Source organism: Cololabis saira, chromosome 1 (assembly GCF_033807715.1).
Source record: "Cololabis saira isolate AMF1-May2022 chromosome 1, fColSai1.1, whole genome shotgun sequence".
Taxonomy (NCBI): Eukaryota; Metazoa; Chordata; class Actinopteri; order Beloniformes; family Belonidae; genus Cololabis; species Cololabis saira.
Window position 1 is genome coordinate 41,513,485 of NC_084587.1, and position 71,089 is coordinate 41,584,573.

Here is a 71,089-nt window from a genome sequence, read left to right on the forward strand (position 1 = left end):
CCATGATACAGGTGTGTAGCGATTTTCGTGCATGTACGTCAAACCGTATTGTGGGGCTTGAGGCACAAAGTTTTCCGGGGGGCGCTGTTGAGCCATTTTGCCACGCCCATTAATGCAAACCATGAAATATCAAATTTATCGCCAGGCCTGGCTTGCATGCCAAATTTGGTGTCTTTTGGGGAACTATCAAATATGGACCAATCAGATGAAGTGGGGGTGCGCTTGTTGGCGTCTAGCGTCGCCACGGTAACACTTTTGAAAGAGAAAAGTAATGCGTGTAGTCGCAGGATGGAGACGCACATTTTGATGTATGACACACCTGGGTGCACGTTATGGTTCGGGCTGAATTAATTCTCGAAGGAATGGCATATATTGCTCCAAAATTAAAGGATTAATTCAGAATGTTCAAAATGGCCGACTTCCTGTTCAGTTTCGGCCATAGCGCCAAGAGACTTTTCTTTAAGTTGCGACATGATACAGGTGTGTACCGATTTTCGTTCATGTACGTCAAAACGTATTATGGGGCTTGAGGCGCAAAGTTTTTTCTGTCTGAACCAATCAGATGAAGGGTGGGCACGCTTTTTGGCGTCTAGCGTCGCCACAGTAACGCTTATGAAAGAGAAAAGTAATGCGTGGTGTCGCAGGATGGAGACGCACATTTTGATGTATAACACACTTGGGGGCACGTTACGGTTCGGGCTGAATTAACTTTCGAAGGAATGGCATAAATTTCGCCAAAATGACACGATTAATTCAAAATGGCCGACATCCTGTTCGGTTTCGGGCATGACGCCAAGAGACTTTTCTTTAATTTTCCCCATGATACAGGTGTGCACCGATTTTCGTGCATGTACGTCAAACCGTATCGTGGGGCTTGAGGCACAAAGTTTTCAAGGGGGCGCTGTTGAGCCATTTTACCACGCCCATTAATGCAAACCAATAAATATCAAATTTTTCGCCAGGCCTGACTTGGGTGCAAAATTTGGTGACTTTTTGGGCACGTTTAGGGGGGCAAAAAGGCCTTCCTTTTGTCAGGAAAATAATAATAATAAAAATTCCTGCAAATACAATAGGGCCTTCGCACTGCAAGTGCTCGGGCCCTAAAAATTCCTGCAAATACAATAGGGCCTTCGCACTGAAGGTGCTCGGGCCCTAATAAAGAAAAAAAATTCCTACAGATACAATAGGGCCTTCGCACTGAAGGTGCTCGGGCCCTAATAAAATGAAACTTAAATGCATGGATTGTAAAAGAAATCAAACGCAATAGTAAACATGATATCAACGAACATCTATGGTTTAAAACATCGTGGCTGCACAAAGATGGCTTCGGTATTTAAAGACGGCAGGACTCTGTGGTATTTTAAAGATGGACGCGCCCTCACCACATGCAATCGGACCAGATGGCAAAAGCGGGCGTTTCAAACGTGAATAACTGGCAGAAAACGGCGACTACAAAATAACGAACACAATAATGATAACAATGATGATGATGTATGCAGTAATCTCAGTTCTGAACCGCTCTAAGTTATACTGATCATCAGGGCTCATGAGCTCACGCCTCCTCGGGATCCGGATCGGGCAGCTGCGGGCTTTGTCGACTGCGGGTCGCGTTGCTGCCGGGTTTTCCAAGTCAGTCTCTCCGTTCGCGTCCCTTCAACTGAAACGTAACGGGACGCCGGTGGGCGCCGCCTCGTGCCGGGCCGTGCTTCGGGATCAATGGAGCCTTCTCACGCGTTTCTAGGCGCGGCTGGGGGGCCGATCACTCGTGCCGTGTGCCCCTGCTCGTCGGTCGCAGACGCGCGGGCGTCCGGGCCCCCCCAACCGGGGTGGAAGAAGGTGTGATCCTGAGGGGCTCTTGGCACGAGGCCAAGCTGGACGAACCGACCAGCTTGGCTGATGAAGAAGGAAGAGGAAGAAATCGGAGCAACAGAGGGATTTGTTTCCCCTGCGCGCTGCGATGACGTCACCAGCGCGCGGCCAGTGATTGGGTGCGCGCCGCTCTAGGCGCCACCCTCCCACTCGCAAGGCATGCTGGTCTTGTAGTTTTCAACAAGGCGGCCATTTTAGGAGGCATATTAAAGCTGATTCCGGGTGACCCGACTTTAAAGTTGAATTACACATTCACAAAATGTTCAGAGTTCACATGAGCGCATGGGCGTAGCACAACATCATCATCACAAGACTTGCACATGTGTGTGTGTGTGTGTGTGTGGGGGGGGGGGGGTTCTAGGGGCGGGGGGGTTCTAGAGGCGGGGGATCCCGGCACAGTACCCCAAGTGAGCACCGTGGCCATTGGTGCGGCTCTCAAACCTGTTGACTGTGTTGGGGGGGCTGATAAGAAGGGAGCCAGGGAAGGCGTTGACTTTAAAGGGAGGTGTATTTATCATTGTGTGTGTGTGAGCAGTAAGTCTGTGAACTTTGCCCCAGAGCTGCTCCTCAGCCATTGTCCTTGATGTTATCAGACGGCTCGGTACAGTTCTGATACATGTCCACAGATGTCCTGGGAAGGGGAGGGCCAGTGGGGGGGAGAGCACCTTGTTTTCATTCCTCCAGAGAGATTGTGACTGGAGCTGCCTCCCAGGCTGCTCTGTCAAGGTCAGATTGTAGAATCAACAATTGTAATGAGAAAAACAGACAGATTCCAGTCATTTTCCGTCTGCCTTAAGTCTCTGGTTCAACAATGGCGATTCCAATCAGACGAATTTGTGGTCAATTCCCGCCAAGCCGAGCTTCCAACTTCTCCAAGGTCTTTTCCATCTTGCCAATGAGTTCAGCTCTCACAGCGTTAGAGTCTGTGTGTTGTCGCAGAGCTTATCCCCTCAGCCACGTCGGGCAGCTCTGAGAGGGCCAGAACAGCTGTCGACGACTTACGCATTTGTCGATATACCAGGAATCCACCAGCTCCAAAAAGCAGAAATCCTGTTATCATTAATCCAATTATGAAGGCATCTTGCACGTCCTCGACCGACAGAATCGACAGGCACATGATCCTCCAATGCTTCCATGAGTCCATCATGTATCCGGCAGAAAAAGTCCTGTCGGGGCATGAGGGTTCCCTTGTCCCCTGACTTCTCGTCGCAAAAATTTGGTCAATTATGCTCAGAGACCATTTAACCAATTCCATGATTATAGAGAGTTTCGGAGGATGTGAAAAAGAGACGCTCTAAAAAGACAAGACAGGACAAAAAGCAGCAGCAGGGCAGATAGGGAGGGAGAGGGAGCAGAAAAGCGTCCGCCTTCACCGAGAGCCGGAAGAAGAAAACATTTACTGTGTTTCTGTCAGCAGGACTACAAAACTTCAACTCTGTTTACTAAATGTTATTCTGGAAAACTCAAACTTACTGTGCTCAAAGAACAGGAACGTTTAGAGGAAAATGATTCACATGAAATAGTTCATTATTCTGGAGTCGTGACATTAATAATCTAAACTCTTCTTCATTTCATTATTGCAGCTTTGATGTTTCACACTTTGACTTTTGTTTCCAGAGAACCAACATGTCTGCTGGCAGCAACCTGAGATCTGCAAATCAGTTCCTGTGCTCCATCTGTCTGGATGTGTTCACTGATCCAGTCACCACACCATGTGGACACAACTTCTGTAAAACCTGCATCGCTCATCACTGGGATGGTAATGTTCTCTACAAGTGTCCCATATGTCAGGAGACCTTCAACACCAGACCTCAGCTGAAAGTCAACACCTTCATCAGAGAGATGGTTTCTGAGTTCAGACGTGAAGCTCAACAGAAATCCAGCAGCAGCAGCTCAGAGCAACAAGCTGCAGAACCAGGAGAAGTTCCCTGTGACGTCTGCACTGGAACCAGACTGAAGGCCCTGAAGTCCTGCCTGGTGTGTCTGCTGTCCTACTGTGAGACTCACCTGGAGCCTCATCTGACAATGTCAGGCCTGAAAAGACATCAGCTGGTGGAGCCTGTGGAGAACCTGGAGGACAGGATTTGTACGAAGCACGATAAACCTCTGGAGCTGTTCTGTAAGACCGACCAGACATGTGTCTGCATGCTCTGCCCTGTTTTAGACCACAAGACTCATGAGTTTGTTCCTCTGAGAGAAGAATATGAAGGAAAGAAGGCAGATCTGGAGAAGACAGAGGCTGAAATTCAGCAGATGATCCAGAAGAGACGACTGAAGATTCAGGAGATCAAAGAGTCTCTGAAGATCAGTAACGATGCTGCAGACAGAGAGAAAGCAGAAGGTGTTCAGGTCTTCACTGATCTGAAGGAGTCTGTTGAGAGACGTCTGAAGGAGTTCATGAAGGAGATGGAAGACAAACAGAAAACTGCAGAGAAACAGGCTGAAGACTTGATCAAAGATCTGGAACAGGAAATCAGTGAGCTGAAGAAGAGGAGCTCTGAGGTGGAGCAGCTCTCACGCTCTGAAGATCACCTCCACCTCCTCCAAAGATTCTCATCCCTGGAAGATGCTCCACCCACCAAGAACTGGACAGAGGTCAGAGTCCATCCACCTTCATATGAGGAAACTGTGGTGAGAGCTGTGGACCAGCTGGAGAAGAACCTCAGAGAAAAGATGAAGAAGCTGTTTGAAGTTGAGCTGAGGAGGATCCAGCAGTTTGAAGCTGATGTGACTCTTGATCCTGATACAGCACATCGTAAACTCATCCTGTCTGATGATGGAAAAATGGCCTGTCATGGTGATGTGAAGAATAAGCGTCCAGATAATCCAGAGAGATTCTCTAAATGTGTTTGTGTTTTAGGAAAACAGAGTTTCTCTTCAGGCAGATTTTATTTTGAGGTTCAAGTTAAAGGAAAGACTGACTGGGATGTAGGAGTGGCCAGAGAGTCGATCAACCGGAAGGGACAAATCCCACTGACACCTCAGAATGGTTACTGGACTGTTTGTCTCAGAAAAGGAAACGAGTACAAAGCTCTTGCTGATCCTCCAGTCCTTCTCCATGTCAGTTCTCCTCCAGAGAAGTTGGGGGTGTTTGTGGATTATGAGGAGGGTCTGGTCTCCTTTCATGATGTAGATGCTGCAGCACTTATCTACTCCTTTACTGGCTGCTCCTTCAGGGAGAAACTCCACCCGTTCTTCAGTCCTGGTCCTAATGACAAAGGAAGATACTCAGCTCTTCTGATCATCTGTCCTGTCAAGTGAACCTGTCGGATGTTTGATATAATGAATCTTGATCAACTCTGAATGTTTAAAGATTCACTGTGATTGATGGAAATACATGTTCAAGTTCACTATTAACTTGTTTAATCAGAATTTGATGAATGTGGTCATTTTTGTCTGATTATTAGGGCCCGAGCACCTTCAGTGCGAAGGCCCTATTGTATCTGTAGGAATTTTTCTTTCTTTCTTTCTTTTTTTTTTCTTCTTCTTCTGACAAAAGGAGGGCCTTTTTGCCCCCCTAAACGTGCCCAAAAAGTCACCAAATTTTGCATGCAAGTCAGGCCTTGCGAAAAATTTGATATTTAATGGTTTGCATTAATGGGCGTGGCAAAATGGCTCAACAGCGCCCCCCGGAAAACTTTGTGCCTCAAGCCCCACAAAACGGTTTGACGTACATGCACGAAAATCGGTACACACCTGTATCATGGCACAACTTAAAGAAAAGTCTATTGGCGCCATGCCCGAAACCGAACAGGATGTCGGCCATTTTGAATTAGTCGTGTCATTTTGACGAAATTTATGCCATCCCTTCGGCAGTTAATACGGCCCGAACCGTAACGTGCACCCAGGTGTGTTATACATCAAAATGTGCGTCTCCATCCTCCGACACCACGCATTACGTTTCTCTTTCAAAAGCGTTACCGTGGCGACGCTAGACGCCAAAAAGCGCGTCCACCCTTCATCTGATTGGTTCAGACAGAAAAAACTTTGCGCCTCAAGCCCCATAATACGGTTTGACGTACATGAACGAAAATCGGTACACACCTGTATCATGTCGCAACTTAAAGAAAAGTCTCTTGGCGCCATGGCTGAAACCGAACAGGAAGTCGGCCATTTTGAACATTCTGAATTAATCGCGTAATTTTGGAGCAATATATGCCATTCCTTCGAGAATTAATACGGCCCGAACCGTATCGTGAACCCAGATGTGTTATACATCAAAATGTGCGTCTCCATCCTGCGACTACGCGCATTACTTTTCTCTTTCAAAAGTGTTACCGTGGCGACGCTAGACGCCAAAAAGCGTGCCCCCCCTTCATCTGATTGGTCCATATTTGATAGTTCTCCAAAAGTCACCAAATTTTGCATGCAAAGCAGGCCTGGCGATAAATTTGATATTTCATGGTTTGTATTAATGGGCGTGGCAAAATGGCTCAACAGCGCCCCCCGGAAAACTTTGTGCCTCAAGCCCCACAATACGGTTTGACATACATGCACAAAAATCGGTACACACCTGTATCATGTCGCAACTTAAAGAAAAGTATCATGGCGCCATGGCCGAAACCGAACAGGAAGTCAGCCATTTTGAATTAATTGTGTAATTTTGGCGCAATTTATGCCATTCCTTTGGCAATTAATACGGCCCGAACCGTAACGTGCACCCAGGTGTGTTATACCTCAAAATGTGCATCTCCATCTTGCGACTACGCGCATTACTTTTCTCTTTCAAAAGTGTTACCTTGGCGACGCTAGATGCCAAAAAGCGCGCCTCCCCTTCATCTGATTGGTCCATATTTGATAGTTCTCCAAAAGTCACCAAATTTTGCATGCAAGCCAGGCCTGGCGATAAATTTGATATTTCATGGTTTGCATTAATGGGCGTGGCCTAACGGCTCAACAGCGCCCCCTAGAATACTTTTCTCTGCGATAACTTTTGAAAGGTTTGACATAAAGAGTCGTGGGTGGTGTCATGGGACTCGGTATTGAGTCCTTGATCATAATTGGGGAAAATTAGCCCGGCCCCTTCTTCTGATTGGTTGTCCCTATTTCCTGCTATAACATTTGAATGTTTTGACATAGAGAGTCGTGGGTGGTGTCATGGGACTCTGTAATGAGTCCTTGAGCTTTTTTGGACTTAATTAGCCCCTCCCCTTCTTCTGATTGGTTGTTCCGATTTTCTGCTATAACTTTTGATTGGTTTGACATAGAGAGTCGTGGGTGGTGTCATCAGATTCTGTATGGAGTCCTTGACCTTCATTGGCCTGAATTAGCCCCGCCCCTTCTTCTGATTGGTTGTCCCTTTTTTCTGCTATAACTTTTGAATGGTTTGACATAGGAAGTCGTGGGTGGTTTCATTTCTGATGGTGGCCGTGAGTGCGAGGGCCCGTTCATCGCTGCTTGCAGCTTTAATTTACATTGTTATATTCTGCATGTTGAAATGTTAACTTTTATTTACTCATTTGACTACTTTTAGCCTGGTACAGCTGGTGACTCATATTTGGTCTCTGAGACTTTTCTGCTCTGCTGTCGCACACAGCTGCAGTGACCTGTTATGAGAAGATTTCGTGTTTAGTCTCCATCATTCTTGTAGTGTTCAGAGTACTCTGTATCCCAAAACTCCATCCCTTCTGCATTGAGGCTCCTGATGTATGTTTTGACCCGTTTGGATGCAAATTATGTATTAAATCTACTGAACATGGACCATCTGTCACGTCTTTATTCCTGTGTTGATAGTTTTTCACAACACATTCATTAAAAGGAGACCTATTATGGTATTTAATGTATATTTTAAACAGGCCTTGAATGTCTTAAAAACAATCAAAAGCTTGTTTTTTCTACATGAATCAGAAATTCAGCCTGTGGGCCATGTCTCTATTTTTACCGCTTCTAACCTCCTTCTCTATGAGGGATTCTGAGGGGAGGGGAGGCTATGATAATGAGGCTCTGCGCTGATTGGCTGCCTGAATGACGTGTAGCAGGGGAGGAGACAAAGCCTCGCTCTGGGGAGAAGAGCAGCGGCTCCGTACACTATTAAAGCATGTCCCATGCGAGCGAGCGTCAGCGACAAAATCAATTCCATTGCTTTATTTTCTATTGGACTGTCCTAATTGGCCGCGAGTTTAACGGTTTCAGTGTGGACAGAGAGCGTCCGATGTCACGCAGCTCGACTTGATAGTCGGACGCTCGCATGCAGTAAGACACGGTGTAAACGGATCTTAAATCCTGAATTACGGTTCTGCGTTAAATCGACGCGTACCCTAAGCCGTAGGCTCTGCGTCGGTGAAACGCGGAACCATAAATCAGGATTTAGTTCCCTGAAGAGGGATCCGGGTCACCTCGTCTTCCAAGCTTTAATTGAATTCTAAACAGGTACACCACAGTTATTTACTCCGATTCATCATCATTTAATTTCTTATGTTACAAGACAAATGAATCATGTTAACTGTAAAGAAATCACAACACTGAAGGTTCACAAATGGCAACTTTATTGTTAAAAAAAATAAAATAACATAAATTGTATATAAATAACATTTATGCACTATTGCTGGCTCAAGGAAGGACCGTGCGTCTTCTGAAGGTGTCTGAACAGCTTCAGGTGCTTTGCTTGGAAGATTTGAAACCATAAACAGAATAAAATGTATTACGGTACTAATAGAGCCGTAACACGGAGTAACACCGGAGCTAAGCTAAATACTTAGCCCATGCAAAGATCATACTTGTAAACAAATATCAATAACATAAAAAATTAACGTCACTTACCGCTGGCTCGTGTGCAGTTGCCGGGTCCGTGGTGTTGTTACTGATCCTTTTATGAGGGTAAGTGTCGATGCAAAACCTAATGTTTACTGTCCCTCGTTGTTCAAACAGCCACGGCTTCTAAACAATGGCGGAAGCTCCGGCCGGCAGAGTTAGTTGTGGGCGTGGTTTCAGCAGCGGAGGAGACCGAGGCGTGGTTTGCATTTTGGTGACGTAACGAAAATGCACAAATCTGAACGGCTCGTAGAAGTCACATGACACTGGAAGGATCCTCCGGGCGGCTTTACAGACGCTGCAGAATTTGGTTGCTTTCCTCCTTCTCTGTTTTGGCAGGGTGAGGGGAGACCACTTTATATATGTTAAAGCAAGAAAAAACGTGTTTTTCATAATAGGTCCCCTTTAAAGGAACATTACACGATGAGATTTTCCAATCAATTGTGACATAATTTCAATTCAATTGTATTTATATAGCATTTATTACAACACAAAGGCCTACGCTGCAGGGGGGCACCATCATGATCCACTGAGCGGTGCCCATCACCCCTCCTTCTCTTTCCTTTCTCAGTTATTAATTAGAAGTATCTCATAACCATCATTGTTCTCCATTGTTCTTGTAGTTTGTTGTGCTGGTCTGCTCCCTCCTTTTCACTTCTATGCATGTTTGCAGGCCAGAGTTTCAGGAGCTGCATGCTGACCTGCAGTCCCCCCTCTGATCATCCCGCTGCTGCTTCCACCTGTCTCTATGGATGTCTGGTGGATACCTGCTGACATCCTGACATGCAGCCCCCCCCCCTCCCCCTTATATATATTCCCCTATATATATATTCATCTGTAAAAAGCAGAGATGAAATCCTGTGCATAAAAATTACGTACATGTCACAGGAAATGACATCACAGAAAGTGTCGTCAGATTGGAAGGGGTGTCTTTAGGTGGGTGTCATTTTACGGGATATGATGTGTCACTGGGGAGGGAGGGGCTTATGAGCAGGTCAATTCTGCAGTCCAGTGTTTGCCACGTGTGCACGCGTTAACGGGTGTGTTTTTGTATAAAAAGACCATTGATAAGTTGACACGGCACAATCAAGCAAAACTATAAGGAACATCAGCAGTTTACATTCAGGTGGAGGTCTGGTGGGAGGACATGTGGGCTGGGGAGACAACATCCATCATCTGGCCGCAGCCTCCAGTACAGTGAAGCTCTGAAAACAGTGGGCAAAAGGGTCGGGCCTTGCGTGTGACTCATTACAGCACCTGTGCGTGTGTGTATGTGATCGCGCACATACAGCAGTGATGTGTTTTTGCGTATCCATCCAGGTTGAGGAAGGCGCTCTCCCGCTGCTCTCAGCACGTTTAAAGTTTTAAGAGATTGTGAGATAAATTTGCTGATTTGTCTACACGTGGTCTCCTGTCTGTAGTGGTTTTATTGTTGTGTTGGACCCCCGCAGCTTTCAGGGATTCGTCCTCTCTGAACTTTTTTAAGAGATTGCTGTAGCCAGGTATTAGCCCTTGTATGATCCCTTAGTCAACATGGTATCCGGTCCCAGATTGTGACCAACCGTTCATGACTGTTTCTGCAGATACATAAGTTGGCAGAAATGAATGAAGAATCCTGAGACGCGCAAACGTCTTTAAAGCATCAATCAGTCAGTCGTGACATCTGCAGCACAGACCACGTTTGTGAGTTTACTCATCTTACTTCAAACAGTAACTTATTAAATTGTAAATATTCCATCAACGTTTTATTATTATTGTTTTTTATGTAATCAGTCGAATGAAGACATGCTGCTGTGTCTCAGACCTGAGAAGGACTAGGTCGTGAACATAGTGAATCCTGAACCTTAAGAAAATATAATTCTTCTGTTCTTTATTTTCCCGAGATCTCTGAAGAAGACCCCGGCACACCTGAAGTATCCATCAGGTATGTATAATAGATAGTTCTTAGTATTTATTGATCCACCTGAATAAGCAAACCAGCACCATCCAGGGAGGTCTGGGCCTCATTGCTTACACTGCTGCCTCCGTGACCTGATCTTGGATAAGCGGAAGTTAATGGATGGATGCATGAATTAATTAGCAGCGTAGGTTGGTATGACCTAAGTCAGGGCGGGCTTGTTCCAACTAGTTTTCAAGTCCCTTTGTCCCCAATATCCCGTCTGACTTGTCTGGTTCCTTCTACAGATTAGAATGCTGTTTGCAGCACCACCGCTGTGATTCAGGGGGACGGCTGTTGATAATACATCACAACATATATATAACAATATGAATAACGACGTTTCTTACACTTTGACACAACAGGACCGCTCTATTGAGAAAAAAAAACAACAAAAAAATCAACTGTAAGACAATGCTAAAAAAGTTTGTTTTACTTCTGATAAAGCTTGTACGCTCTCGGGAGGAACGACATCTGGTGCCTTTTTGTGTGACTCACAGGTTGTGTAAGTGTCCTCCCATTGCGTAGTGTGTAGCGACTTGTATTTGTAGACAGGCTCTGGATCATTGGGCTGGTCCCTTCTTTCAATAGCCGACTCAGAATTTGTTTCTAACAATGGTCCTGACTTTGGTCCTGCAGTGACAGAATTGCTGTGGTCCTTCAGTGACAGGACTGTCACGGTTTGGTTATTTAGTTCCCATCTTATTTTTGAAACCCGTGTCTTTGTGTTTCAGTTCTGTCTAGACTTTCCTGTTCCCCATCTGCCCTGATCGTCTGCACCTGTGTCTCGTTAACCGTTGTGTATATCTTGTCTTGTCTTTCCCTTGCTCCTGGCTGGTCCATACTGTTTCCACCCAACTTGTGTCCTGTCAGGTTTTTGTCTGCTCTAGTGATTAGCTCTATTGGTAGACCCTGCTCAGCAGCACGTTTGGTTTATTTTTCTCAATGAAACACATTTTTTGGAAATCCTGCCTCCTGCTCTCCTGAATCTGGATCCTATCAACCAATTTGTGACAGAACGGACCAGCCAGCATGGACCCAGCTGGAGAGTCTTATGCTTTGTGGGAGTTCTACCAGGAAGGCGAAGAAGACAAAGCCGTGTTGGCAGAAGCAGGATTCACCCTTCCTGGCTCTAGATGGGCTCAAGAGCCTTCAGATCAGTTCAGGCACTGACTATCGCCTCACCATGTTCCTGTTCCCGAGGTGGTCCCTGACACATCCCAGCCTGTCTCCTTTCCTCTGCCTGCCCCTCAGTCAGCACCAAGGTCCCTGCCATGAACCCTGCTCGCACTTCAGCCAGCACCAAGGTGCACCAAGCCCGGGGCTCAGGCCCGAGCCGACGCCCCAAGGGCGGCCCCCTGAACTGTATGCCCGGTCCCGAGGGCGGCCCCCTGAGCTGTGCCCAGGCCCCCTGAACTCTGACTGTGTGTTTGTGAATAAATCACATTTTTGGGAACTTCTGCCTCCTGCTCTCCTGCATTTTGGTCCTATCAACCAAATCGCGACAGGGACTCACCCAGTGGCGTAGCCACGGGTGTGCCAGGGTGTGCCAGTGCCACCCACAGAGACAGCTGGCACACCCAAAAGTTTGATGCTTTTTATTTAGTTTTTTGGTATAGTCTTACTAACATGTTGTATTTTAAATCTAGGCTATTAGTATGTAATCATGATGTTCAAAATAATTCAAAATAAAAAATCTTATGTTTGCATGTAAAACCCCTGTCAGGCGATGTGTCGCGGCAGCTGGACTGTTAAACCTAAATTATGGTTCCGCGTGAAAACGACGGCGTAGCCTACGGCGTAAGGTACGCGGCGACGCACAACGTACGGTGTGCGTCGCCGCGTACCCTACGCCGTAGGCTCTGCGTCGGTGTAGCGCGGAACCATAAATCAGCCTTTAGACAACTCATCAAACGGAAGGTGGATGGCGGACATGAGTTCCCGTCCATTATTGAAGTCTTAGACTCCTGCGACAGAGATGTTTTATCCAAGATTATCTGTTTGCATCGTATTCTGATAGCATTGCCTGTAACAAGTTGCTCCGTGGAGCCTTTTTTTAGTCGTCAACAGGACCAGAGCCGTCAGAGCGACGACGCTCACAGAGAGACTGAGGAGCCTCTCGTTGCTCATGTTTGAAAAAGATTTGAAGTGTGCATTTTCTGTATTTAACAGCGTTTGTGTGTAATGTATATGATTAATAACAGCAGCACGTCATTAGCCCCCCCCCTCCCCTCCCCGACACACACACTATGAGCTGCAGCTCCAATGCGCGCGCCCTCGAGCATGCGCTGGAGCGCGAGTGTTTTGGATCGACGGTAACTTTATGGAGAGGTAGAAAAAAAGAAGAGAGGAAGAGAGAGAAAGAATCAGGACAGGCAGGGGAAGCCAACAGGTTGGTCTAATATTAGGTGGAAGTGTAGGAAGAGCCACTTGATACTAAGTGATTAATATCTAAATATGATTTATATGGAAAGATTGCATAAGCAAGATTTGCAATTTATTCAAAGCTATTAAAAATGCTTGTTGCACAAAAACCTAGATGCCCAGTATGGCAGTGTCTTTCAAAAACACTGAAGCATCATGAAACCGGTGGTTATCACATAAATGCATATCTTATGTTATGTGGAAAGAATTGGTATCTCGCTTACGCCTAGGTATAACTATTGTTAGTGAATTGCAGAGAGCCATGGCCCCTGAAAAGGCACCCTGGAAAAGTGTGTTGAAGAGTGATTGACTGCTCCTTGCAGAAAGAAACTTGCCACTGAGGCGACTATTTGGCTTAAGGTTGGCCTGATGGTTTTATAATAAAACCATCAGGCCAACCTTAAGCCAAATAGTTGTGTTCTGCCTCTGGTTAAATAGCTTTGTTGATCATGCGTAATGTGGATACGTTATGGCTCTGAGTGCATGAGTGTTTGAGTATATTTCACTATGTTTGCTTCATTGGGCAGCTATGTGTGTGTGTGGTTATGTTTTTGTTATGTTTTTTTTAGGACATGCATTAAGTTTAGTTATTATATTACTTATTATATTATATATATTATTATACTTATTATATACTGAGAGCACACACAACATGTGGATATGTTTTGCACTCTTAATAATGTTGGATATATACATGCTTTTGAATGTTTGTGGAGGTGTAACATCTAGTTTTGTTGAAAAAAAATTTGGCACACACAGTCTTTGCTGGTGCACACCCAAAGTCTCTTTTCTGGCTACGCCACTGGACTCACCGTAGTCCTGACTTTGGTCCTGCAGTGACAAGACTGACCGTGGTCCTGACCATCCTGGATGGATGGATGTCTTGTCCTTCTCATTGTTGTGTGATTACTTCTAGTAGTACAACAAAAGACCCCCTCGAGATCAAGAATAAAAATATTCTTGATCTCCTCATCTGCATCTTGTGTCAAACAGCTAAATGTGACAGATATAAGGAGGGTGTCCTCCAGCTGGTTTCCAGACCTGTTTGAGACGCCTATTTTCAACACCATACAGTTAGAGGGAAAAGACACTTCCGGAGTACTTCAGAATCGTGTCGGTGACATGACAGAGGGTTCTTTCAGTTCTTCCTCAACAGTCTTTGGTTATGGTTCAAATGTAGATTTTTATGAACCTCATGGACCCTCTAAAAGCAGGTGACGGTTCTCCCGATGTTGCTGCTATCACAATCAAAGCAAAATGGTCAAATAATTTAATTCAACACGACGTGTTCTACTGTGAATAAAATAAACTTTGATCATTTAGTTTTGTTTTTATTTACATTGCATTTCATTTTATTTTTTAAACCGTGAAGGACGATGAGGAAAGCTTTTATTGTGAAGGCGCACAGCGGAAACATTGCCTCAGTCAGCTCGGCTCCCTCCTGGCCTCAGCATCAGCATCAGCATCAGCATCTCTCCTGCCGGGACCATGGACGACGTGCCGCCCCTCATCCAGCTCAACATCGCGCTGCGCGTTCACCCCAACGAGGGCCCGGTCTTCTTCAAGGTGGACGGGAGCCGCTTCGGCCAGACCCGCACCATCAAGCTGCTCACCGGCTCCAAGTACAAGATCGAGGTGGTGGCGAAGCCCGGCAACGTCGAGGCCACGTAAGAGGACGAGACCCGCGCACATTTACACAGAATAATTGATGCTTTTTCCTAACAGACAGCCCGCAAGCGCCTGCACGGTGTAAGACGGCTCTTGATCTGCAGGCCGCAGCATCGACACCCCTGAATAAATGATGCGGGATCAGCTGCGAGTATGGCAAGCCGTCTGGGTCCAGATATGGCACTCTGAACCCGTTTCTAACAAGGCCGCTTTTCAAGATTATTGCTCTAAAATGACATAATTAATATAAAGTTAAAATGTGTAATTATTATTCATTATATATATTATATATTTATTCTTCATTACTGTTTTTTTACCGTGCAATACTTTTTCCCGGCCTATCTGTGCAATATTCCACCACGTGTAGTTATATGTTATCTGTAGATAGGACCTCAGGTCTTGATTTCACTATTCAAAATGCACCTTAACCTTTTTATATTATTTATATTTCTTATCTGTTTGCACTGTCTTGCACTGGAGAGGTGATGCTGCTTTTAATCTCACTGTACCCATGTATAATGACAATAAAATCTAAATTAGCTAATTTCAGCAACTACTAGGAGCATTTGAAAGAATCTCGTATCCAAGAAAAGGAAACACAAATGTGTTAAAGGAAAAAATTTGAAAAAAAAAGTGTAAAATAAATATACACAAAGCAGCAAAAATGATTAAATCTTCCACTTTTAGAGCCCAGAACATCACATGAATCCATGAGATGTTTTGTTGTGAAACAGTTTTAAAGGTGTTTCTTACATCTGCCGGTGTCTCAGCTGCAGCGTCCTGCAGACTGGAGGTTGTCTTCCCTTTGTAGTTTTGATCTGGAACACTTCTCAGCTCTATCTGCTGCATAAATTGTTAGGAAATGTTTGGAGTGGATCCAGATACAGGAGAGCAGGAGGCAGGAGTTTCCCAAAATAGCGATTTATTTAATCAAACAAACAAAAGGCGCTGCTGAGCAGGGTTTCAAAAACAAGAGATTAAACATGAATCAAAAACTACCAAAACCCTGACACGAAAAACACGGAGGGAGGAAACAGTACAGACCAGCAGGGAGAAAAGGAAAGACAAGACCAGATATACACATGGGTAAATGAGACACAGGTGCAGACGATCAGGGCAGATGGGAAACAGGAAAGTTAAGACAGAACTCAAACACAAAGACACTAGGCTTCAAAATAGAAAGAGGAACTATCAAAACCATAACATAAATGTTCCTGCTCTTCCTCTCAGCAACATGAACATCGGGGGAATCATCTTCCCCCTGGAGCAGCAGTCCAGGGACGACGAGTCGGTGGTTTACCACGGCCAGTACGACACTGAGGGCGTCCCGCACACCAAGAGCGGGGACCGGCAACCCATCCAAATGAGCATCGAGGTGAGACGAGAGGAATTCATGAGCAGAAAAACCACCAACAAAACATATTCAGACTGCCGGACACTGGAGGATCCTGATGGTGGCAGTGATGTCATTCCCAGCGTGACCTGATGGTGGCAGTGTCTAAGGAACCTGTTTTAATCTGTCTGTTGGTGGCGCGGGCCACATCCAGCCCACCTCTTCTTTTTCCTGGACCGTGAGAACTTGCAAAGATAGTTGTGTACTTACGAGAATATTCTTTACTGTTTTAGATAAGTCATGGACCATAATGACACGTCCCACAAAGCATCTTGATTGGTTGCCTGTGTCATAATGACGTCTAACCACAGGATGGAGGTGTTTCAAATTAAGTAGTTTCTTACAACAGTTAAAGGAGCTTGAGGCCGGATTGTGGCAAGATTTATGAAAAAAATCTGTATACATTTTAAGTTTTCTAGTAATAATGTCAGATGAAGCGTTCCAAACCCAAAAGAATGAGCCCTCTAGTGTATCTCTCCGTTGCCTTGAACAGGCTGTGTGCTGCAAAATGCGCTGCAATTCGGTCCCGAATTTCCCGCGCTGGGCTGCGGATGTGACGTCACATGACGCTGCATGCACGTTCTCCCCGTTCTCCCGTGCCGGCTTCACTGTTGGCTGCAGTACCCCCAACGGCCGTCGTGGTGAAGGGTGGCGCTAGAGAGTCTCATTTCTTAAAAGGAGCCTCATGCTCCTTTAAGTCATGGGATTCAAACTGAAACGTCTAAGAAAAGAAAGACTTTTAAAGAAGGAAGGGAGCTTAAAGGAAGAAGAGACGCAAAAACAAGTTTTAGCCTAACAGAGACATTTTCTTTTTTGGCCTGAAAACAGAGCCAATAGTGGAAAACTATAAAAAAGCTTAAACTTTGAAATAATTGGAATATGCTGTAAAACTAGTGCTTTGACACAAACCGTGTTAGGGTTGGGGTTCGGAGTTAGGGTTAAGTTAATTATTTATTCACGTTAAACTGAATACGTTCAAAATTAAAAAATGTAAACCTGACACAATAAAAGTAACTCTTCTGCTTTTTAATTCTGAGAAAAAGCTAAACTTTAAAGTGAGTTTAGAGGATTTGTAACACCAAGACAAAAGATAAATGTTACGGTGAAAATAAATCGTTACTTCCAAACATGAATATTGTAAATACAAACCTGCAGAATTATATACATAAATATAAAAATACCACTAAAAGATGAAAATAGATTTTTAAAAAGCTCTCAGTTTTCCCTGTATTTCTTGGTTTAGTTGAGAACAGGATGACGAGGCAGACGGTGGTGATGATGATAACGATGACGGGGCAGTGTTATGGTGGTTTCTGTGCAGCGTTGCCGACGGTGTCTCCGTCTCTCTGCAGTTCAACAAGGCGGGGACGTTTGAGACGGTCTGGCAGGTCAAGTACTACAACTACTACAAGAGGGAGCACTGCCAGTTCGGCAACAAGTTCAGCAGCATCGAGTACGAGTGCAAACCCAACGAGACGCGGACGCTGATGTGGATCAACAAGGAGAGCTTCATCTGAGTCTGCGGGCAGAGCAGGAGGCGTCCGGAGGTTCCTGGAGGTTCCCGGAGGTTCCCGGAGGTTCCTGGAGGTTCCCGGAGGTTCCTGGAGGTTCCCGGAGGTTCCTGGAGGTTCCCGGAGGTTCCTGGAGGTTCCTGGCGTCTGCCGTGGTACGCAGAGAGAAACCAGCCGTTAGCATACTGGTCTTCCCTCGTCTGCTTTAAAACTGCACAAACATTTGTTCTCCAACATGTTGACTGGTTTAAGACATTTACCACCAGGGGGAGCCGGGGAGGAGATCGAAGGCTCAGCAGAACCGTTTTCTTCTTTGTTTCACTTCCTGTCAGGGCGTCTTCCTCTCTTTCTAAATATTTGGTAGCTTTAGAGCAGAGTTAAACCCTAACCACTACCCATCTCATGACCTGATCTTGTTCATCATCGTCAGCAGAGTCAGATGAGAAGAAGATTTAAAGTCTGTATTTAACGTCTTCCTGATGAGGGTCCGGCGGCACCAGAGCAGGAGACACAGGACATGTTCAAGCATTTTACACTTACAAGAAGCAGCTTTTAATGAGTCTGTACCACCATAGGAACATGAATCTTGATCCAGTAGATGTTGACATGTTCTACAGTGGATTTCTGGAGCGTTTAGGTTCGAACTGCATGAATCAAATTGATATAAATGTGGAGAATTTAGTCATATTTCCGCGGCTCCATCTTCATTTACTCCGGCCTACTAATATGTAAACTTAATATTCATACTTAAAGGGGACCTATTATTGCATCTAATACCTATTTTAAACAGGCCTTGAATGTCTTTAAAACAAGCTTTTGATTGTTTTTGCTAAATAAATTAGAAATTCAGCCTCTAAACCATGTCTTTATCTTCCCAGTCTCTAACATCATTATCTATGTGGGATTCTGAGTGGGCGGGGCTATGATAATGAGGCTCTGTGCTGATTGGCTGCCTGAATGACGCGATACACCGCTATGAAAAAATGGCGGAAGCTCCGGCCGGCGGATTTACACCGTGTCCTAACTGCATGCGATGCGAGCGAGCGTCAGCGACAAAATCAATTCCATCCATCCATTTGCTTTATTTTCTATTGGACTATCCTAACTGATGTAGCGCGCCGTTTTGAGCTGAACATTTGTCGGACGCCCGGCTTCTATTTCCTTCCTGCCGCTCGCGTTGAAAGCCGGTTGAAAGCGCTGTAGGAAACGGTCATGGATGAGGAACGGCTGATACAGTTAGTTGAAATGAGAAGTTATCTCTATGATTCCTCCTCATTTATCTACAAAAACCTCAATAAAGTGGCAGCTGCTGGAGGGAGATGGACAGAGAGCGTCCGATGTCACGCAGTGCGATGTGATAGTCGGACGCTCGCATGCAGTTACACGGTTTTATAGTTGTGGCCGTGGTTTGCATTTTGGTTACGTAAAGAAAATGCACAGAATCTGAACGGCTCATAGAAGTCACATCACACTGGACGGCTCATCCGGGCGGCTGTACAGACACTGCAGAATTTGGTTACTTTCCTCCTCTGAGTTGGCAGGCTGAGGGGAGACCTGTGTGCTGGCCTGCGGTTTAAGGCTTAAGGCTTTTCTCCCACTAGGGGGGTTTTTACCTGCCATTGTTTATGTAATAATTGCTCGGGGGTTTATGTTTATGTTCATGTTCTGGGTCTCTGGAAGGCGTCTAGAGACAACATCTGTTGTATTAGACGCTATATAAATAAAATTGAATTGAATTGAATAGACCACTTTATATATGTTAAAGCAAGAAAAAACGTGTTTTTCATAATAGGTCCCCTTTAATAAACTAATGCAGTCGTTTTAAATCAGATGTGTCCCTTTGGAGCAGGATGCTTTAAACCATCTCATCTGACTCTGGAAGACAAATGTTCTGTTGACGTAGAGTCTGAACTAGATCAGGAGGACGGTGAAGACCAGGATGAAGGACGGCTGAAGTGTCTCTTATTTATTTCCCGTGTGGACGTCTGGGGGGGGGCTGTGGGTGGATGTTTCCTGCCGTGGGTGTTCAGAGTTTTCTCTGGTTTGTGTCTTGTGTTATTAAAGGACGAAGCTCTGGTCGCTGTTTTTGATGGAGCAGCTTGCGGCCTCAGATGTTTCCAGCAGCAGAACATTTGAGTTCAGCAGCAGAAATCTGCTTCAGTCACGTTACGTTAAGGTCATTTGTGGGGAGTCAAAGGTGGAGGGTGAAGCTGACCTTCAGCTGCAGTTTCCCTGAACCTAAAGCTTGGCAGGGACTATTTTCAGCCACATTCAGATGATTGGCTCTGTGTTTACCCATCACACAGTGCTTTTATTGCCAGTGCTTCACTTTGTGCTACGTTTCCGTCGCGGCTGCTGCTCTTTGTTTGGATTCCTTCTGCCACATTTGATCTTTTGTTTAGTTCTTTTGTCGACATGTTTATTGCCTGGATCCGTTTTGTTACGTACTGAGCTGAAGAGTGTGGAGTGTGTTTGTGAATAAACCAGAATACTCCCCCTGTTTTCATCTGTCTGCTTCTTTATTGTGATAAACGTTGTTTTTAATGACACAATGAAACTGCAGAGCTCAAACTAGTAAAACTGGATTAAAAACTTGAGACTGAGTACATTAAAGCAGCACAATGTAACTTCCAGCTTTTGTTGAGTTTGGCGGCTCCTTTGGACAAAAGTGGTAGTGCTTTACCAGAAAGAACACTAGATTTCCCATGAGCACCAGCGCGTACTGCCGGAAAGATCCTGTCCCCGTCGCTGCATTTGTTTTCCCAGAGGAAATTCTCGAGCATGCACAGACTGCAATATCCGATCCCCCGTATACATGCTGTTAACATTCCGACTGCGAACGGGTTATCTAGGTGCTGCAATCTGATTACTAAATGTCCGACATAGGTCCGAAGTAGATCGGGTTCAGGTGTTTACATGCAGTTTTAAAGTCGGAACGATGTCTTATACGATCAGAAACCCGATTGAACTGCTGCATGTAAACGTACTATAGGTGTTGACAGAAATGCATACCTGAAGGTGATGAACTTCTTTACAACCATCTCTTGTCCAAGACGACGGCTACAAGGGCTTGTAGCGAGTGAACGCCGGGCCAATGTTTATTGTTGTCCGGGCATTTAGCTTGTTACTCTCCCGCTTTCTTTTTTTCGCCTTCTCCGTTAAAACTTTTATTTTCTTCGGTTTTTTCGCTGCTTCGGCCATGATACCAACTTCTGCTGAGCTCTGCGCTCCAAGCCCCGCCCAGCTTTCGTCTCGACTACGAATCGGGAAGGAGGGGGAAGTTCAATTCAATTCAATTCAATTTTATTTATATAGCGTCTAATACAACAGAGTTGTCTCTAGACGCTTTACAGAGACCCATACCCAGAACATGACCCCCGAGCAGTTATTACATAAACAATGGCAGGTAAAAACTCCCCTAGTGGGAGAAAAACCTTAAGCCAAACAGTGGCAAGGAAAAACTCCCCTTTAGGAGGGAAGAAACCTTGAGCAGGACCAGGCTCATCAGGGGGGACCCTCCTGCCGAGGGCCAGACTGGTGAGTCAGGGACGGCAACAGCACAGCAGGCAGGTGGAAGCAGCAACGGGATGACCGGGGGTGGGGACCGCAGGCCAGCACACAGCTCCCGAAGCTCCGGCCCAATCAGCAAGTCCCAGGTTGGGGTGCAGGGTCAGGAAAAGACTTGTGCTCCGTAATGCAAGCTACAAGCCACCCACGGCCACCTGCAGGACAAAAGAGAGAAAAGGGAGGAGAAGGGGGGGCCAGCAACGGGATGACCAGGGGTGGGGACCGCAGGCCAGCACGCAGCTCCCGAAGCTCCGGCCCAATCATCAAGTCCCAGGTTGGGGTGCAGGGTCGGGGAAAGGTTGAGAAGGGGCAGGGCCAGGGAGAGGAGTCTTGAGGGACGAACATTCTCCCCCGCCCAAAAGGGGCCGTTACCCTGCCCCCCTCACTCCCACACTGCAGGTTCCGGTGTCCGGCAAAGGATGCTGCAACATGGACAAAAGAGAGAAAAGGGAGGAGAAGGGGGGGCCAGCACAAGAAACCACAGGAGCGACTCTGACACACTAAAGTTTACACTACCTAGAGATTTACCAACACCAGCTAGAGGTTTACTAAACACTAACTATAGGCTTTACTAAACAGAAATGTTTTAAGTTTAGTTTTAAAGGTGGAGGTGGTGTCAGCCCCCTTAACCCAGATTGGAAGTTGGTTCCATAGTAGTGGCGCCTGATAGCAGAACGCCCGCCCTCCAAATCTACATTTAGATACTCTAGGAACTACGAGTAAACCTGCACTCTGAGAACGGAGAGCTCTGACAGGAACATAAGGCACTATCAGGTCTTGCAAATAATGCGGAGCTAAGCCGTTTTGGGCTTTATACGCAAGTAATAAAATTTTAAATTGGATTCTGAATTTTACGGGTAACCAATGGAGCGACGCTAACACTGGAGAGACGTGGTCTCTCCTGCTAATTCCTGTCAGTACTCGTGCTGCTGCATTTTGGATCAGCTGGAGCCTATTCAGCAAATTACTTGGACATCCTGCTAACAACACATTACAGTAATCTAGTCTAGAAGATACAAACGCATGAACTAGTTTTTCTGCATCACTCTGTGAGAGGATTTTCCTAATCTTTGCAATATTACGGAGATGGAAAAAGGCTATTTTACAAACCTGATTGACATATGGTTTAAACGACAAATCCTGATCGAAAATAACACCAAGATTTCTCACAGTTGCACTGGAAGCCATCGCAACACCATCTAATCCCTTCCTAAGATGCTCTGGACCAAGAATGATAACCTCTGTTTTATCTGAATTTAGAAGCAGGAAATTTCTGGACATCCAGTCCTTGATGTCCCTAAGACATGCCTGAAGTTTAACTAACGGTTCTGTTTCATCCGGCTTCATAGACAAATAGAGCTGCGTATCATCAGCATAACAATGAAATTGTATGCCGTGATTCTGGATTATACTTCCCAACGGCTGCATGTATAAACTGAACAAGATTGGCCCTAGCACTGAACCCTGCGGAACACCATAACAGACCCTTGACTGTTCTGAAGAAACCTCATGTACATGAACAAACTGGAACCTGTCAGATAGGTATGATTTAAACCAACATAGAGCTGTCCCTTTAATCCCAACAACATGCTCTAACCTGTGCAGTAAAATGCCATGATCTATAGTGTCAAAAGCAGCATTGAGGTCCAGTAGAACCAGTATGGAAACTAATCCCTTATCTGAGGCCATAAGGAGGTCATTCGTGACTCGAACAAGTGCTGTCTCTGTACTATGATGCATTCTGAACCCTGACTGAAAGACTTCAAACAGATCATTTCTATACAAATAGTCACATAACTGGCTTGAAACTGCCTTTTCCAGAATTTTAGACACAAATGGAAGGTTGGAAATTGGTCTATAATTAGCTAAGGTGTCTGGGTCAAGAGAAGGTTTTTTAAGTAAAGGTTTAATTACTGCGACTTTGAAAACCTGTGGTACATATCCTAAACTTAGGGATAAGTTAATTTGGTCCAGTATTGTCGTACCAATAAGAGAAAAAATATGTTTGAATAGTCGAGTCGGGATGGGGTCTAACATACATGTGGTTGACTTAGCTCTATTAACGAGTGAAGTCAGCTCAGGGAGGTCTATAGGATCAAAACAGTCTAGAGACAAGTCAGAGCCTAGGGAAGTCGCTAAAGCTGAAGAAACACCTACAACCGGCTGGTTGATTTCTTCTCTAATTCTCGCGATTTTACTGTTGAAGAAGCCCATAAAGTCCTCACTACTGAGAGCTGCAGGAATGCACGGCTCAACAGAGTTGTGACTCTTTGTCAGCCTGGCTACAGTGCTGAACAGAAAACGTGGGTTACTTTTGTTATCCTCTATCAACGTTGAATAATAAGCTGTTCTGGCTTTGCGAATGGCTTTTTTATATACTATTAGAATATCTTTCCATTCACGATGAGAGTCTACAGACCTACAAGAGTACCACTTCCTTTCCATTTTACGCACGTTTTGTTTCAACATGCGGATATCTGAATTATACCAGGGAGTTAAGCTCCTGTGGCTAGAAACCCTCCTTTTCAAAGGAGCAACTTCATCTAAAGCTGAATGCAACAAATCAGCAGTGTTACTAGCAAGGAAATCAACATCTGCAGAGGTAGAACCCAGGTCACTGGCCTCGACTACATCACTATTTCGCACTGTCGTAAGATAAGCAATGGCCTCCCTAAATTTAACAATAACTTCATCAGACAAACATCTGCTAAAATAATACCTCCTATTTTGCACTTCAACATCAACAAAATTAAATTCAAACGTTATTAAGTAATGGTCGGATAAAAGGGAGTTTACAGGTGACACCAACAGACCATCAGTTTCAACACCGTAGGTGAGAACGAGATCGAGAGTATGATTAAAAGTGACGGGGAAGTGACGTATGCCGTAAAGCAGTCAAAGCCGTAGTAGTTTTTTAGTGTGGCAGGGTTCCTACCATGCTCCTCAAAGTTACATAGTGCCAGTGAAGGCAATAAAGACCATGACAGAGGTTCATTAAACCTGTTGGAAGTTGATGTACCATCACAATGACTCTGGAACAGTGTTCGAATTGGGGGGGAGCTAAGGGCAGCTGAGCTCCCCTAAGAAGGACATTGGCTCCCCTGAAAGACTGCTTTGTGAAATTTAGGGGGAGCTCTAAAATATTGGCTGGTTATGGTGGACAGGTTATAGAGTTCGATTTTCTGTATGACCAAATCCGCTCCGACCCGGTGTGTCAGTGATCAGCGCAGACAGACTGCAGCTTCGCCTGAATTATGGTTCCGCGTTAAATCGACGGCGTAGCCGACGGCGTAGGGTCGCAGTACGGTGTGCGTCGCCGCGTACCCTACGCCGTAGGTTCTGCGTTGGTGTGACGCGGAACCATAAATCAGCCTAGGCGGATTAATGGTTCACCGGGAGGGCTCTGGCGGTTGATGTTGATCAGCGGACCAAACTTGTTAAAGGAGCATCAAACCCACTCTTATCTACGCGGAAATAACGCTAAGATATAAAGAAGGCGTCCCAAACTGTGATCTATGGTGAAATAGGAAACTGAAGATGTGTAGGCTGTTCCCACTGTTCCCTCCAGTTCTGCAGCGCAGCTTTAAGCCCCGCCCACTGCAGCTTTAGCCCCGCCCACTGCAGGCGTCAACAGTGCATGCCGCTTTCAGTGTGAACGCACCAAGCAGCGAGATGCTGGCGTCAGGAGATTTTTGACGCTTTCAGTGTGAACGTAGGGTAAGACCATTATACAGGATTCTTGAAGGGGTGTTTTGAGCAGAAAAAACGTTGCCTGTGTGTCCCCTTGCTGCTTTTCTTTATTCTGATTAATAAATGAGTTCAATCATGCAATACGGCTAGTAGAATGTTTTTCACATGGTCTTTAACCCAGCAAGCACCGTTCTAAAAGAGGAGCAAATGATACATTTGTTTATTTATATTGAGACCCGTTATGTTGCCAAATTGCGTCAATTAATTTGCTTCAAAGTGAAAATTTCCCGTCTCCAAACCCTCAAAAATGTTGGCTCCCCCAGGACCCATGGTCCAATTCGAACCCTGCTCTGGAAATATGATATTAAGGTGGAAAAGTTACATAGTGCTGCTTTAAACACCTGATGGTCATTAATCATACCACTGCAGACCACATGGGGGCAGCATATCTGCAGGGGGCTGTGTGGGTGGGGGTCGTGGGGGTTGGAGTCGGCCCCTACACCCCCACGGCTCATTAAACTCATAAATCTCCTGGGATTTTTTTGGACTTAATCCATCATGTGACAGAGGAAATTCTGTCCGAGAGCGGCGCCTCAGAGCCCCCTCCCACCTGATCCAGGGTGATTAGTGGTGAATGAGTTGTCACATGAGCCAGTGTGCAGCTCAGAGGGAGGAAGCGTGAGGTCCGGCAGCGCCTGCTTCCTGTTCCTGCTGCAGCCGGGGGTCAGCATGGCCACGACGGACCCCAGAGACGGTGAGTCCGTTACATCCCCAGGTCTGCTCTGCAGAGCTGATGCTCAACGGACCCCCAGGACTGGGCGAGCTCCTGCCCACTGTCATGGCTCTGCATGTGTGCTTCATTTCAGCTGATGCTGACGGGATTAAGAGGCTGGGGAAGAGGTTTAAGAAACTTGACCTGGATAAGTCCGGTTCCCTCAGCGTGGAGGAGTTCATGTCCCTGCCGGAGCTGCAGCAGAACCCCCTCGTGCAGCGAGTCATCGACATCTTTGACACCGACGGCAACGGGGAAGTGGACCTCATCGGTAAAAGCTTCACGGTCCAGACACCGGTGCAAAACACATCCTGCAAATGTTCACTTTTACTAGCAGGTTCAGCTGAGAACACACAATAATTAATTGTATAAGTAATAAACGCGACCTGGATCCAAACTGATTAATGACTAATCCCTAATCTCCAGAAACAAACCTGCACATGGACTCCCACCTGATTATTATGTTGTTTATGCATCAAAACTCATCAATTAACCTTCCGTTTACTGTTGTTCTTTAGACACATCTTTAAACACTAAAAACCCAATGTTTTTAGTGTTTTTTTTTATGAACTTGCTTTTAGAAATTTTAGCATTTCTGACCTGGAAAACACTCCAATTCAGTTCAATTTGTATTAAACTTTATTTATATAGCATCTATTACAACACAAGTCGTCTCCAGGTGGTCTCCAGAGACCAGATCATGACCTCTGATCAATTATTACATAAACAACGGCAGGTAAAAACTCCCCTTTAGGAGGAAAAAAACTTGAATCAGGACCTGGATCATAAGGGGGAACCTCCTGCTGAAGACCAGCTGGGTAGAGCAGGAGAAGAGAGATAGGAAAGAGAGGATGAACAACAGAGAAAGGAGAGACACAGATATATTGTCAAAGGTACAAAAGAGCAGATATATTAGTATTAATGATCCATTAACTGGAAAATTTCTATGTACATATGACTGATACCTGGTTAGTTGGTGTAACGTGTGTACCTGTGTACATGACTGCAGGTAAAAGCTTGGGACATGTTTCGGATCAGAAACATAATAAATAGATGTTTTATGAAAAGGAGGAACTACCTTGTGGTTGTTCTGTCTGGAAAGAAACCAGTTCATGTAAGGTTGACAGTTATTATTGCAATTTTTTTCTATTTCATGGCCAAACTTTGCGTGATTTGGTTTTATAAATGTACTAACTTTGAAGCGCTGCTGGGATTTCTGTGGTCCTTGGAGCGCTGTAAGTTTTCAACATTCAAGACTCAGTTTACTTACCTGACATCAGGGCCGGTTCTAGAAAATGATGACCAGGGCTGCATCTCAGATCAGAGGGGGTGCACATGCCTGGCACGTTATTCAACACTAAATTATGCATTTTCCCATAATTTCAAGCGGCATAATAATATCAAAACAACAATATTTGAAGTGTATTTCAAGTTTAGTCTGGGCTACCTCACCCATCAGACAATCTAGCAACAGAAAATAAAACATAGCAACAAAAATAAATGTAACCATAAATATACAAGACTGTGATGGACTGGTGACCTGTCCAGGGTGTAACCCCTGCCTCTCACCTGAAATGAGCTGGGATAGGCTCCAGCAGACCCCCGTGACCCTGCAAGGGATAAAGCGGGTATAGATCATGGATGGATGGATGGATGGATATACAAGACTGTCTCAGAAAATAAAGGACTTTATTGTGATAAAGTCCTTTATTTTCTGTAATGCAAAAATGTCATACATTCTGGGTTCATTACAAATCCACTGAAATATTGCAGCCTTTTATTATTTTAATATTGCTGATCATGGTTTACAGCTTAAGAAAACTCAAATATCCTATCTCAAAAAATTAGAATATTCTGGGAATCTTAATCTTAAACTGTACGCCATAATCAGCAATATTAAAATAATAAAAGGCTTGCAATATTTCAGTTGATTTGTAATGAATCCAGAATGTATGACATTTTTTTTATTGCATTACAGAAAATAAAGGACTTTATCACAATATTCTAATTTTCTGAGACAGTCCTGTAAACTTGCTTGCGTCGTTGTGCTTGAACCACCTCCGAATATCCATCGTTACTTTGTGTTAACGGAGCAGCAGAGAGAGCAGCGTCTTGCTGGTGCAGGAAACTGCACGGAGTGACGGACACTGGCTGATTTATGGTTCCGCAGAGCTTACGGCGTAATATGCGCGGTGACGCGAACGTACGGTGCGCGTCGCCGCGTATCCTACGCCGTAGGCTACGCCGTGGTTTTAACGCGGTACCATAAATCAGGCTGACGCGGGCGCATTTGTCAGTTTTCTTTTCGTCTAGCATGCAAACACATAAACTGAGGGTGCAATGCATGCTTTTGCACCCTCGTAGACCCGGGCCTGCCTGACATGAACATTACATTACATTACAAGAAACTTAGTCCCTCCGACGTTTAAACAAATAGTAACAATAAGGCTTTGAAAAAAATTAACCAACATTAGTGATTTAGATATGGAAGTATTGGAGTAATCAGCGTTAAGATTAGGTTGGATGTTTTTCAGGTTTTATTTGTTGTAACCAGCGTTTGTCCTCAACAGAGTTCATTGAAGGAGTTTCTCAGTTCAGCATGAAGGGCAACAAGCAGCAGCGTCTGCACTGTGAGTTTCTACACATCCAACACAGTTATTACTGCCGTCAGTGCGTCCCCTGTCCACCAGGAGGCAGCGGTGCGTCTGTCAGAACAGGTTTATCCCACAGACCTGGGATCTTCACGCCCTCGAGGTCCGTGTCCTGCAGGTTTCAGATGTTCCCCGGGCGTGGCTGCACTGCGTTTAACTTATTAAAAACAGATGGTGGTTTTTCCATCTTGTCCGCTGCAGTCTTTAATGAAACCAGCTCCCTGTGAGAGGAATAGGGGTAGGGAGAGGGAGAGAGAGTGACAGCAGCACTTCAGAAGCCTGATGGCTTGTGGGTAGAAATGTCTCTGAGTCTGACTCTCCTGGTGTGTTGAGCTGATTTTACGACCTCGTTGTCTTTGATGGTGGTTCAGCCACCGCACCAGACGGTAATGCTCTCCATGGTGCCTCTGTAGAGGGTGATGAGCGTCCTGGTGTCCACGCCAAACCTTCTCAGAAAAGGAGGGGCTGAGAACACAGCCCTGGGGTTCCCCAGGGTTCAGAGTCCCTGTGGAGGAAGAGACGTTGCTGATCTGGACAGACTGTGGTCTGTTTGATTGTAAGTCCAGGATCCAGCTGCACAGTGATGGACAGATGTGAAGGCCTCTGAACTTGGGAGGTTTCTCTGGTCCAGGTGAATCTGCATCAATCTGAAGACCTGTTTGACCTGCAGGTTAACTTGTAGGTGTCGCTCGCAGAGACGATGTGACGTGAGCTTTGACCCACCTCCACCATGGTGGAGCCACGGTCACTTCATGTTAATAACAATCCAGACTACAACCTGGATTAGACGGCTGACATGAAACCGTCCCGTCAGCTTTTTTTACACCTTAAAGAGGACAGGATTCAGTATCGTCTTTTGTTTCAGTGAATAAATCTGGTTTGATTGTAAACCAGCATATTTCATTTAGTCGTACTAACGGTACATGATGCCGGAGCGTACTTCCTGTTCCTAGACAGTTGAACTGTGGGTGAGCTGATCCCATCCTGGTTGTGACACTGAAGTCAGTTCCAATTTAGAGCTCAGTTGCTGGTTAAACTGGAAAAGTCCTGGTTCAGGTGGTACCGGGCTGCAGCCAAGTTAGTTCATTATTTCCAGACAACTAAACACACGCGGGACACAGGGAAAACACAGCAGCTTCTAGCTTTGCTGTCGTGATGAGCACTCGCTCTTCCTCTGTGCTCATTTAATACAAGTGTTGACTTGTTCGTCGTCTCTGAGAAGCGTCTGAACAGCGTTGTTCTGGTTTCTGAGCAGTCGCCTTCAGGATCTACGACATGGACAAGGACGGCTTCATATCCAACGGGGAGCTGTTCCAGGTGCTGAAGATGATGGTGGGCACCAACCTGAAGGACGCGCAGCTGCAGCAGGTCGTCGACAAAACCATCATCAACGCAGACAGAGACGGCGACGGCAGGATTTCCTTTGAGGAGTTCTGCTCGGTGAGAATCAGTCTGTCCTCCCGCTGGGACATCATCACAGAACCGAGATGATGCACACGACCTCCAGACGGGTTTCTGTAGGGCAACCACGCGTAATCGATGTGTCAGTACTAGTACTATCACACATGTCTTTACTAGTACTATCACATATGTCTGTACTAGTACTATCACACATGTCTGTACTAGTACTATCACACATGTCTGTACTAGTACTATCACACATGTCTTTACCAGTACTATCACATATGTCAGTACTAGTACTATCACACATGTCAGTACTAGTACTATCACACATGTCTGTACTAGTACTATCACACGTCAGTACTAGTACTATCACACATGTCTGTACTAGTACTATCACACGTCAGTACTAGTACTATCACACATGTCTGTACTAGTACTATCACATGTCTGTACTAGTACTATCACACATGTCTGTACTAGTACTATCACACATGTCTGTACTAGTACTATCACACATGTCTTTACCAGTACTATCACATATGTCAGTACTAGTACTATCACACATGTCAGTACTAGTACTATCACACATGTCTGTACTAGTACTATCACATGTCTGTACTAGTACTATCACACATGTCTGTACTAGTACTATCACACGTCAGTACTAGTACTATCACACATGTCTGTACTAGTACTATCACACGTCAGTACTAGTACTATCACACATGTCTGTACTAGTACTATCACATGTCTGTACTAGTACTATCACATGTCAGTACTAGTACTATCACATGTCAGTACTAGTACTATCACACATGTCTGTACTAGTACTATCACACGTCTGTACTAGTACTATCACACATGTCTGTACTAGTACTATCACATGTCTGTACTAGTACTATCACACATGTCTGTACTAGTACTATCACACATGTCAGTACTAGTACTATCACACGTCTGTACTAGTACTATCACACATGTCTGTACTAGTACTATCACACATGTCAGTACTAGTACTATCACACGTCTGTACTAGTACTATCACACATGTCAGTACTAGTACTATCACACATGTCTGTACTAGTACTATCACACGTCTGTACTAGTACTATCACACATGTCTGTACTAGTACTATCACACACGTCTGTACTAGTACTATCACACATGTCAGTACTAGTACTATCACACATGTCTGTACTAGTACTATCACACATGTCAGTACTAGTACTATCACACGTCTGTACTAGTACTATCACACATGTCTGTACTAGTACTATCACATGTCTGTACTAGTACTATCACATGTCAGTACTAGTACTATCACACATGTCAGTACTAGTACTATCACACGTCTGTACTAGTACTATCACACGTCTGTACTAGTACTATCACACATGTCTGTACTAGTACTATCACACATGTCTGTACTAGTACTATCACATGTCTGTACTAGTACTATCACACATGTCTGTACTAGTACTATCACACGTCTGTACTAGTACTATCACACGTCTGTACTAGTACTATCACACGTCTGTACTAGTACTATCACACATGTCAGTACTAGTACTATCACACGTCTGTACTAGTACTATCACACGTCTGTACTAGTACTATCACACGTCTGTACTAGTACTATCACACATGTCAGTACTAGTACTATCACACGTCTGTACTAGTACTATCACACGTCTGTACTAGTACTATCACACATGTCAGTACTAGTACTATCACACGTCTGTACTAGTACTATCACATGTCTGTACTAGTACTATCACACATGTCAGTACTAGTACTATCACACGTCTGTACTAGTACTATCACACGTCTGTACTAGTACTATCACACATGTCAGTACTAGTACTATCACACGTCTGTACTAGTACTATCACATGTCTGTACTAGTACTATCACACGTCTGTACTAGTACTATCACACACGTCTGTACTAGTACTATCACACATGTCAGTACTAGTACTATCACACATGTCTGTACTAGTACTATCACATGTCAGTACTAGTACTATCACACATGTCTGTACTAGTACTATCACACATGTCTGTACTAGTACTATCACACATGTCAGTACTAGTACTATCACACGTCTGTACTAGTACTATCACACGTCTGTACTAGTACTATCACACACGTCTGTACTAGTACTATCACACATGTCAGTACTAGTACTATCACACGTCTGTACTAGTACTATCACATGTCTGTACTAGTACTATCACACGTCTGTACTAGTACTATCACATGTCTGTACTAGTACTATCACATGTCAGTACTAGTACTATCACACGTCTGTACTAGTACTATCACACGTCTGTACTAGTACTATCACACATGTCTGTACTAGTACTATCACACGTCTGTACTAGTACTATCACACGTCTGTACTAGTACTATCACATGTCAGTACTAGTACTATCACACATGTCTGTACTAGTACTATCACACGTCTGTACTAGTACTATCACATGTCTGTACTAGTACTATCAGAATCAGAATCAGAAACTCATATATGTAAGTACTAGTACTATCAGTCATATGTCAGTACTAGTACTATCACATCAGTACTAGTACTATCAGTCATATGTCAGTACTAGTACTATCACATCAGTACTAGTACTATCAGTCATATGTCAGTACTAGTATTATCAGTCATATGTCAGTACTAGTACTATCACATCAGTACTAGTACTATCAGTCATATGTCTGTACTAGTATTATCTGTCATATGTCAGTACTAGTATTATCAGTCATATGTTAGTACTAGTACCATCACATATGTCAGCAATAGTACTATCAGTCATATGTCAGTACTAGTATTATCAGTCATATATCTGTACTAGTATTATCAGTCATATATCTGTACTAGTATTATCAGTCATATGTCAGCACTAGTACTATCACATATATAATCATAACCAGTACTTGTACTCCATAGTTATGATGAATAAGGCCTCTCTTCCTGTGGTCTCCACCAGGTCGTCGGGGGGATGGGCGTTCATAAGAAGATGAGGGTGAACGTCTGACGGCTGGTCATGTGACCGTAGGGACAAGCCCCGCCTCCACCCCGACCAGCCCTCTGATTGGACGGGACCTCTCAGTGTTAACGTTTTAGACGACTGTACAGTTTTCTACAGAATCTGGATCAACCTGAATTCTTGAGGACAGAAACGGGAGGTGAAGTGCCAACGCGACTTCAGGGACAGGAAGTCCTGACTCCACCTCAGAGGACGAGTCTCAACGATCATTAGTATCGCAGAAGCATCATTTAAAGAAAAACAAACGCTGTCATCCAACTCTAAATTTGTCCAGTTAGATGGGGCGTTAGCCTCGGAGTCGCTGGTTTAGATGACACAATCTTCTCATTTAGTTACATGAGCGTCACAGCGGTTGTTGCATTCAGTTTTCTATTTATTGCAAATAAAAGCATGTTGCTGGAATAAAAATAAGAATGTTTTTATGTGTTGTGGGCTGTTTACTGTTGGAGTTCATCTAAACCAGAGCAGAAACAAACTGTTTGAACCATGTTTTAATTAAGATGTAGCACGTTTGTCTGATATTTGTTTACACTCACATTCAGGTAAATATAAGCAGATTTAAACAACAACTAAGCAGACATCACCAGGACAGCGGTGCATCCCTCCAATTAAATTAAATTAAATTAAATCCAATTCAATTTCATTTATGTAGTGTCTATTAGAACATACGTTTTTTTCTAGGTGCTTTCCAGAGACCCATAAGAATGATCCCCGAGCAATTATTACATAAACATAACAAACAATGGCAGGTAAAAACCTCCCCTAGTGGGAGAACAACCTTAAGCCATTAGCCGTCATCAGTCTGACAGCTACTCTTCCTGGAGTTCTATTAAAAACATACAAACACAATACAATACGTGCATTTTCATTCAAGATATCATTTACACATCCACTGTGGACTTTACATTTCTCGCATTAACAGCTCCACCACCATCATAATACAAAACATTTCAATATTCAAACTTTCATCAAAGTATTTTCAAAGCTCCTTTTGAAGAAGCTGCAGTGACATTAGCAGGTTTGTGCCAGTGTTGCAGCTCTAGACTGCGCAGATCTGCGCTCCACTTCTGTTCTTGGTTCAGGTCCATGACCAAGGGCTGCTTGCCTGGTTGGATGATTGTGCTTATCTCTCCCATAATGCAACAGGCTGTGCAATATAGCAGGTTCTCCAGTTGTAATGATGTTTCTGAAGAAACCCAACAGATTACATTTAAGTCTGTCCTCTACTCCGAGCCAGAGAGATGGCATGTAGGGCACATTTCAGGGGTTCGGGAGAAGAAAAACTTCCATTGAAGATGATAAATAGCCTTTTATCCATTTTTGTGGCGTGGCATCAAATCCGTATACAGATATTTTTTTCGAGAAATAATTGATTATCCATTAAATCAAAGGCAGCACTGATGTCCAAAAATACTACACCCACCATCAGTCTCTCATCAGTGCGGGATAACCAATCCTCTGCCATTTCTGTAAGTCCTGTACATGTGGAGTGAGATTCCTCGTATACATGTTGTGAATTAAAAATCAGTTAATTATCATTTAAATACTTTTAAATCTGTCTAAAAACAACCTATTCCCGCAATTTACTACGCATACGAAGAATGCTAATTGGCCTACTATTAACTGCAGAGAGACTGACATTTGTTTTTTTTTTAAGATTTTTTTGGGCTCTAGTGGCCCTTTATTGAGATGCAGACTGGAAAGGGGTAGAGAGAGAGAACGGGGAAGACACGCAGCAAAGGTGCACCGGCTGGATTCGAACCCGCGACCGCTGCAGGAGGACTGTAGCCTCAGTATATGAGCTGCTGCTTAACCCACTGTGCCACCGAGCGGCCTGAGAGACTGACATTTGTACTTTTTGATAGAGGAAGTATTCTGGCAGCACTGCCAAAAACAGTTCTGCTAGAAATACGCCTAATATTCCTGACTCTAGACAAATTAGTCTTATTATGAACAAAAATATCTTATCCAATGGAGTAAGAAAGATTTTCGTGACTAGAACTCTTAAAACTAGCAATATGGTCTGAAAACATTCTTCTTTTTTCTTGAAACAAGGTTTTTTTTTAACTTTCTAAGAAATTAGTTTTTGCAGTGAGATTTCCGCAACTTCTGTCAAGCTAAGATTAAACATATAACAAACTTGTAAAAGCTTGTACATTTGCAGCCATTTTAAGTAATATTCAGGCTCGTCAGTGTTGCTTACTGTGTTTCCACTCTTAATGTGAGTAGCCATGATGCAGCCTCGCCAGGAGCAGCAGCAGCAGCAGCTGCAGCCCCGTCCTGTGTTGTTGTACTCATTTTCATGAAAGGTGAAGATTTAACAGGTTTAATAAGACTCTACATTCATTCTGATCAAAACATCCTCATTTTAAGTGCTGGTACTGAAACCAAGACTACAAGTCAAGACAGTAAGGCAGGGACGTCCAACTCCTCGGAGTCCTGCATGGTTCAGACCATGCTTCTTCCCTCCTTTACTAAGTCATTAACAGACGTGTGCAGACCTGGATGAGCAACTGGGTTGATGCGAGGAGAAATCTGGAACATGCAGGACAGCAGCCCTCCCTCCAGGACCAGAACTCAGGGACCGGCGCAGGCAGATAAGTAGCTAGACTGGCTCAATCAGCAGTCACTTCAATTCAGCTTGATTTATATGACGAAATACGACAAATGTCACCTCAAAGCACTTCCACAACACTTAAAAGACCACGCCCCTAATTAATATAACTTTATTGCTTCATGAAATTTTACCTGACGAGGTACATAAACATTTACTTATTATTAGTTATTATACATCTGAACATAACCATGCAGACCAAAACAGGTTTAGTTCCAGACTGGAAATGTTTATTTCTGTGTAACATGGAGGTCAGTGGACCCTGGCGGTTGGAGGAAACGCACCACCAGTGGTTGGTGGTTGGATCCAGATGTTACCCCGGCAACCACATGCAGCGATGAAGCTCATAACCAGAGTAAAGTGACCTTCGTAGGCGGTTGTTGACTCCTGCGTCGGCTTCCTGGTGAAGAATCTCTTCATCTCGATGGACAAATGCGGTTTTTGTATCCAACTCCATAATTACACTGTTTTGTCTCTTCTCAGATGCTTCGTTGGAGAAACTCATTATCTGCATCGGACCTCTCTCCAGACCTGAACCCAGATGACCCCGCACATCACCCACTAACTCAGCAGAAATAACCCTTTTTGCTCCAGTTCAGCTTAAATGAGCTCCATCTCTGCGTCTTGTTTTAAAGTGCTTCACGTCCAAAGATAGACCTGCACCTTAAACTCCTCTCATGGTGGTTCCTGGCTGGATTCATGTTCATTATCTGAAACTGATCAGACCTCATGAAGACGCATCACGACGGCTCTCACCATCAAATCTGACTTTTATGCAGCGTTGGTGAATACAAAGGTTTTATTTATTAGGGAGGCCATTTATGTGGGAATGTTTCTGAACGATGCTCGTGGTCTGCAGAAGGTTCCAGAACAGCTCAGAACCTGCAGACCCGCGCACACCGTCACTGCTGCAGGTGGTGAAGACGCCCCTGCTCTCCACATCACCAGACTGGTTTTATTATATTATATTATTATTTATTATTAATTAAGCTCGCTGACCTCGGCTCACGAGGACAACAGAAAGAATGCAACGTCAGAAACCAGAGGGGGCGGGGCTTGTGGAGGGGCGTGGCTAGAAGGGTGGAGGAGTTAAAAAGGTGTCTTTTCCTTCGTGTTGGGAACGTGAACATCAGTTTGTGTGTTCAGATCTGGAGTCTCCCACCTCTGCTGATCCATCCAACATGATGAGTTCATGTTCTTCACAAGATGTTCCTTCAACCGTTGGGATGCGAGTCCGGACAGGAAGCTCCACCTGCAGGCCACACAGGTGTTCTCAGGCGATGTTCTGCCGGGTCCGACCCGGTTCTGCTCGCTCACGTGTGCCCGCGCAGGTTCTGGTCGGCCTGCAGCCGCTGCCGTCTCCTCTCCATCGCCTGCTGCTTCTTCAGCTGGATCTCCGCCGCCGAACATTTCCCCGCAGCTGCAGGACAGGAAATGACTTCATCAGGTAAAACGGTGATGTCACACATTACGGAGAAGATGATTACGCCTCTCTTTAAACCCCGGAACACCAGACGAATTCCAACTATCTCTGTGAACAGCCTGCACTCAAATACTACGAGATCATACGGCGATACTACAAGATAATACGATTATACCACAAGTATTTTCACCAGGCCTCTCAAGTCAACACATACTTACAAATACTGCCTTTCGGCTTCCTGTTTTGAGCTCCAGCTGTGTCATGTGACCTGTTGACAGACCCAACTCCCTCTCGTTAGGAATATGCTCACTATATCGGGGTTTCAAACAGCTGCTAGAAGTAACCGGGGAACCTCGGTAAACCTCCACCAGGTGAACAAGTTCAAGTTTATCAAGTCAAATAGAAAGAAGTCGACCCGCAGAAGAAAACTGGAGTTACTGTTTCAGACATGAGAGAAATTCTCCAGAGAAATTCAGAAACCACAGATCTGCCCCGGGAGCTGGAAGGGGCTTCAAGGCTGCGTTGGTTCTGCGTTGAGGTTCCCGCTCAGTCTCAGTTCTGGTTCCAACACCAGCTTCACTCATTTGAACAGTCAGTCGACGGTGACACCAGAGGGCCGGGTGATGGATAGATTGAATATAACGTAATTAGTAGGGATGCCACGATACCGATACTGGTATCGGGGCCGATACTGCCCTCATATACTCGTACTTGCAAAAATTCTCCGATACCAGGCACCGATACTTCATTGTTGTTGTAGTTACTGGTTAGTGACTCTAGGGGGAGATGTTGAGCCGCCCCGCACCTCCCCTGGTCAGTCTGCAGCCTGGCTGAGCAGCCGCCAAGCTGCCGCTGCTCAGCCAGCTGTTCCGTGTTTCAGTTTGTTCTATCTTCCTTAATTATACAAACTGGACGGTTGAGTATTACCCTTACTCACAGGGAACTTTATTAAACACTCCACGTAACTCACAGTACAACATAAACAATCCCACTGTTACATTCCGGTTAGCCGCGTTAGCCGCGCCGACAGCCCGCAGTCTGTCTTGCTTCTGTCGTCGTCCCTTATTTTGAAATATGTCCACCCTGCTGACGTCCCGCTTACATTAATTGTCACTATTTTGCCTGAAACGGCACTGCCAGTCTCACTCACGGGCACCACTCTCCTCCCACCACCACGCTAAGCTTAGCACAGGCGGCTAACCGGAATGTAGCAATGGGATTGTTTATGTTCTTCTTCTGTTTTATTGGCGGATCGCAACCAACTTAAAGGTGCATACCGCCACCTACTGTACAACAGTGTGTAACATCATTTCATTTAGTCTGTTTTTTAAATTATATTTGATTGTTTATGTTGTTTCACACGGACGGCTTCAGGTGAAGCACCGCACATGCGCAGTTGATGTACCTGCCATGAGACTAAAGCGCGGAGGAAATACCGGCCGGCTGAGTTTTGTTTAAAATTGAATTTCTGTTGCAAATAAATCCTGTCTTCCAATTCATGCATTTTTCATTGCATTTTTAGCCTAGTTATTTTTGTGGTAGAAGTATCGGATCGGTACTCGGTATCGGCGAGTACACAAATTAAAATACTCATACTTGGTGTGAAAAAAATGGTATCTGGGCATCCTTAGTAATTAGCATTGCAGCTCAGCATGAGCCACACCACGCTTCAACAGTATTTATGGGGGCGGAGCCAGCTCCAACCAATATATGGTGTTCCTGATGACATCACAGGGGGGTTGTAATGTGTACGCCTATGATGCGATGAAAGACCTTCACTTCACTGGATAAGATGGTCGTGCCTCCATCAGAGGACGAGGACGGTGGGAGCCAATCAGATGTGTTGACTGACCAGACGCTGCATGAAAACGTTTTAACCACCATTTCTAAACTCGGCGGTCAAACCTAAAGACCGGAGGGAGGGGACGATAATGAGAAGGTTGGTCGTAACCCGCCAGAATATCCAACGAGCATTTACAGCGCTGGAGAAAAAGTGTTCTACAGAGACACTGAAGTTGTGATTGATCGTGTTGCTGACTCATGAACATTACGTTTATGTGATCATGTGACTTGGATATCGTCGCCTCTCATGGATCTGTCTTAATCAATAACTGATGCAGTATCTAATCTATCTAGGACTCATATCAGACCGGTTTGTCCCCAGAGCTTCGTGTTTGTGCATTTACCGTCGTTGGTTTCCATGGGGATCGGGTAGCTGGGCTTCTTGAAGCTGAAGTTTTTGGTGACAGTGCGTTGCTGTGGCGACGATGCGACCGCAGGCTGGCTGTCGTTTATCTGAGTCCTTAACGCGCCTCCTGAACCGGGTTTTTGGGTGAATCTGAACCGTTGCTGCGTCGACTTCACTTCAGCGGCTCCGTGTCCCGGACCTGGAGGCGGCGGGGCCAACGTTCTGTGGGCTGGCTGCAGAGCTGCTCTCCGATTGGTTGAAGGGGGAGCCTGTTCGGTGGAGATGCCATCCCAGTCCTGGATCTGGTTCTCCAGGTCGTCGCACATTTCACACAGCAGGTCGTCGTCCGCCGGGTCGTCCCAGACCGGATCCAAGGAGAAGAGGGAGTCCAGGTCGTCCTGCAGGAAGTCAGCGGAGTCACAGTGAGAGGAAACCAGGCCCGGGTTCCTTGGGAAGCTGTGCCCTGGTTTCGTAGCAGTCTGGGAGATTCTCACAGAAGTCCTGTGATCCGACTGAGATCTCAGTGGTTCTGGTTTAGCAGTTTGAGGTCCGGACCCGGCTGCACCGATGCGCTGCTGACCGTCCGGATGTCTGGAAACCTCCTGTCTCTGCTTCCTGGAGTCCGTGTGGATGCTCCTGTCGCAGAAGGTTGAGTTCAGTCTGAAAGTGGCTCTCGGGTTGACGTTTTCCTTCTGGACTCCAGATCCAGCCGCCGGAGCAACCGAAGAGACCGGAGCACGAGCGCTGACTGGGGAGATCCAAGCACGTGCGCTGACCGAAGAGACTGGAGCACGAGTGCTGACCGGAGCCCACGTTTCCCTCCGGCTCAGACTGGCTGCCTTCTGGGTGGAGCAGAGCTTTGGGACGATGTATCTCTGAGGATTCTGCGTCATCTCCATCACCAATGAGTCGTTCAACAGATCGTCGTTTTCCCAGTCGTTTTCCCAGTCGTCCTCGAACGCGTCGTCGTGACCTGAAGCAGGTCCACGCGAGGACGTGGGCGGTTTCCCACAGGCCTTGGTGGAGCGTCCCGATGCAGCCGGGATCACCTGACTCAGGTTTCCACTCATGTGCTGAGTCGGGCCGTCAAACAGGAAGTCCAGGTCGTCCTCCACCTGCTGATCCGGATCCAACGGAGCAGCCGTCCCGGCCGCCGTGCTCGCAGCCGGCGGACAGCTTCCAGCGAGAGGAGAAGAAAAGTCGCTCTGAAAGTTGTTCTCCAGGTCCAGGACATCTTCCTGAAGGAGCTCTGGGCTCTGCTGGAGATCCACCTGCAGCTCGTCCTCGCCCTGTTGGAACAGGTTCAAGTCGAACCGTTTGGCGAGTCGCAGCAGGTCGTCCACTCCGCTCGGCCTGAGACACAACCAAGACATCAGCTCAGATTTAATGATTCTTTGATCACAAAAGTTAACGGTGGAAACATTTTCAGTCCAAACTAAAATTCTTTAGATACAGAAACACCTCGACAGAGCTCAAGTTTAGTTTTGTCAGCTTCATTTCAATAGTATTATTCATCCATTTTTACATTTCAGATGTAAAACGCACTGTAAACATGAGTTGAGTTCTGCAACGCTGCCATTCAGGACGTCTGCGGTCCCTGAACTCTGCTTCTGGGTTACAGGGAGGACTACCGGCCTCATACTTTAAACCGTGTCGACCCGCCAGACCAGTTTTCCTGACTTGTCAGCCAATCAGAGGCGTTCCAACTCAGATCTCAAGTGTGCATCCACCTTTTGTAAATATTGAATCCTTTCTCTGTGAATATCTTCTGCAAATCTTGGATATCACAATTTTAAAAGTTGGAGGTCAGCCAGGCTTTAATATCAGAGGTGTACGGGCAGCATCATTAGCATAGCGGTGCCCTAAAGAACAGAGTCCAGAGGAAGAAAATAATAGTGAAAAAAGCAGGGACCCTAGGATTTAGCCCTGAAGAACCCCATATAACAGGGGAGCAGAGGATTTGGAAGGTCTTACATCTTCCAAATCACACGTTCCCCAAAACCAAAATCCACATCAACCAAAACAGCAAAAGAAAAGAGAACCAGAGGGACAACTAAAACGAGTGAGGAATGTGAAATAGAAGACAAAAAATACATTTTACCAAGTTGGTGCGATCAGTTCTGCTGTTGCTTTTCTACTGTTTGATTTCAAACTTTAAAGTAAATCACAATGATTCAAGATTATTATTCGACCATATTCCTTCCAGTTTTCAATAATGCCATGGACAGATCTTCTAGTAGTTTCTCCAATATCCTAAGATTTTTTCTTTGCCTGATGCCAATTCGACCACTTCTGACGCAGAGGAGCATCATTTCCACGACAACAGGATGATTCTGAAGGCAGACGTGGTACCAGGTCTCTGGTACCACCTGTAAATACTTCTGAAACAAGACGCGTTCACGACCAACACGGACGTGGAGGACTTGCCGGTACAGGATATCCCAGGTTTTAGTGTTAACTGTTAACAGACCAGTGTTTGGTTGTGGTTTTCTGTGTCCAGCCGCACGCTCGTCTTTCTACGATGTTTAACTAGAACCCATTTGTTTTACTGTCAACTGTCTCTGAAGAGGTGAAAGTTCCTGGTACTTCTAGGAGCAACGTGGCTCCTGTGGTCTGAACAGAACCCACCTCGGGGACTTCTTCTTGGCTCTGGGAGCTTGGACGTCTGGAGTGCAGGGGATGGTGGCGCTGTCCCCGATCCACTGCTGTAAGGTCGGCTCAGCGACCAGCGGCCTGCCGTGCTGCAGAGACGTCAGCGTAAATCCACCGGCGTGGTCTGAGGGAGAAGTCATGTGAGCTGTGAGCGTGTTACCGACCTTTGGAGCGATCCTGCTGACGATCTCCGAGATGTTGACGACTCCAGTAGTGTGTTTCTTCCCTCTTTTACCTGAAAACATCAACACACTCAGAGCTGAAAGACCTGGTCCGACCTTCACAGAGACCAGCGACTCTAAGCTTAATGTTTTACACCCATGACCTAACATCGGCACCCCTCTTTGACTGATGTGCAGCTGGAGTTTACCGAGTCTGCGCGGCGACGGTGAGGTGGCGTCCCAGATGATGTCCTGCTGGAGGTCGCTGTCGTTGTGTGGAGACTCCTCACTGAAAACAGCTGCTGATTTGGGTCTGGGAACTCTGGTGGGAGTCTTAAACTCTGGACAGGAAAGACAAAACAACGATCCATAAACAGATTATCAAACTTTACATACTTCCTGAGATGCTGCACTAGGGCTGGGCGATTTTGGACAAAAATAAAATCCCGATTTTTTTCTCTGAAAACCCGATTTTCGATTTTGATTTTTTTGGTAAAACTACAAAAGACAATGGAATAAATTGTTTCCAATATTTTATCTTTATTTTTAAAGAAAAATAGCAAACAAATTTCCCTATTGGGAATGAAGTGCAATTGAAAGATACTGTAAATCCTCCTTGAGTTTAGTAAAGTGACAACATTTACAATTTTCTTGACCAAACAAAGATGACGGGCTCTGTCTGTAATGCAGCCAGCTGCAAAAAAGGAAAATCGATTTTCCGATTTTCCTTTTTTTAACATCGATTGTGATTAATAAATCCGATTTCGATTTAAAATCGATTAATCGCACAGCCCTATGCTGCACTTAGAATCACCAACATAACAGAAACGTTTCTGTCTTTATTCAGATTATACAGATGTAACAGACTTCCACCACCAGGGGGCCCCAAACTACCAAAACATTCAGCACTTGTGGAGAAACAAAACAGCTCACATTAGGAACTAAATAAATAAGTATTTACTGAAATTATCACCCAGATGTGCCCATGTTGTCATATGAAAGTTTTCTTAAAAAAACAAAAATGTAAGATTATTAAACTGGAATATGAGTTTATTTATTGATTTATTAATTTTTTATTCAATCAGACTTCTGTGAATTCAATTTACTTCAATTTGACGAAGAACTATTCATCAGTAACTGGTAGGCTGTGGAGATGACAGTTTAAGAGTTGAGTTTAGAGTTTATTTACAAATAATTAAAAAAACACAAATACAGATAATAATCAATCAATTGGTTTGTAAAATGGGACTCCTTTTTACAAACCAATTTTAAAAGACTCCTTAACTTTTAAAGGGGAAAGAAAAGGAAACTGAAATGTACAAGTTTCAATGTAACCTGCAAAGGTCCAAAAATTTGGAATGAGATTGATAGTGCTATAAAAGAGTCTGGATCTCTCTCAATTTTTAAAAAGAGACTAAAACTAAAAATGTTATTAAATTATGTCTATTATTAAATTGTTTATGTACCAATACCTGATGTATTGTGTTTATAATAATATCTCTGTATCTAGGAAATCTGAGGAGGTCTCAAGGTTTTATTGTGTTTTTTTTTAGGTTATAAGGTTATTATATGTATTATATGTGTAATTTATAGTTGTTTTGCTGTGTGACTGGGCCCCTTTTCATAAGCTACAGTAGCTTCTGGGGAGTCCCATTTTACAAACCAATTGATTGATTATTATCTGTATTTGTGTTTTTTAATTATTTGTAAATAAACTCTAAACAGTGGACTTCAGGAACCCCCAGCTCAGGAAGTTTAACCTCCACAGCAGCTGCTGATCACCTTCTACCAAAGATCCTCTATACACGTTATAGAACGTCTCTGCTTCTACTCTGCCTTCATCCAGTCTGTTCTCTGCACTTCCATCACTGTCTGGTTCGGATCAGCCACCAAACTAGACAGGCACAGACTGCAGCGGACAATCAGGTCTGCAGAGAGGATAACTGGGACTAACCTCCCATCTATCCAGGACCTGTACCGGTCCAGGACCAGGAAACGGGCAGGTAGCATCTCTGCAGACCCCTCACACTCAGAACACAGTCTGTTTGAACTCCTCCCCTCTGGACGGAGCTACAGAGCTCTGTAGCTAAAACCTCCAGACTCAGAGACAGTTTCTTCCCCCAAGCTGTTGTTCTGATGAATCTCATCACTCATAGAGTCTCAGAGTATCAATCACTGTGCAACAATAATAATAATAATAATAATAATAATAATAACCACAATCATATGCTGTAACAATGCACCTTTCAATAACCATGTCTACCTCATACTGCTGCACCTTTCACCTATTTTTAAAAGTGTATATATGTTAATAGGAGCCATTTGTCTATTTACTAGTCAAATTCCCTGTCTGGCATGTTCAAAATCGGCCAATAAACCTGATTCTGATTCTGCGTTGTGGACCAGGAGGAGTTACAGAACCAAGGGAGTTATGGGAAGTTGAAGTCTTCCCATCATATGACCCAAAAACAGCTAAAAACGGCCAAGGATTATTTTTTATTTTACGCCGAATTTAGTGGAGACTATATATTTGGGCTCATAACAGGTGGATTATCCGTTAAATTGGTTAGAAACCCTAAAATGTAGGGAATCTCAATGTGGTTTGGCGTACAGCTGCAGAACAGCTGTCAGCAACCAAACAGAACCTGGTCCTGAAGTTTAGATGTTAATATTTATACAGTAAAATAGTTTGAAATTTACTGTTCCTGTAGTGATTCTAGTTGTGAAGAGAGGTATATGAGGCATGGGGTGAAATTATGGGAGAATTCATTTTTACAGTCTCTGCAACACAGAAGCTGAAGTAAAAAAAAGAAGTGTTTCATCCTTTTCTTTTACAGTAAGAGTGTGTAAATATTACGGTGGAAGTGTGGGTGTAATCAAGGTAATGAAGGAAATATATGAAAAAAAACATCGTTTCGAGCATCGAGCGAACATCGAGCGTTTGGACCGCAGAGTTCCCGCTGTTCCTGACCTGGAGGGAGGTTCTGTGGAGATGGAGCCGGGACCGGGACCGGGGCCGGAGCCGGGGAGGCGGCAGCCTGGACCGGGACCTGGCTCAGTCTGAATCTCCGGCTCAGGCGGTTCTGTCGCGGCGGTTCGACACTCCGAGGACCCGGGACCGGAGCCGGGACCGGGTCGCTCTGTCCCCGACGTCCTCTCATGGCAGCCGGTACCGGTGCAAGAACAGTCGATGTTCTGAACGAACCGTTCTCTTATGTTTACAGTTTATTTGTCAGCCATCCCAATGTTAAACGTCCCGCCATCTTTCCTTTTTCCCATAAGTCCTTTCGGTGATGCGTTCAAGAGCGAAAAGGCTGTGCGGAAAAGACTGTATTCAGGAAATGTTTGGTTTTTAACTTTGTTTTTTACTTCTGATCGATCCATCAGTTTTCAGCTTTCAGTAATTCAAGTTAAAACATAGTTCATGTTTAATGTTAAAACTTGATTTGGTTTATTAAATGTTAGGGGCTTAAAAGACTCAGTGAAAAGAAAAGCTTTGCTGTTATTTTTTAAGGGGCAAAAGTTTAACTGTTTTATTTTCACAAGAAACTCAAATCTAAAGCTTGCTTTTTCTACATAAAAAAGAATTTCAGCCTGTGGGCCTTGTCTCTAGTTTTACCGCTTCTAACCTCTTTTCTGTGCTTCATTATAGGGGAGGGGAGGCTATGATAATGAGGCTCTGCGCTGATTGGCTGCCTGAATGACATGTAGCAGGGGAGGAGACAAAGCCTCTCCGGCCAGAAGAGCCGGCTGCGTACACAAAGCGTGTCCCATGCGAGAAGATTCGGCGACAAAATAAATTCCATTGCTTTATTTTTTTTTGTATTGGATTGTCCTAACTGGCAATGTTTAACGGTTTAACGGTTTCAGTCTGGACAGAGAGCGTCCGATGTCACGCAGCTTGACGCGATAGTCGGACGCTCGCATGCAGTTACACGGTGTAAACGGATCTTAAAGCCTGATTTACGGTTCTGCGTTAAATCGACGCGTACCCTACGCCGTAGGCTCTGCGTTGGTGAAACTCGGAACCATGAATAAGCTTTTAGTTACCTCGTCTTCACACTAATTCACACAGGAAGATTTAATTGAATTCTAAACAGGTACACTGTAGGAGTGCGGTTGATGTAGGCAGAGAAACGACGGAGATTAATTCCTCTTTGGAGAGCACTCCATTTAATTCAATTAACACAGTGAATAACCAAAAACCACAATCAGAAAACTGTCGCGCAGGTAAAGACGTCAGCCCCTCTGAGGTGTGTCTGTACTCTTAAAGTAGCACGTATAATTAAAGGAAAGAATATCCCTAGTAAAAGGAAACAACAAGGCATTGTAACATGGGCGAGGTCGCCGTGAATTATAACTCTGAGAATTAACAATTGTCCTGTGTGTGTATATCCACCACAACACCATAGTTCTTTACTCCAATTCCTCAAGACAAATGAATCATGTTAACTGTAAAGAAATCACAACACTGAATGTTCACAAATGGCAACTTTATTGTTAAAAAAATAAAAGAACATAAGTTGTATATAAATAACATGTATGCACTATTGCTGGCTCAAGGAAGGACCGTGCGTCTTCTGAAGGTGTCGTTGAACAGCTTCAGGTGCATTGCTTGGAAGATCTGAAACCATAAACAGAAAAAAATGTATTACTAATAGAGCTCCGGTATTACCTAATGATTGAGTGGCTCCGTTAGGGAACACTGGAGCCGCCGGGGCTACGGTGAGCAGCTCTGGTAGCTCCGTGAGCAGCTCCGGTGCTCCGGAGCTAAGCTAAATACTTAGCCCATGCAAAGATCATACTTGTAGACAAATATAAATAACATAAAAAAAATAACGTCACTTACCGCTGACTCGTGTGCAGTTGCCGGGTCCGTACTGTTGCTACTGATCCTTTTATGAGGGTAAGTGTCGATGCAAAAACTGTCCCTCGCTGTCACCGCTGCTGAACAATGGCGGAGCTCCAGCCGGCGGAGTAAGTTGTGGGCGTGGTTTCAGCAGTGGAGGCCGACCTATGGATTCTGTTCCTGTCGTTACGTAAGGACAGGAGCAGATTCTGAACGGCTCGTAGAAGTCACATGACACTGGAAGATTCAGCCGGGCGGGGTGTACAGACCCTGCAGAATTTGGTTGCTTTTCATCTTCTCTGTGTTGGCAGGGTGAGGGGAAACCACTTTATATATTTTAAAACAAGAAAAAAACATGTTTTTCATAATAGGTCCCCTTTAACATCTTTCCTGGAGATGTCCTAAGGCTGGGACACACCAACCCGGTTATCGGCCCTCGGACACTGTCTCTATTCGGGCAGTCGGTCGAGGTCGTGACTCGAGTCGGGTTGGTGTGTCCTTACACAGAAGGTTGACAGCAGTAGTAAAAATTGAAGATGTTCTTTTTCTATTGATTAATGTATATGGGTACAACGCAACCTGATCTCACAAAAATCTGTGAAATGCCCACGACCTCTCACCACTATTTTCCGTGGTATATACACGGAAAATGGTATAATTCCGTGTGAGCACCACGGATATTGTACCATGCAAAGTCAATGGGATCCGTTGTCGTGATATATACACGGATTATGACATTATTATTATTTACATATTATTCTTTGTTATAGTGGTTAAATTATGAGTTTTTGTCGCGCAAGGTACTGTTTGTTACTGTCAGTTTGTAAAAGCATGTTTTTAACGCTGTTTTAGCAGTGTTTTATTGAGGTTTTAATGGGAGCACCACGGATATAGTACTATGCGAAGTCAATGGGATCCGTCACCCGATTTGACTGCTGTCATACCATTGAATGAAGGACAAAACGATAACAATCATCCCATAGATATGGGCCGGTAGGGCCCTATTCTACCTACTAGTAGGCGCAGGAGGCTGTTATCGCCCCTTTCTATGGCTAACCCCATGTTATTAATGCTCAGTAGGCACAGAAGTTTTGTTATGAAGCTCACACCTCACCTCCCTTTTTTAAGTATTTAGCTAGAATTTTAAAACCTGAACAATAGAATTCAACGTAAAATGCCGGATCTTGTCCATTAAAAACAATACTTTTTGGAACATAGTGTAACGACCACAGATAAGATAAGGCCTTGCCCGCCTGGGCAACACATCAGCATTTGGCCGACTTGTTAGGGCAGTTGACTGTGGTCTGGGAGACTGTGGTTCGAGACACGCTCTGGGCACGACTTGTTCGCCACAGTATTTTCCTCATTGTGTTATGGTTTTATTTTAATATCTTTAACATTTCTAAACACAAAAACACGAAAGTGTCCTTGATAATTCAATAATACAATAGGTTCATGTTAAGGACATCCGTTTTAATTAGTTCTCCTTCGATTATGACATGTTATTAATGCTCAGTAGGCACAGGAGGTTTGTTATGTATTGTTATAGGTTTGCCTATGAGGCCTATTTCGTGTCTATTTTTGCACAGTTCACTAACGCTTTGAGCTAGGAGGCTGAAATTCTAGACTCTGTATCAGGAGGTGACTCTCATCCACTGTGCCGAGTTCCAGACACGTTTACATGCAGCAATTCAATCGGGTTGCAGATCGGATTAGACATCGTTCAGACTTTTAAACTGCATGTAAACACCTCAACCCGATCTAGTTGGGACCTATGTGGGACTGACTAACCTGATTCATTAATCGTGTTGGAGCACCTAGATAACCCAGTCGCAATCGGGTTGTTAACGCCATGTATACGGGGACATAGATATTGCAGTCTGCGCATGCTCAAGAATTTCCCCCGGGTGGGGTTTTCCCTCGGGGGAGGAGATTCACACGGAAGTGAAAGGAGACGGCGCGTGCTCAGTAGTAGCACCCTGGGGTGTCGTCTGACTGCTTCAGGGGTGTCGTCAAAAAATTACCTTATTCTGACATTTCATATATAAATACCGTATTTTCGCGACCATTCGGCACGCCGTGTGGAAAGGCATACCCTCAGTTTTGTGTAATTTCTGTATTTAAAACACACACACGGGACGGCACACCGACCGAAAAGGAGCCGTCTACACACACACACGCGCGCTGCAAAACACACACACAAGCACACAAGTGTGCGTATTTAAAAATAGAGCGGGAGCAAAACTTTGTTTGATTGTAGGCTACTTTATTTCAGTTTTTACATTAATCAAACCCTTCAAAGTCCTCATCCTCTGTTTCTGCATTAAAGAGCTCCGCTAAATCAGCTGTGCCAGTCCGAAATTCCTCGCTGTCAGAGTCACTTTCCGTGCCGTGCGGCGCCTCGGAAATGCACGCTTTTGCAAAAGCTCGCAAAATAATCCCAGCAGACACGTTAGCCCACGCATCAACAATCCATCTGCAAACTGTGGCATAACTTGCCCGGCGCTGCTTTCCACTCTTGGTGAAACTGTTCCCCCTCAGTCATCCATCGCTCCCACACCGCTTGCGGCCTTAAGGCTGATTTATGGTTCCGCGTTAACCAACGCAGAGATTACGCCGTAGGTTACTCTGCGTCGATTTAACGCAGAGCCATAAATCCGGCTTCACTTTGACGGCCGGTTCACACCAGCCGTTCAAAGTGAAGCTGGCTGGAAAAGTCTCTTTAGGCAGTCTTTCTTTTAAAATAGTTTCTATCCATCAGCGTGGCAACCAAGCACAACAGTGAACGATGACTTCTACTCTGGTGCATTTATCGTGTTCAAGTTATTGATACAAAATAAACGGGACTTATGCATTTACAGTCAGAGCGATGCAGTGCGGTTTTTAATTATATTTTACTCTGGGGTGTTGTGAGATTTTATTCACTTTTGAAAGGTGTCATGACTGAAAAAAGGTTGAGAAAAGGCTGTTTTAGACAGATTATTAATAGGAAAGCAGTGAGAATCCACTTTTCCTTTCCTTGTTGTTAAGCGGAGGTCAACCGGAAGTGGCTCTTTGTTGAAATGGTTACCTTGGGTACAGCGCCACCTAGCGTCACGGAGTCAGCCATGCTCTGGTTACAGTGGCTTATTCAATCTGATTCAGTCTGATCTCTGAACAGCATGTATACTCAGACAAGTGATCCGATCTTCTGCATGTCATTATCTGATCCGATCTGCAACCCGATTGAACTGCAAGTTATTTAAATGCTGAGCTACAGTAAAAGAGGAAGGGTTTGTACCCATCAAATAAATATATATCATATTTCACCTATTAACAGCCCAGGCGTTCAATTACCAAGCATTTTTTCGAGAAGAATATTTCAACCATTTAAAACTGTTGAACCAGTTTCCTTGAAAAGTTGAGTGAGTGGGAACTGAGAGAGTTTTAACTATTCAGTCATCCACCTTAAAATAATTTGTTTGAATCTTAAAAGGTAACTTAACAATATGTAACAAACCAAATTCAAGTGTATTAAGGTGAAAGAACTCCACATTACACATTACAGACTGAAAAATAAAACTTAACTGAAACCTACAAGAACAAAACTTATTAACGTATTATCAAAGAATAATTGGACCAGAGCGTAATTTTTTTATTATTTTTTTTTATTTTGCCTTTATTTAACCAGGCCGGTCCTGTTGAGACACAATGACCTCTTTTTCAAGGGAAGCCTGGCCAAGACAGCAGCATAAAAGAAATTACAATTACAGACACACAAGTCACACAACAAAAAATTACAATAATTACAAGGCTGAAATTTAGCTTAAATTGAAGTGCAATTCATGGTGGATGACCCTTGACACCACACAAGTAGGTGCATTCCTATTTGTGGTCTGCAAGATCCTTCTCTGTCTCCTGACATTGATATAAAAAATTATAATAAAAATACTAATGAAGTCCTCTCTCTGCCCCTCCCTTTCTTTTTACTGTCAACCACATATGAAATAGTATATATAATAGTCTATATAATAATCTATATAATATACAATAATCTATATCTAATAAATTATATAAATTGATCCAAATTACATCAATCTAATTGAATATTTGGTTGCAATGAGAAATTAAGTCACACCATGTGATCATACACTCCTACCTGAACCTGGGTATTTTTTTGGGGGGTTCAGTGCTGTAGCACCCCTAAAAAGAAGCTAGAAATGCCAACGATATGATCAATCAAACTAAATTATCACTTTAATGAGATGAAAGAACTTTGGAGAGAACTTGAACATTTGTTTCCATCAATCAGAGTGAATCTTTAATAATTTCACATGAACATTCAGAGTTGATGAAGATTCATTGTATCAAAGATCAGACAGTTTGATTGACAGGACAGATGATCAGAGGAGCAGAGTTTTTACCTCCATCATTGACACAAGGACAGAAATACGGGTGGAGTTTCTCCCTGAAGGAGCAGCCAGTAAAGGAGTAGATAAGTGCTGCAGCATCTACATCATGAAAGGAGACCAGACCCTCCTCATGATCCACAAACACCCCCAACTTCTCAGGAGGAGAACTGAGATGGAGACGGACTGGAGGACCTGCAAGAGCTTTGTACTCGTTTACATTTCTCAGACAAACAGTCCAGTAACCATTCTGAGGTCTCAGATTGATTGCTGCCTTCCTGTTGATCGACTCTCTGGCCACTCCAACATCCCATTCAGTCTTTCCTTTAACCTGAACCTCAAAGTAAAATCTGCCTGAAGAGAAACTATGTTTTCCTAAAACACAAACACATGTAGAGAATCTCTCTGGATTATCTGGAAGATTCTTCTTCACATCAACATGATAGACTTGTTTTTCATCATCAGACAAGATGAGTTTAGGATGTGCTGTATCAGGATCAAGAGTCACATCAGCTTCAAACTGCTGGATCCTCCTCAGCTCAGCTTCAGCGAGCAGCTTCTTCATCTTTTCTCTGAGGTTCTTCTCCAGCTGCTCCACAGCTCTCACCACAGTCCCCTCATATGAAGGTGGATGGACTCTGACCTCTGTCCAGTTCTTGGTGGGTAGAGCATCTTTCAGGGATGAGAATCTTTGGAGGATGTGGAGGTGATCTTCAGAGCGTGAGAGCTGCTCCACCTCAGAGCTCCTCTTCTTCAGCTCACAGATTTCCTGTTCCAGATCTTTGATGAAGTCTTCAGCCTGTTTCTCTGCAGTTTTCTGTTTGTCTTCCATCTCCTTCATGAACTCCTTCAGACGTCTCTCAACAGACTCCTTCAGATCAGTGAAGACCTGAACACCTTCTGCTTTCTCTCTGTCTGCAGCATCGTTACTGATCTTCAGAGACTCTTTGATCTCCTGAATCTTCAGTCGTCTCTTCTGGATCATCTGCTGAATCTCAGCCTCTGTCTTCTCCAGATCTGCCTTCTTTCCTTCATATTCTTCTCTCAGAGGAACAAACTCATGATTCTTGTGGTCTAAAACAGAGCAGAGCATGCAGACACATGTCTGGTCGGTCTTACAGAACAGCTCCAGAGGTTTATTGTGCTTCGTACAAATCCTGTCCTCCAGGTTCTCCACAGGCTCCACCAGCTGATGTCTTTTCAGACGTGCAGCTGTCAGATGAGGCTCCAGGTGAGTCTCACAGTAGGAGGTCTGACAAACCAGGCAGGACTTCAGGGCCTTCAGTTTGGATCCAGTGCAGACGTCACAGGGAACAGACATGTTGGTTCTCTGGAAACAAAAGTGAAAGTGTGAAACATCAAAGCTGCAATAATGAAAGAAAGAGGAAGAGAGAAGGAAACAGACGGAACAAATAATGTCATGAATCCTCAAAGACGACACCCGTCTGACAGTAAAAGGAGGAACGTTTCATCAACACAAGTTTAGATTATTAATGTCACGACTCCAGAACAATTAACTATTTCATGTGAATCGTTTTCCTCTAAACGTTCCTGTTCTTTGACCAGAGTCAGTTTGAGTTTTCCAGAATAACATTTAGTAAACTGAGTGTAAGTTCTGTCGTCCCGCTGACAGAAACACAGTAAATGTTTTCTTCTGGACTCACCAGTGTCTCCAGACTCTCTGCTGAGTTGTTGAGAACAAACTCTGAAGTCTGAATTTACTCAGAAACCCAGAATCAGACAGGTTTAGTCTCTGCCAAACAAAGTGGCCGGACACGCGGCCAGGAGGCCCTCACCCTTCAGGCCAACGACCCCCACCCGGCAGGGGGCCAGCCTGCCCGGAGAGACAGAGCCGACACGGGCAGGCGCACCCGCCCCCCACGAAAGTGGCCCTCCAATAGAATAGGCGCATTATCAATGATATCATACCATATCTTTAGGCCAGTATGTCCCTACTGGCCTACCAGTATGTTCGGTAGATTGATATCACCCATTTTTAAGGCTGACATAATGTTATTGTATGTGCTGTGACGTTACTGGCCCACCAGTATGTTCTGGTAGATTGATATCACCCATTTTTAAGGCTGACATAATGTTATTGTATTTGCTGTCACGTGACTGGTCATAGGTCCAAACATGGCCGACATTATGATTGTATTCTTTATGATTTATTAATACTTTTAACAAAGTTTCGACAGTTAAACCTTTTTTGCGGAAATTAAATGCATTTTCTTAACATTTCCAGCAAGAATTTGACATTGTTTTTTCTATATAGAAGGCCTAAATATTTGATGTAGTTAATATGGACCTCACGCCAATAAGCTTATATGGGCTTAAATCCTCTGAGCAGACCTTGAATTGAAATATGTTATTTTATTTTATTTTATTTTATTTTATTTTATTTTTTGCAAACGGTTACAGTACAATTAAATAGATGAAAGATACAAATTATTATCTTGTTGTTTCTGTCGCTATGGCAACCCGGATCGAAGCTGCTGATGCCGTTTCCGTATCCGTTCTAGCCCGGATACGGAAACTACGTAATGAATGACTCATGATAACGTTTGGGTTGGCGGAAAAAACAACACGACAAACAATATCAGCGTATCTACAAGAAGAAGAAGAAGAAGAAGACATCAGCGTATTTTCTTTATCAGATTCAGCGTATTGTGCTTCGTCTCAACCTGATCTCACAAAAATCCGTGAAATGCCCACGACCTCTCACCACTATTTTCCGTGGTACCAACACGGAAAGTGGTATAATTCTGTGTGGGCACCACGGATATTGTACCATGCAAAGTCAAGGGGATCCGTGGTCGTGATATATACACGGATTATGACATTATTATTATTTATATATTATTCTTTGTTATAGTGGCTAAATTATGTGTTTTTGTCGCGCAAGGTACTGTTTGTTACTGTTAGTTTGTAAAAGCATGTTTTTAACGCTGTTTTAGCAGTGTTTTAATGAGGTTTTAATGGGAGCACCACGGATATAGTACTATGCGAAGTCAATGGAAGGCGTGGTCGTGATATATACACGGATTATGACATTATAATTATTTATATATTATTCTTTGTTATAGTGGCTAAAGTATGCGTTTTTGTCACGCAAGGTAATGTTTTTTACTGTCCATTTGTAAAAGCACATTTTTAACGCTGTTTTAGCAGTGTTTTAATGAGGTTTTAATGGTAGCACCACGGATATAGTACTATGCGAAGTCAATGGGAGGCGTGGTCGTGATATATACACGGATTATGACATTATTATTATTTAGATATTCTTTGTTATAGTGGCTAAAGTATGCATTTTTGTCGCGCAAGGTACTGTTTTTTACTGTCCGTTTGTAAAAGCACGTTTTTAACGCTGTTTTAGCAGTGTTTTAATGAGGTATTAATGGGAGCACCACGGATATAGCACTATGCGAAGTCAATGGGAGGCGTGGTCGTGATATATACACGGATTATGACATTATTATTATTTATATATTATTCTTTATTATAGTGGCTAAATTATGGGTTTTTGTCGCGCAAGGTACTGTTTGTTACTGTCAGTTTGTAAAAGCATGTTTTTACCGCTGTTTTAGCAGTGTTTTATTGAGGTTTTTAATTAGGTATTAATGGGAGCACCACAGATATAGTACTATGCTAAGTCAATGGGAGGCGTGGTCGTGATATATACACGGATATAGGTTCATGTTAAGGACATCCGTTTTAATTAGTTCTCCTTCGATTATGACAAGTTATTAATGCTCAGGGTGTAGAAACTTATAGGTCTGAAAGCCTCCTGACTAATGGTATGGGGCCTATTTTGTGTCTTTTTTTGCACAGTTCACTAACGCTTTGAGCTAGGAAGCTGACATTCTAGACTCTGTATCAGGAGGTGACTCTCATCCACTGTGCCAAGTTTCAGATCTGTGTGACCTTCGGAAGTGTCAAAGGTCACCGCATGTGTTGCGTTTCGGCCCTGCAAAGCCTATTTTGTGTCTTTTTTTGCACAGTTCACTAACGCTTTGAGCTAGGAGGCTGCAATTCTAGACTCTGTATCAGGAGGTGACTCTCATCCACTGTGCCGAGTTTCAGATCTGTGTGACCTTCGGAAGTGTCAAAGGTCACCGCGTGTGTTGCGTTTCGGCCCTGCAAAGCGCTATTTCGTGTCTTTTTTTGCACAGTTCACTAACGCTTTGAGCTAGGAGGTTGCAATTCTAGACTCTGTATCAGGAGGTGACTCTCATCCACTGTGCCGAGTTTCAGATCTGTGTGACCTTCGGAAGTGTCAAAGGTCACCGCGTGTGTTGAGTTTCGGCCCTGCAAAGCCTATTTCGTGTCTTTTTTTGCATAGTTCACTAACGCTTTGAGCTAGGAGGCTGAAATTCTAGATTCTGTATCAGGAGGTGACTCTCATCCACTGTGCCGAGGTCCAGACCCGTGCGACCTTCGGAAGTCCCAAAGGTCACCGTGTGTGGTGACTTTTTTGGGCCTTTTTTGTGTGTTTTTTGAATAATTCACTAACGCTTTGAGCTGGGAGGCTGATTTTTGACTATGTTGCAATGCGTGTAGAAACGTATAGGTCTCAGAGCCTCCTGACTAATGGAATGGGGCCTATTTTGTGTCTTCTTTTGCATAGTTCACTAACACTTTTAGCTAGGAGTCTGAAAACCTCAATAAAACACTGCTAAAACTGATTTTAAGGTTCTTTTACTTGTTTTTAAGTGTCTTAAGGCCTTGGCCCTTCTTATCTTTCAGACCTGCTTTTACCATATCGGCCCTCGCGGACCCTGAGATCCTCCGGTACCGGTCTTTTATCTGTTCCCAAAGTGAGAACCAAAACCTTTGGTGAAGCTTCATTTCATTTTTATGGCCCACGCCTGTGGAACAGCCTGCCGGAGGAATTCAGGGCCGTAGAGACTGTCAATGCTTTTAAAGGTTGGTTCAAGACTCACCTTTTTAAATTAGCTTTTAACTGAATCTCCTTTTACTTGTTTAGCACTACTTATTAATGTTTTCCTCTATGTCATTTTATTCCTCTTAAGTTCCTCTTAAAGCTTTTATTAATTACTTATTTATTTTATTACTTATTTACTCATTTATTTTTTAATGTTGCTTCTACTGTCAGTGTACTTATGGGCACTGTTAGTGCCCATAAGTTATCTTTTATAGTAACATTCATTTATGCTGTTTTTAGTATGTTTTACACTCATTTTAGTTCTGTTCATATCTTGTTTATTGTTTCTTAGCTCAACGCCAGTGTTCTCTTCATGGGGGCCCTCCACGCCGGGAGCTTGGTCTGCCTACGGGGGGCTGTCCTGGCCTGGATAGTTGGGGTCCTACTGTCCTGGCCTGGATAGTTGGGGGTCCTGCTGTCCTGGCCTGGATAGTTGGGGGTCCAGCTCCAGGGCCTGGATAGTTGGGGGTCCTGCTGTCCTGGCCTGGATAGTTGGGGGTCCTGCTCCAGGGCCTGGATAGTTGGGGGTCCTGCTCCAGGGCCTGGATAGTTGGGGGTCCTGCTGTCCTGGCCTGGATAGTTGGGGGTCCTGCTCCAGGGCCTGGATAGTTGGGGGTCCTGCTCCAGGGCCTGGATAGTTGGGGGTCCTGCTCCAGGGCTTTATAGCCGTGGTGTGGGCCCCTCTCTGTCTGGGTCCGCGGGGTCTCTGCGGCGGCGTCCTCTGTAGTCGTGGGCTTGGACAGCTCTCGGTGTGGATGGCACCCATAGGATGGTGTTTCCTCACCTGGTCTATCAGTGCTCAGCCATACTCCATTTTATAAGGGTGGGGGGTGCCGGGTGGGTCTGCATCTGTATAGTATGCTGTGTGTATGTGTGTGTATGTCTTATGAATGAGGGTACGGGGAGTGTGTGTGTGTGTGTGTGGGGGGGGGGGGGGGCAAGGGAGATTGTTTTTTTTAATGTATTTCTGTAAAGCACTTTGTGTTGCACTCCAGTTGCATAAAGAGTGCTATATAAATAAATAAAGTTTAAGTTTAAGTTTAAGTTTAAAACAGCGTTAAAAACATGCTTTTACAAACTGACAGTAACAAACAGTACCTTTCGCGACAAAAAGGCATACTTTAGCCACTATAACAAAGAATAATATATAAACAATAATAATGTCATAATCCGTGTATATATCACGACCACGCCTCCCATTGACTTCGCATAGTACTATATCCGTGGTGCTCCCATTAAAACCTCAGTAAAACACTGCTAAAACAGCGTTAAAAACGTGCTTTTCCAAACTAAGAGTAACAAACAGTACCTTGTGCGACAAAAACGCATAATTTAGCCTCTATAACAAAGAATAATATATAAATAATAATAATGTCATAATCCGTGTATATATCACGACCACGCCTCCCATTGACTTTGCATAGTACTATATCCATGGTGCTACCATTAAAACCTCATTAAAACACTGCTAAAACAGCGTTAAAAATGTGCTTTTACAAATGGACAGTAAAAAACATTACCTTGCGCGACAAAAACGCATACTTTAGCCACTATAACAAAGAATAATATATAAATAATTATAATGTCATAATCCGTGTATATATCACGACCACGCCTTCCATTGACTTCGCATAGTACTATATCCGTGGTGCTCCCATTCCCCATCCGGGCTAGAACGGATACGGAAACGCCTTCAGCAGCTTCGATCCGGGTTGCCATAGCGACAGAAACAACAAGATAATAATTTGTTTCTTTCATCTATTTAATTGTACTGTAACCGTTTGCAAAAAATAAAATAAAATAAAATAAAATAACATATTTCAATTCAAGGTCTGCTCAGAGGATTTAAGCCCATATAAGCTTATTGGCGTGAGGTCCATATTAACTACATAAAATATTTAGGCCTTCTATATAGAAAAAACAATGTCAAATTCTTGCTGGAAATGTTAAGAAAATGCATTTAATTTCTGCAAAAAAGGTTTAACTGTCGAAACTTTGTTAAAAGTTTTAATAAATCATAAAGAATACAATCATAATGTCGGCCATGTTTGGACCTATGACCGGTCACGTGACAGCAAATACAATAACATTATGTCAGCCTTAAAAATGGGTGATATCAATCTACCGAACATACTGGTAGGCCAGTAGGGACATACTGGCCTAAAGATATGGCATGATATCATTGATAATGCGCCTATTCAATGGAATGACAACGTGGGTATCAGGTGCTCTGACAAACCTTCTGATTCACTCAACCATATGAGGTTGAAGTTTTCCTGTATTTAGTTCTGCTGCTCCTCCTAAATTTTTGCTCTTTCCACCTGGTTACTGTCAAATTACTTTCCTCAGGCCCTGTGGTGTGTTAGGAATCACACACACGAAAGTAATGTCAGTGTTGTTGAGCTTTAATAAACACCTTCAACTTGGTACACATACAGGTTCACTGTAGGGGGTTAATCCACAAAGAACAGATTGCGCCCGCAAATAGCGCTGTGAATTGCGCTGCATTAGCGCCCGCAATTTGCCCTGCTTTAAGGTCCTATTCACAAAAGATTTTGCTCTAATGATATACCGGAGCAAACACGCCCATAAAGTTTTGCGGCTGAGTGCAATTTGCACTTGTCTGAGTGAGCGGAGCTGTTTCCAGTGTTCTCCGTATTTCAGCACACACATTGGTCCATAATGAAAACTGCAGAGAGCACAATAGCCTCAACTTTCACGTATTTGTACTTCTAGTATTTCGCATGCAGATAGATAGATAGATAGATAGATAGATAGATAGATAGATAGATAGATAGATAGATAGATAGATAGATAGATAGATAGATAGATAGATAGATAGATAGATAGATAGATAGATAGATAGATAGATAGATAGATAGATAGATAGATAGATAGATAGATAGATAGAAAAATCAACCACACTTCCATTCAGACAATAAAAGCACATTCATAATATTAAAATAAACATATAAGGTTTTTAAACAAATATCGTGTAAAGTGCAAACTAAAATATAGTCCAGTTGTGGCAGAGGTGAGTGTGTGAAACTGAGTTCAGGACGAGTTAAACAGTCTTATTGCTGCGGGGACGCAAGGATCTCCTGAACCGCTCGTTCTGCAGCGCAGTGAGAGGAGCCGACCACTGCAGCTCCTGCTCCTCTGTGGCTCCGGGAGGCTGTGGAGAGGGTGTCTGCTATTGTCCATTATAGCACTCAGTTTGTTCAGTGTGCCCCTCTCCACCACAGATCTTAGCGGGTCCAGACTCCTGCCCAACACTGAGCCCGCTTTTTTGACCAGTTTGTCCAGTCGCCTGGTGTTTTTGATTGCAAGGCTGCCCCCCCAACACACAGCAGCAAAAAAGAGTGCACTGGCCACCATCGTGTGGTAGAACATAGCCATCATCTCCACACACACATCAAAAGACCTCAGTGTCTGTATGACATAAGCTAATGAAATGTAAAATGTTAAGAGGCTGTGCGCATTTACGCACGCAAGGCACAGCACCAGTAACTTCATTAACACTGGATCGGGATCAGATCAGGATCTAATGGTAATTCATGTTCTTTGTTTTGCTACACACACCTACAGGTCAGCTGTTAAACACACACTAAATTTATATGTTTATATGGTGGAATTGTTTGTAATAAAGCAGCCCCTTATGTAAGATGGGGAGTGAGGAGTTTGCGCGCAGTTTAATACACGCTTCTGAAACACGGTATTTGCTCCACTATTTTTGCGTGTGGCAAATAGCGCTGGCCTTTGTGAATTAGGCGCTTTTTGCAATGAGGCTTATTTGCATAGAAAGGGGGCAATTTTGCGCCGAATGTATGAATATTACCTAATTTGCATGCATGCAAATGGCACCGGCGCAGATTGCCACTATTTGCTTGGCAGCGCAGTTTGTGGAGCAATTCGCCCTTTGCGGGTGCTTTGTGAATTAGACGCTCTCTTTTTGTCTCATTTGCACTGGTTTAGCGGCCGCAAAAGCCGCGCAATCCTTTTGTGGATTTGGCCCTAGGTGTCTCTCTAACACAGTAGCTTGTTATAAATCTCGCGATAGGTTACTTTTATTATGAGAACACTACATCTTCCCTCTTTTTAATAATGAAATTCCTGGAGGTAGAACTAAAGAAAATAAATCATATCTACGCCAATGTAGCTATACTATGTTGAAATTTAAATTATATCAGCTCTGCATTCTAAGCTAATCTCATTTCAACATGTAAACATAAGTGTTCTTTCTTTCCCTAGATTAGAATGAAAAATAAACTTCTGTTTTAAACCAAACTTAAAAGTAATTCACCCTTCCCTCTTTTCTAAACAACAAATCACTTTTTTCCTTCCTTTTGAGCAAAGTCAGAGTTCAAGTAGACATCACATAGTCCTTCTGCCATGCAGGTGGACATCTGTTGGGTTGTTGAATCATGACTGCATTTCCTTGTTTACTGATGACTTTGTATGGCTATGACTCGAAGTTGGGGTCTAGCTTGTTGGACTTGTGTAGGTTCTTGCAAAGAACGGTGTCTCCTGGTTTTATTTCCTGATCCTTGGCTCCTCTTCTCTGATTAGCAGCAATGTTTCACTTCAATTTGTGCAGAACGCCCTTGTCATGAATTTCCTCTGAAACGGTAGCATGGGGTTCATCACTGTGACTGTATGAGGAGTGGTCTGGTAGTGGAACAGAAAACTGGAACAGAAGTAGTGGAACAGCCGTGTGTAAGATGATGGCCAAAACTGGTACTGCAGTCACTTTCAAAATACTGTTGAGCGGCGTGTACCCTCCCCCTCCTCCCCGACCAGAGGTTGCCAGGTAGGCTGCAGAATGCAGCAGGAACGTAGGCTGCCATGGCAAGCGACGAGTCCTACACAGTAAGTTTATTTTCTGTTAATTGTATTTAATGCTTTATGAAAGATCTTTTGTGAATACTACGACGTAGTGAATACTGAAATTTCTTTCGTAACTAGAGGAAATATAGACCCTTTTTCTGTTTGTAAACAATGATGACGTAGAACGTATGCGCGCGCATTTTGGCAACGGAAGTATGGCAGAGATAAACAGCGTGTCAAGCTATGCAAGGGGATTATCAACTAAAGATCGCAAATTTTACCTTAACAAGTTGACTTTGACAAATGGTGTCCGACTTTCAGATCCGTGTTCTATTAATGAGTGGGTTGAAGACGTTAGCAAGTGGCCAAATGGGTTGTCGTCCCGGGGCGGTCCCTCCCCCCTCACCGCGGAGCTGCGGAGCCTCGAACCCGGACTGAGAGGGACATGAGAGGCCAGCGGATCCCCGAGCTCCCGGAGCGGCCCCCGGAGGATCCGGAGCGGCTCCCGGAGGACCCGGAGCAACCCCCGGAGGATCCGGCCGGCCCTGGAGAGCCTGCGGCAGCGGGCGGAGCGGGTGTGCGGGGTCCCCGGGGCCGGAGGGGTCCCTGGGAACCCCCCCCCCGCCGGCTTCTCCGACCGCTTCCTCCTGAAGTTCCTGCGGGCCAGAGACTTCTATGTCCCGCTGTCCCTGAAGGTACGAGCCGCCGCAGGAGCACCGGTTGCTCTGAAATGTTCGTGATCGTGATCGGATTCATAACGAGGTCTTTTAGGTTTTGGAAAGCTAGACATTTTTTCATCCAACACGTTCGTAGCAGCTGCTGCGATTATTAGAGCCGAGCTGGCAACCCGGATGCCGAAACACTACTGACTTCGTGATTGGGAGATAGGTGGAGGGTGGAGCTTCAGAAACAATACTGACTTGGTGATTGGGAGATAGGTGGAGGGTGGAGCTTCAGGCCAAAACAAAAAATTATAACATCAACATCAGTTGAGGGCTGCAACTCCTCTTTTTAAACGGGAATATCCTGGCTTGAGTGCTGTTGTCAGTGACATAAGTATTTGAAATGAACATGATTTTTAAATGTCTGTTGACATATCGGGGTCATTTTATGATTCGTTTTATTATTGCTCTTACATACAGCTCCTTTAAATCTTTCCACTTCTCCGTTCGACTGAGGCCAATATGGTACTCCTTTCAGCTGCATGATGCCATGTGTGTTGAGGTAATCATGGAACTCTCTGGATGCAAATGGTTGACCATTGTCACTTCTCAGATACTTGGGATAGCCATGAATTTGGAACATCATTTCGAGAACATTAATCACAGTGGTGGCATTTGTGACGTTCATGTAGGCAACTTCGGGCCACCTGGAGTAGTAGTCAACTACAGCAAGCAGGTAGTTACCTTCAGATATGCTCAGTAGGTCAACTGCCAGGTAAGTCCAGGTAAGCACAGTGTTCCACGCCTGGAACACTGTGCCTTTGAAGTAGGTCCAGTCATTTTTCTGTATGGCTTGGCGTAGCTGGGAGATGGTCGGATCATCCTTTGAAACCTGCTCATTCTCACGTGGGGTTAGAGCATGAGGTGTGGAATCTTTAATGGTGCTGTAGATATACTCATCTGTTTCTCTCTCCTCAGCTTTGTCGCGATGACCAACGGGTTGGCAACTCAGGGGGTCGGCCCTGTTGGTTTTGCCGGGAATGTGGACTACTTGGTAGCTGAACTGTTGCAGGTACAGCAACCACCGTTCCACTCTGGCTGATGGAGGCAGTGAGTTAAGCGACAGCACTTTCACAAGCGCCTTGTGATCTATGAGGATCTTGAACTCACATCCAATGAGGTACAAACTGAATTTCCGACAGGCCCAGAATACTCCGAGAGCTTCTCTTTCAAACTGAGAGTAGCGTGTCTCAGTGGGTGTGAGCTTCCTGCTGGCGTAATAAACTGGCTTCCAGACTCCATATGTTGCTCTAGGATGGCGCCTACTCCAATGGGAGAAGCGTCACAGGTGATTCTGGTTGGTATTCCAACTGAGTAGTATGCCATGACGGGGGCGTCAGTCAAAGCGTCTTTGAGTTGGTCAAACGCACGCTGTTCTTCCTTCTCCCATTTCCACTCAGCATCATGCTAAGTGAGTTCCCAGAGAGGCGCAGTTATTGTGGCGAATTGCGGGACGAACTTTGCACAGAACTGGGCCAATCCGAGGAAGCTGCGCATTTGTGATGCGTCAGTTGGTGGGGGAGCATGTGCGATGGCTTTGACCTTTTCGTCTGACACTTTCAGGCCTTCTTGTGATAGGACATGATCCATGTACTTGATGGATGTCAGTTTGATCTGGCATTTCTTTTCATTGACTGTCAGTCCTCTTTCAGCTAGCCATTGCACCACGGTAGCCAGCCTTGCGTCATGTTCAGCTTCTGTGCTGCCAACTACAACTATGTCGTCAGACTTGTTGTATGCACCTGAGCAGTCTTTGATAATTTGGCTGACTATCTGTTGGAATTTTTCTGATGCCATGTTCACTCCGAACAAGAGCCTTTTGTATCTGTAGAGTCCGCCTGGTGCAGCGAATGTCGTGATTTCTCTGGAATCAGGGTGGAGCTCTATTTGGTGATACGCCATGTTGAGGTCAATTTTGGAAAAGTATTTCCCTCCGGCCATTTCCTGGATGGTTTCGTCGATGGTAGGCACTGGATGACGCTCACGGACGATGGCCGCATTGGCTCTTCGCATGTCAATTCAGATTCGTACATCTCCATGTTTGCGGTCATTTTCTAGCTTTTTCTCCACAGTGACTAGTGGATTCACCCAATGAGCTGGTTCTGACACTTGCTCAATTACCATTAGATCCACTAGCTCTTGTAGTTTTTCAATTACCCGCTGCTGTCGATTAAATGGAATTCTCCGCACGGGTTGAATGACTGGAGTGACGTCTGGGTCAATTTTCAGTCTGAGCTGGTAGTTCTTGAGTTTCCCCAACCCAGTGAAGACTTGTGGGTGCTTTGTGCATAGACTTGACCATATGTCGGCTCCAGAACAGCTCAGAATGTTCGCGTCAATGCCAACTCTCAACAGTCCTAGCTCTTTGCTGGTTCTGCTGCTTAGGAGTGATGCTTGAGCTTGCGGCACCACGAAGAATGAAGCAGTGGCACGCCGTGTCGTGTTTGGGACCTCAACTTCAAGTGTGCATTTGCCTAAGAGCATGAGGGCTTGCGTGCTGGCATAAGGATACAGTTTTGTAGAGGCAGGTTGCAGACTGACTTCAGGCCTGGCCTTCTGTAACCTTTTAAAGTCATCCACTGACAGCGTGTTGTAGGGCTGTTCGATTAATCGATTTTAAATCGCGATTATGTAATTAGAACGATGTTAAAATCGATTTTTCACTTTTTTTTTTTTTTTTTTTTTACCTTGTCTGCACACATATTAATGATTGATACCATATTAATGATTGATGGAAATACCTCTCAATACCTGCGACAAGTGCCCCATCGGAGAGGCTCTTTAGTGTAGGAGGGGGCGTTGTAAAAGCCACCGGGCATCCCTCAAGCCAGATGCGGTAGACCGGCTCGTGTTCCTTGCAAAAAACTTGCAAATGTGAATAGCAAATGTAATGACTGACATTACACACCTCTACCTCCTTCATGGGTTGCATTATTATTTAGCATGCAAAGACCCAGTTTAGTTTAATTAGAAAATGTCTTGTTTTATTTAATTGGAAATATAACTTACTGTATGTTTGCAGGTGCTTATTTTACTGAGTTTTGCACTTTATTCATTCATTTTTGGTTTAATAAGAGCAAAGTTTGCACTTAAAGCCCAATGGGGCAAATGTTCAATAAAAAAACAGCATATTTGAAATCATTTCTTTGCCTTTTGTCAATTCACAAAATAATCGTAATCGTAATCGAAAATCGGATTTTGAGAGAAAAAAATCGAGATTTTATTTTTGGGCAAAATCGAACAGCCCTAGCGTGTTGTGGTGAGCACCAGAGTCTATCACCATGGATAAGGTGAAACCGTTCAGATGCAGGTCTAAGGTGTCTGTTTTAGATATTCTGAATAGGTAGAAATCTTCAGAATCACTCCGTGAGTCATTGCTTTTTCCTTGTTCTACCCTATGTTGGCCTTTTTTATTACGACCCTTACTTTGTCTTGGATCACCCCTGCTGCGACCTGACGCTCTGCTATGACCTTGTGAGCCTGGCGTGACATCTTGGTTTGATTTGGATCTATCTTTGTGGAAACAGAGATCATCGAAGTGCCCCTTTTTCCCACAGTGGCTGCACTTGTGGTTCTTGGATCGGATGCATTCACGACCTATGTGTCCTTGGGCACCACATTTGTAGCATCCTGACTGCAGAGGTGGACAGAGTACTCGACCCCAGTACTTGAGTAAGAGTACAAATACTACTGGTCAAAATTTACTCCGTTACAAGTAAAAGTAGCTCAGTCAAAATATTACTCGAGTAAGAGTAGAAAAGTACTTGCTTTTAAAGGTACTTAAGTATCCAAAAGTAAATGCTTTTAAATTTACTTTAAGTAAAAGTAAGAGTAAGAGTAAGAGTAAATTTCTTATTTTCCACATCAGTAAATTACTATATTTTTCTAAATTAATTTAAGGATCTTTTAACTATTGTTTTTGAGAATTCGATGTTGAGTTGTTGAAAGCAGAGAGGTAGTTCTGCTTCGGCAGACACAATAAACATTTGAAAATAAATGTCTGGTTTGTCTGTGCCCTCGTTTTTTACTCGGTCGAACTCAAACATTGAGTTAAGATACGGCCAAGGATTTTGTGAAAGTCCCTGCTCCGAGTCCGGCTCAGTATCAGACTCAGACGACTCAGCGGATTGTCTTTCTTCTCCTGACGCAGGCGTAGCCGTTGTTGCGACTATGTCTTGACTTGTTGCGGCTCTGTCTTGATAAACGCAGGCTACTTTGGCGGTATCGTTTTGAGGAGGCTTGACGTATTTCCGCTTTACGTACATCCCAGTGGAGAGCGTGCGCTGTGATAGGTCTCCTCCTTTGACAAAAACAGCTTGTGTCCAATAGGATTTTAGGGAAGAAGAAAAAAGAGCAGACATGAAAGTAACGAGTACTTTTCAGCCTTCCTAGAAATGTACTTGAGTAAAAGTAAAAATATTTGTCTTGGAAATGTATTCAAGTAAGAGTAATAAGTACCAAAGAAATCTAATACTCAAGTAAAGTACAAATCCTCTGGATATGTACTTAAGTACAGTACTCAAGTAAATTTACTCCGTTACTGTCCACCACTGCCTGACTGTGATGGTGTCTTGGGCTTTGGTTTGGGCCTTGCTCTGCCAGAGACATGGTTTGTATTTGCAGGAGAACTGAGAATTAGCGCCTCCTTGTGGTGGTATGAGCCAATTACCTGGATGAGGCGTTCCAGTGTGAGATTATCTTCTCTGTATAATTTGGCTTTCAACTCAGAATTTTTAATGTGCAGTATTACTTTATCTCTTACATGGTTATCAGCTTCAGCATTGAAGTTGCATGTTTTCACTAATACTTTGAGGCGAGTGATAAAATTATTTATTGTCTCACCAGGATTGGGCTCTGTCTCCCAGAACTTTGTACGGGCTTTTGGTATGTTCTCCCTTAATGCAAAGGTGTTGTCAAAGAGTTGGATGTTGGTGGGCTTTCTGCTCATCAGTGAAATTTTTCCATATCTCACGCAGTCCCTCTTCGATTAACCCCTGCGCCAACAGTCCGTATCAACCAAACAGACAGCGTGTGTGTGTGTGTGTGTGTGTGTGTGTGTGTGTGTGTGTGTGTGTGTGTGTGTGTGTGTGTGTGTGTGTGTGTGTGTGTGTGTGTGTTGATTGATTTATTCAGCCTCCCCCAGCAAAGATGCGTCTGCAAGTAAGTTGCAGTAAACTTTCAGGCTACACAGTGTAAATATGTAGCCTATAAGCCCTGGCCTTGAAATTAAAATAAGGATTGAGATTTTAAAATGACTGATTTACAAGACATTTTATATTATAATTGTTATTTACTGATTTTGAAATTATTTATTTGTGCAACAAATGGAATAGAATCATTCCATTAGTATGTATATGAATACAAGGCCAAATCAAGTGAGACATAGGCTACAACATTATCTTCCTGTATGAACTATAGTGTATGAACATGAACACTGTAAGCATATGTTTGCTATTCAAAGGTGGTGATGGTGATGACACCAGTCCTGCTATTGCTTCAGGAGAAGCCAGTGCAGAGCAATTGGCAGAAGGTACAGAAGCATTTCTACAGTAGAGCAACAACATGCAAAGGTTGCAGACATATGAACACCACCAGACACGGCCTTTTGACATAAACAGCTTTCATTTGTAATAATAGCTTTCTTGACACTACAGCATTATTCTATTAAGCGATTGTGTTGAATTTTTCTGTCTGTTGCTGACTTGCTGTTACGTATCCCAGCACAAACATGAAACCTTGGATTTACTGTAGGTTGGGGTTCATTAGTATGACGATGTGCCACTGAGGCAGTTGATATTCTACATGACATGACTATTTATGTATATCTCTAACCTTGACACTACCGTATTGGCCCGAATATAAGACGGGGTTTTTTGCATTGAAATAAGACTGAAAAAGTGGGCGTCGTCTTACATTCGGGGTCTAGACGTTATACCCATTCACAACACTAGATGATATCTTTAAAGCGAATGCTGAACTTAACTTCCCAGGCCAAAGCAAACCCCTGTCACGAAGAAGAAAAATAAAAATAGCAGTAGCATGAAGAAGAAAAATAAAAAATAGCGGTAAGAAAGAAAAGACAAGGAAATAACAGAAGAGATAACAGAAAATGGTGAAACGTAGCGACAATCTGGAGAAAAGTGGGTCGAAGAAGTTATGATGCAAACTTCAAGATCATGATTTGAATGAGGCAAAATAACATGCTTTTTCTCTCAAATATATTGTTATAATGATTTGTTTCAGATGTACTGTAATTATTTTCTGTGTCACGACCTGGCTCAAGGAAGGACAAAAAGACTCTTTAAAGTTCAAAAAAATACATTTATTAAACAAATCTAAAGTAAGTAAGTGTGAATGTATATATATATATATATATATATATATATATATATATATATATATATATATATATATATATATATATATATATAGGTGAGCAGTCACACCATCCAAGGTGTCAGCCATCACTCCTAACGAGCCACTCCCCAGATCCCAGCAACCAAACATAACAGGAACTTGGCCTTTCGCCAGGCCCTGAAACGTTGACGATAGGCTTCAGGAACTAACTCATAGGCCTTCAAGACAGCTGATTTTACTGTATTGTAATCTGTACAGTCCTCAGAGGATAGAGCGGCGTAAACCTCTTGTGCTTTACCTGTAAAGACACACTGTAACATTAGAGTTCGCGCCTCATCAGGCCAATTTCTTGAGTCAGCAACACGCTCAAACATACAGAAAAAAACCTCTACATCCTTTTCAGTAAACTTTGGCACCAACTTCAAATTACTTGCAACATCAAAACGTGAGCCAGTGGTTTCCTCATTTCAAGCAGATGCAGCTATTTTACCTTCCCTAATCAATGCCAATTTTTGCAACTCCAAATCAAATTTCAATTGTTCCCTTTTGTATTTGATTTTTTCCAACTCCTTTTCATGATCCAACTTCAACAGCAGCAATTCTCTGTTGTTCAAATGTCAAGCCAGCCACAGAAGTACTTACACCACTCTTACCTTCCCCATCCATCAGCAAACCACCTTCATGCAAGTTAGCCTTTATAATACTCTTCAGATTTTCCTTTGGACGTTTGGACTCAACTTCAATAGAGTAATGCTGAGCAATCTTCATCAACTGTTCCTTGGTACATTGCTCCAACAACTCTTCAGAGGGAGACTGAATGAAATCTTCCACAATGTTAGCCATAACCAAATCTAGCAGGCTAGATAATCAAATTGCAACAAGTGGCCAAAACAACTGGATTCTCCCCACTAACTAACTAGCATTTAACTAGCTAACTAAACTCATCCCTAGTCTTCGTACAGATACTTGCGGCGGGTACTTATTCACTGTAACTCAGTGGCATTGGAAGGCAACTGCATAAAACAGCGACCCCCCAAAAAAACCCTGAATGTGATCCCGAGCCAATGGCTCTAACAACTTTCTCCGTTACACTAACAAAAAAAAACTTGCAACAGACTCTAGTAGAACCTGCCTGAGCAGTCACACCATCCAAGGTGTCAGCCATCACTCCTAACGAGCCACTCCCCAGATCCCAGCAACCAAACATAACAGGAACTTGGCCTTGAAGCCTAAGGCCGTCACATCTGTATAAAAATTTAATTTGGGGTTAAAAAAGTCTTTTTTCAAATTTGAGTCTTGAAAAAGAGGGGGTCGTCTTACAATCAGGGTCGTCTTATATTCGGGTCAATATGGTACTTATTATATAAAACCTTTATTCTCTTCTATTAAAATAGTACCATCACAAATACAGCAATAAAGTTACTGTATATTCCAACCTTAGAAATCACAGTAGGTCCCATATGTGGACTTCTTTGGTGGGTCAACACCTCCACAGTTGAGTCCTGGCATGAAAATGTCCATGTGACATTAGGGTGAGTGTTTTAGTTGCTATTGTTGTTAAATTGGAGTGTATTTTTAGCCAAAAACATACTAGTCTGTGTGTGTGGCCATGGCCAAGGTGGCCCGGTTATATGACTGACTCCTGGCCTGAAAAAGTTTCCCAGTCCGGCCTTGACTTTCCTGAGTTTTACCTGATTTTATCAGTCGTTGCTGCCTTCATCCTCCTGAAAACTCTTTACTAACTGTTTGTGCTGGGATCTCAACTCTTCATGGATGTTTTCAGGATCTAATCAGGAAGGTTTCTGGTTGTATTTTAGTAATTCAAAAGTGTCAGCAGGAACTAAACATCATCCAGAAGCTGGGTCGGGTCTATAGATTTAGGATTCTTAAACCATCTCTGACTATAAACTGTATTTGGGCAGCGTCCAGGTAGTTATGTCATCAAAAAGATTTGTTTTCTATGTCTAAAACTGAGACATGAACCAGAAAAAAAGAGATATGGTTTTGATACATCTGAAGCTCCTGAATGGAACTCAGAAATTGTCCAGAATAATTGTGGAAAATGAGCATGTTTCCATAGTGAAGAGAGTCAGTGTGTTGAATGATGCTGACATGAAGGAGTGGAAGTGAAGAGTCATGTTGGTGGAGGCTTTTGAAGCAAGAAATGTGATGAGCTGGACTCACCAGTGTTTCAGAGACTCTGCTGGGTTGTGGAGGAAAACCTGATGGACTCGCTTGGACCTTCTTTCAGAGACGAACAAGAATCTTCTGGACTGGATTTCTGCTCCGTCACACTTGAACTTTCCTCCTTCCTCCCTCTGCTCTGGTTCGTTCCTCTGATTTACAGGATTATTGTCAAACAGCAGAGTTGATGTGATGAATAAGACGGAGTGAAGCTTCGGCTGCAGCTCGTTGTTCAAACACTCACCTTTACATTGTCGTTTATCTTAAATTAACTGGAACTTGTTCAAAGTTCAGATCAGGACTGGGCGGTACAGACAATAAAACTATATTCCTCCTCATTCCTGCTGCTTTACAGTGCAAAGGCTTCCTCTGCTTGCTCTCTGCTTGATTTGCTTATGTAATTGATTTTAACACTGACTTCTTTCCGTGTGAACTTACCTGCGATAGCTTCTGGACACTAAGAGCAAGCTAACACACAGCTAAGGAGCACAGATACCAAGTTTGTGCGTTATAACAAATCATGGAGTGATAATCCTCCCTGGAACTGTCTCGGTGCAAAACCAAAGAGTAAATCCTGTCTCCTGAAACAGGGAGGACGTATCACAGGCAGGGCCGAGTGACCTGAAATCTGTGAAACCAACTGGCCTTCACTTCCTACAAGACAGAGGAGTTCTACCCCTGTACATGGGAGGAAACAGGACGGTAAAGGGCCACAGGGAAAGCTAAAAGCTGAGCCTGAGACTCTGCTGTAAATGATGTGCGATTAGAACAATAAAGTCTTCTGCTTTCCTAGGGATATGGTCAATGATCTGAAGAAGAGAATTGTTAAAATTGCAGGTTAATATCCAACTGTGACGAACATCATTCTGCATACAGGGTCAAACGATGTGTTTGATTAAACAATGGATTTGATTTTAACAAGTCAGGGGTGAAACTGTTCATCGCAGTCTTATTCAATGAATCATTTCAATGTCAGCAGTTACTGTAACTCCTGGAAGGTTTCAGTATTTTTAATACGTGGCTGTACAGCTGCAGGCCTCATCCAGAGTCCTGTTTCTGAATGTTTACAGGCCCCCAAATACCTTGCAG

At 43.9% G+C, this 71,089-nt stretch overlaps 5 protein-coding genes across 6 annotated transcripts; 3 read left to right on the forward strand and 2 right to left on the reverse strand.

The window, feature by feature from the left end:
- Nucleotides 1–3,495: 3,495 nt before the first annotated feature.
- On the forward strand, nt 3,496–5,130 carry LOC133453080 (E3 ubiquitin-protein ligase TRIM21-like). Its single transcript, XM_061732943.1, has one exon. The coding sequence runs from the start codon at nt 3,496–3,498 to the stop codon at nt 5,128–5,130; it is 1,635 nt and encodes a 544-aa protein (XP_061588927.1).
- A 9,281-nt stretch (nt 5,131–14,411) lies between these two features.
- On the forward strand, nt 14,412–18,111 carry cnrip1a (cannabinoid receptor interacting protein 1a). Of its 2 annotated transcripts, XR_009783289.1 has the most exons (4): nt 14,412–14,646; nt 15,878–16,022; nt 17,393–17,657; nt 17,688–18,111. XR_009783289.1 is itself a non-coding variant. In XM_061732953.1 (3 exons), the coding sequence occupies exons 1-3, from the start codon at nt 14,468–14,470 to the stop codon at nt 17,555–17,557; spliced, it is 489 nt and encodes a 162-aa protein (XP_061588937.1). In that variant the 5' UTR covers nt 14,412–14,467; the 3' UTR covers nt 17,558–18,111. The 2 variants fall into 2 exon arrangements, 1 of the variants encoding a protein (XP_061588937.1); XM_061732953.1 differs by having other exon boundaries at nt 17,393–18,111.
- A 7,312-nt stretch (nt 18,112–25,423) lies between these two features.
- Nucleotides 25,424–33,102, forward strand: ppp3r1b (protein phosphatase 3 (formerly 2B), regulatory s1ubunit B, alpha isoform, b). Its single transcript, XM_061732970.1, has 5 exons — nt 25,424–25,562; nt 25,675–25,851; nt 28,151–28,210; nt 29,487–29,671; nt 32,631–33,102. Exons 1-5 carry the CDS (start codon nt 25,538–25,540, stop codon nt 32,676–32,678), a joined length of 495 nt encoding a protein of 164 aa, XP_061588954.1. The 5' UTR covers nt 25,424–25,537; the 3' UTR covers nt 32,679–33,102.
- Nucleotides 33,103–35,400: 2,298 nt separating this feature from the next.
- etaa1a (ETAA1 activator of ATR kinase a) lies at nt 35,401–45,140 on the reverse strand. The gene is made up of 6 exons (XM_061732982.1): nt 44,700–45,140; nt 41,938–42,069; nt 41,732–41,802; nt 41,544–41,656; nt 38,914–40,268; nt 35,401–36,724 (listed from the first exon to the last, which is right to left on the reverse strand). Exons 1-6 carry the CDS (start codon nt 44,887–44,889, stop codon nt 36,618–36,620), a joined length of 1,968 nt encoding a protein of 655 aa, XP_061588966.1. The 5' UTR covers nt 44,890–45,140; the 3' UTR covers nt 35,401–36,617.
- A 5,138-nt stretch (nt 45,141–50,278) lies between these two features.
- On the reverse strand, nt 50,279–70,029 carry LOC133453115 (zinc-binding protein A33-like). Its single transcript, XM_061732994.1, has 2 exons — nt 70,001–70,029; nt 50,279–52,295 (listed from the first exon to the last, which is right to left on the reverse strand). Exon 2 carries the CDS (start codon nt 52,284–52,286, stop codon nt 50,931–50,933), a length of 1,356 nt encoding a protein of 451 aa, XP_061588978.1. The 5' UTR covers nt 52,287–52,295; nt 70,001–70,029; the 3' UTR covers nt 50,279–50,930.
- Nucleotides 70,030–71,089: the final 1,060 nt, after the last annotated feature.

Bases quoted from the DNA above. Each gene is read 5' to 3' on its own strand.
- LOC133453080 (XM_061732943.1), top strand. From the start codon at position 3,496: ATGTCTGCTGGCAGCAACCTGAGATCTGCAAATCAGTTCCTGTGCTCC.
- cnrip1a (XM_061732953.1), top strand. From the start codon at position 14,468: ATGGACGACGTGCCGCCCCTCATCCAGCTCAACATCGCGCTGCGCGTT. The intron at 14,647-15,877 runs GTAAGAGGACGA...TCTTCCTCTCAG, and splicing joins CCCGGCAACGTCGAGGCCAC to CAACATGAACATCGGGGGAA. The intron at 16,023-17,392 runs GTGAGACGAGAG...GTCTCTCTGCAG, and splicing joins CCATCCAAATGAGCATCGAG to TTCAACAAGGCGGGGACGTT.
- ppp3r1b (XM_061732970.1), top strand. From the start codon at position 25,538: ATGGCCACGACGGACCCCAGAGACG. The intron at 25,563-25,674 runs GTGAGTCCGTTA...GCTTCATTTCAG, and splicing joins CACGACGGACCCCAGAGACG to CTGATGCTGACGGGATTAAG. The intron at 25,852-28,150 runs GTAAAAGCTTCA...TGTCCTCAACAG, and splicing joins CGGGGAAGTGGACCTCATCG to AGTTCATTGAAGGAGTTTCT.
- etaa1a (XM_061732982.1), bottom strand. From the start codon at position 44,889: ATGAGAGGACGTCGGGGACAGAGCGACCCGGTCCCGGCTCCGGTCCCG. The intron at 41,803-41,937 runs GTAAACTCCAGC...TGATGTTTTCAG, and splicing joins ACCGTCGCCGCGCAGACTCG to GTAAAAGAGGGAAGAAACAC. The intron at 40,269-41,543 runs GTGGGTTCTGTT...GTTGTGTCTCAG, and splicing joins GCCAAGAAGAAGTCCCCGAG to GCCGAGCGGAGTGGACGACC.
- LOC133453115 (XM_061732994.1), bottom strand. From the start codon at position 52,286: ATGTCTGTTCCCTGTGACGTCTGCACTGGATCCAAACTGAAGGCCCTG.